The 72,089-nt window shown below is 36.5% G+C and overlaps 5 protein-coding genes across 12 annotated transcripts; 1 reads left to right on the top strand and 4 right to left on the bottom strand.

Annotated features, from left to right (window-relative positions):
* Positions 1 to 9,845: 9,845 nt before the first annotated feature.
* Positions 9,846 to 15,316, bottom strand: LOC109006962 (putative pentatricopeptide repeat-containing protein At2g02150). Of its 5 annotated transcripts, none has more exons than XM_018986432.2 (4): positions 12,411 to 15,316; positions 11,843 to 11,945; positions 11,486 to 11,676; positions 9,846 to 10,840 (listed from the first exon to the last, which is right to left on the bottom strand). In XM_018986432.2, the coding sequence occupies exon 1, from the start codon at positions 15,112 to 15,114 to the stop codon at positions 12,760 to 12,762; it is 2,355 nt and encodes a 784-aa protein (XP_018841977.1). In that variant the 5' UTR covers positions 15,115 to 15,316; the 3' UTR covers positions 9,846 to 10,840; positions 11,486 to 11,676; positions 11,843 to 11,945; positions 12,411 to 12,759. The 5 variants fall into 5 exon arrangements, with proteins under 5 accessions (XP_018841977.1, XP_018841969.1, XP_018841990.1 ...); XM_018986424.2 differs by lacking the exon at positions 9,846 to 10,840 and adding an exon at positions 12,047 to 12,083 and having other exon boundaries at positions 11,417 to 11,676; XM_018986445.2 differs by lacking the exon at positions 9,846 to 10,840 and having other exon boundaries at positions 11,417 to 11,676; positions 12,411 to 12,500; positions 12,655 to 15,316.
* A 9,094-nt stretch (positions 15,317 to 24,410) lies between these two features.
* On the bottom strand, positions 24,411 to 26,484 carry LOC109007021 (pentatricopeptide repeat-containing protein At5g13770, chloroplastic). The gene has a single exon (XM_018986504.2). It carries the CDS (start codon positions 26,452 to 26,454, stop codon positions 24,607 to 24,609), a length of 1,848 nt encoding a protein of 615 aa, XP_018842049.1. The 5' UTR covers positions 26,455 to 26,484; the 3' UTR covers positions 24,411 to 24,606.
* A 4,705-nt stretch (positions 26,485 to 31,189) lies between these two features.
* On the top strand, positions 31,190 to 32,562 carry LOC109017516. The gene is made up of 2 exons (XM_018999763.2): positions 31,190 to 31,829; positions 31,986 to 32,562. Exons 1-2 carry the CDS (start codon positions 31,559 to 31,561, stop codon positions 32,486 to 32,488), a joined length of 774 nt encoding a protein of 257 aa, XP_018855308.2. The 5' UTR covers positions 31,190 to 31,558; the 3' UTR covers positions 32,489 to 32,562.
* A 1,037-nt stretch (positions 32,563 to 33,599) lies between these two features.
* Positions 33,600 to 34,839, bottom strand: LOC118344219 (glutathione S-transferase T3-like). The gene is made up of 2 exons (XM_035684344.1): positions 34,408 to 34,839; positions 33,600 to 34,300 (listed from the first exon to the last, which is right to left on the bottom strand). The coding sequence occupies exons 1-2, from the start codon at positions 34,837 to 34,839 to the stop codon at positions 33,758 to 33,760; spliced, it is 975 nt and encodes a 324-aa protein (XP_035540237.1). The 3' UTR covers positions 33,600 to 33,757.
* Positions 34,840 to 44,268: 9,429 nt separating this feature from the next.
* Positions 44,269 to 52,347, bottom strand: LOC109007031 (uncharacterized protein At4g15970-like). 4 transcript variants are annotated; one of them, XR_001998723.2, is made up of 5 exons: positions 51,918 to 52,346; positions 51,308 to 51,676; positions 45,386 to 45,867; positions 44,830 to 45,272; positions 44,269 to 44,674 (listed from the first exon to the last, which is right to left on the bottom strand). XR_001998723.2 is itself a non-coding variant. In XM_018986534.2 (4 exons), the coding sequence occupies exons 1-4, from the start codon at positions 52,206 to 52,208 to the stop codon at positions 45,206 to 45,208; spliced, it is 1,206 nt and encodes a 401-aa protein (XP_018842079.1). In that variant the 5' UTR covers positions 52,209 to 52,347; the 3' UTR covers positions 44,686 to 45,205. The 4 variants fall into 4 exon arrangements, 2 of the variants coding, with proteins under 2 accessions (XP_018842079.1, XP_018842061.1); XR_001998722.2 differs by having other exon boundaries at positions 44,269 to 44,664; XM_018986534.2 differs by lacking the exon at positions 44,269 to 44,674 and having other exon boundaries at positions 44,686 to 45,272; positions 51,308 to 51,673; positions 51,918 to 52,347.
* Between the last annotated feature and the right edge of the window lie 19,742 nt (positions 52,348 to 72,089).

Genomic DNA, 72,089 nt, shown 5'->3' with positions numbered 1-72,089 from the left:
GTTAATGAGATTGGCCTTAGTAGGTAAACCTTCCTTGCATACTCTCCAAGCAAAAACCTTGATTCATGAGGAATTTTTAATCTCCAAAGAGCATTCCAAAATTTTTTCATCATAGAACCATTTGAAGACTCACCACAATCAGATTCTAAGCAAGTTTTAAAGAATCTATAGGCACTTTTAACAGAGAAAATACCTGACTTTTCATGCTCCCACATCCACTTATTTTAACACCCCAATGGAAGGCCCAAACCATATGGTCTATACTCCAAAAGGACTAGTCAATGATACAATTGGAGCTCCATTGTGTGATACCCCATATGATAAGGATAATGGTAGGTGATGTATGGGATCCCACATTGCTTGGAAAGGAGAAGTTCTTGCTCTTTATAAGGTTCTAGTCAATGATGCAATTGGAGCCCCATTGAAACCTTATAAAGAGTCAAAGCTTCTCATTCCCAAACAATGTGGGATCCCATACACTACCTACCTTTATCCTTATCATATGGGGTATCACCCTTATCCATGTCACCTGAGCCACTAGGATGTAGTCTCAGAACAGTATCTTCAATTTTTGGATTGAATAGAGCTCTTACTTTTGATAAATTCCACCTGTTAGTACTAGGATCAATAAAAAAAGACATATGATCCTCCAATTGACAGACTTGCTCCTCACTCTAATTAATAATTCCAACACACAGTTCATATCTCAGATTTTGAATCCCAGGAATCCAAGCATCTCTTAAGATATGAATAGATCTTTTGTTTCCCACATCCCACCAACCACCTTTCACAAGCAAGTTCTAGGTTTTCCATATTCCTCTCCAAGTATAGGTGGGGTTACCACCAATAGGAGCTTCCAACAGGTTTCCATTAGAAAAGTACCTAGTAGCATACATCTTATGGAATAAGCTCTCTTTATTCTGCAATAATCCCAAGCTTGTTTTTCCAACATAGCCATATTGAAAGTCTCTAGATCCTTAAAACTCATCCCTCCAATAGATTTTGATTGGCACATTTTCTTCTAACCTATCCAATGCACTTTCTTTTCCTCATTCTTTTGTCCCCACAAATATCTGGTCATCATACTCTCAATCTTAGTACTAAGCTTGGACGGAAGCTTGAAACAACTCATAGCATAGGAGGGTATTTCCAAAGCTATACCCTTGAGAAGAATCTATCTTCCTCCTTAAGAAAACATATTTCCTTTCCATCCTTGCAATTTTAGTCAAACTCTATGTTTAATATCAGCAAATGCACTAGATTTTGACCAGCCTACTAATGGAGGCAACCCTAGGTATTTTTCATATTACTGCACTTGAGATGAGCTCCACAGATTCATAATAGTCTGCCTCTTTCCCATGTCCACATTTGCACTGAAAACCATTGATGTTTTATCTTTGTTTAACTGTTTCCTTAAAGCCACTTTATACTGATTCAGCAAAGTTTGTAATCTAGCATTAGTATCCACATCTGCAATACAAAAAATCAAGTTATCATCTGTAAATAGCAGATGATTTAGTTTAGGAGCCCCACGACGGATCTGGATACTAGGAACAAATTTTGATCTCTCAGCTTCTTTCAAAAGGCTAATCAATCATTTAATGCACAAGAGGAATAGGTAACGAGAGATGGGGTCTCCTTGCCTCAAGCCTCTTGAAGGAACTATATATCTAGTTGGTGAGCCATTAATCAAAACAGAAAAAGAAGAGGGGTCATAACACACTTCATCACAAGCTGAATTATTTTCTCGTGAAAACCCAGCTTTCTCATAATAGTTTCAAGAAAGATTCATTCTACCCTATCATAAGCTTTACTTATGTCAAGCTTAAGGGACATAAAACCTTTCTTTCCTTTCTTTTTCCTCTTTAAAAAATGTAGCACTTCATAGGCCACAAGCACATTGTCTATGATAAGTCTCCCAGGTAAAAAAGTTGACTGAGAATCTGAGATTATAACAGGCAACACTTGCTTGATTATATTAGCAATAATCTTAGATATTAGCTTATATATTACATTACATAAGCTAATAGGTCTAAAGTCATTAACTTTTTTAGGACATTTCTTCTTAGGAACTAGAGTGATGAATGTGTGATTGACAAACTACGGAAAGTCACAAGAATGGAGGTGGCATGCCATCAGGCCCTGGGGCTTTAGTAGGGTGCATCGCTTTCATAGCTTGGAGTACTTCATCAACTATGTAGTCTTTAATAAGGCCATCATTCATTTCAGCTGAGACCTTCCTCTCCATTTTATCAAGAATAACTTTTTGATCTCGAGAACTTGCAGAGGTAAACAAGGAAGACAAGTGGTTAATAATTAATCTACCATAGTGTTCTCCTTCCCCCCAACAGCCCCCATCATCCATCAGCTTTGAAATACAATTCTTTTTCTTTCTTTGGGAAGCTTTAGCATGGAAGAGTTTTGTATTTTGGTCTCCTTCAGCTAACCAAGGTGCTTTCAATCTTTGTTTCTACATTATCTCTTCTCTATCCATCCATTTATGTACTTCTTCAGCAGTAGCACAAACATCACTAGAATTTAAAACTGTTAGATCTTTCTTTTGTTTCAGTGAAAGCTTGTTTCTAGCCTCTTGTAGCTTGACATGCACCTTACCAAAATTTGACTTATTCCACTTTTGTAATCTGGAACTACAGCCAGAAATACAATTCTTAACACCTTGCAAGCCACTCAGAGAATCATCATTGGTCCACTCAACCTTGATTATTTTTTAACATTAAACTTCCCCAAGCCACATTGCCTCAAATCTAGAAGGCTTAAAACCTCCCCTTCTAATGTTTGCACCCTCTAACTCGAACCAAATTGGGAGATGATCAAAGTAAGAAATAGAACCATGAGTGACTGAGGCCCTATTAAATAGATTGCAGCAAGATCTATTTCCAACAAACCTACCAAGCCTCTCTGAAATTTGAGCTTCATCATGTCTTCCATTGCACCAAGTATAGCTTGGACCACAGCTAAGATCCTTAAATCACAATCCAGAAACATTTATTGAAAGTCAAGCATTTGTTGATTTGGTTTATCTCTTCCCCCCCCCCCCCCCAATTCTCCTTTAATGTTAGAATTTCATTGAAGGCACCAAAGATTAACCAAGTATCATCAAGATTCTTTTTCAATCTTCTTAACAAACTCCAAGTTTCGATTCTTTGTGCAGTTTCAGGTTGGCCATAAATACCTGTTAAGAACCACTGACTTGAGTTTTCAGTTACCTTAGCATCAATGTGAGACGCTAAGTAAGTGAGGATAGATAATTGCACTTCCATAGCAGTGCTAGCCCCCCACTTCTACCCATAGCTTCAACTGTTAGACAACAATTAAGTTTTGTCCCTTGCAAGAACAAAACATCAGGATCTTCTCTTCTGATAAGATCAGAAAGAGTAGGAATACCACGAGGGTTCCCAAGCCCTCATGTATTCCAGCTTAAGATGTTCATTGATCTTGGTGGGGTTGTGTACTAGCCACCACCGATAACTATTGGTTGTTTTCCTCACTCTCCCCATGAGTTTTTGCTTTATTTTTTAGTCTCTTGAAAGCTCTAGCCACTTCCAAAGCAGAATCAGAACAAAGAGCCTTTTTAGACCCCCCTGATCATTGATAGATAGAGAATTATGAACTGGAGGCCTTAAAACTCTTTTCCATTTATGTGTGAGAGTTGGGTTATTGAAGCCCTCTAATTTTTCTTGCAATAACTCCTTCCCTCCAATTTCTTTTGCAAAAGGCTCCCCAGTAGAAATGACAAAATTATCCATTTGTTGATCACTATCCATACTGATTCCATTGTAACCTTCACCAATTAACTCTCCCAATTTATCTCTGGGAATCTTGCAACACAACTGTTGGCCTGAGATATTCTCCACATTACTGCTCCCCTATAACGGAAACTTAGGATCATTATCACAATTTTGAAAGTTAACCGATATTTGCGCCCCCAACATCCTCCTCACAGACGTTATCTACATTAAATGCCTTATTCAGATGTACCAGAGAGTCGTTGGTGACTTGAACTATCTCATGAACTGCCACAATATTGCTATCCTTCTGCTGAAATTTCCGATCACGCACCGGACCCCCATAATCACCAAAGTTACCCACACGTAGCCAGGGTCCATATGTAAATTCAGGAATAGCTAACTTCTCCATCATTGGCTTCCATTGATTGCAATCCTTATGACTATGTCCAAGAGTACCACAGATGTAGGAGAAATTAGGGAGACGTTCATTGGAGAAACGAACCCAGATAGGGTTAGATGATCCCACACAAATATTTTCACCACGCAACAATGGCTTAGTCACATCCAAACCAACTTTGATATGCATGAATTGCCCCCAGGCTAATTCATCCTTCTCCAAATCCACCTCCACCACCCTCCCTACTTCCTTACCAATAATATGCCCCATCTTCTAGTTCCTAGCCTAGTTCCTAGCCATAATTGGAAGATCATGAATTTGAACCCAAAAGAGTGCCTCTGAAAACGACACTCGATGTACTTGTTGAAGACCTTCTACATCCCTTGTCAACACCAAGTGTTTATCAAATGCCCGATGACCTACTCGTTTAACACGTTCTTTATCCCATGAATCATCAAATTCAGCAATGAACAAAGTACACTTACATCCCTAATAGAAATTGGCTTATCAGAATGCCATAGTCTCCTCATTGTAGTCTTAAACGCTTCCTTGTTTAAGTGTTTAATAGTGAGATGTTTAAACAACAAACACTTTCACCTCTATCCAGAGCACCATCTAAAGATGCTCCATCCACCACCATGACTTCCTCTTCCTTTTCTGTTAACGACAGTTGCTCACACATCTTCTCCAGATTAACATCCATAGCATGCACACACAAAAGGAACACTCAGACCTGCATGTAGCAGGTAGGCGAACCTCTACTCACCTCTATTTGGATAAAATCTTTGATGATAAATTGGTGAGCCTTGGACTATATTATTATTATTTTATTTGAAAACAACTTCATTAATAACAATTGGATTACAAGAGTTCTTATCAACTCAGACAACCTAGGAAATTGGCATTGGCTGCCACCCACATTACAATATCTTCCACATTCCAAGCATAATGGGCAAGTCTATGGGATGCCTCATTACCTAACTTGTGAACCTGTTGAATTTTGTACACACTAAACAACTTAATTAGCATTTGTGTTTCCGGAACCAGATTCCTTAGAATTGAATAAGATCATGCAGCAGCTTCTTGTAGCTCTTTAATCATCATCAAACAATCACTTTCAAGAATAATCTGAGAGATACCACTATGCATGCAAAATTGGAGGCCTCTAAACATGGCTAAGAGTTCAATTGTTTCAGGATCGGCAACTTCATTCTCAGTTTTATTTACTCCCATAACAGCCTCGCTTTTGTTATCTCTGAGTAGCACCCCCACCCTGCTTTGTGTTATTTGGAAAATATGGCTTCATCGACATTCAGTTTAAGGAAACCAGGAGGAGAAGGTTTCCAACTACCGTGGGTCTTATGGACTGAACTTGACATAGGCACCAACTCCTTGTGAAGTTTCTGCAACGACAGTGCATGAGCTATTACATATTTTGATTCTGAGAGGAGCTCTACTTCGATTTTACTGCGTATTAAATTTGTCGCTATGGGCGAGAATGTTTTTTCCAGTTTTGACACTTTTTCAATACTTTTGGGTTGGTTTTAAGTGTTTTTTTTTTTAATCTTCTTTTAGGCTTCATTTAATGCCACGTCCATTTGTTGAGCATTTTTACCTCGTGTTTATGTTTTCGGGCCTTTGAAGCATTTTTTGAATATAAACCACCTAATCTTGGGCCTTGTATATCAAGAAGTTGGAATTATCTTTTTCTCTTATAAATTAGCTTATATTAACAAGGCTAATGTCTCGTTTGCATAGTAAAAATATTTTATATTATCTTATCTCATTACTACAATTTTTTTAAATTTTTCACAAAAAAATAATAATGGACCCAAATTGACTTGTTCGAGAGAGTCACTCTCCAGAAGATTAGGGAGTTTAGTTGCATGAATGAATTCCAGTTGAGGACTTTCCCTCCAATTGACTTTATGTATACTAAATGTTTACAAAATGCAGTGTTTTAACAAGATCAACTAACAATTTAAAATTAACCAAAATGAACACGCTGCATTTAATAAGAAAGAAAAAATATTAAAAAACAATGTTCTATTAAAACATGACCAATTAAAACTTTGTATCCACATGACACAGTTCCAAGCTTTCCTCTTGAGTGTAACTGCTAACAACGACCCTTCCCTTTCCGTTCTTTAGGTACCAACACAGCAACACAATTGTTGCCTCAACATTGCAGCACCTTGCCCACTACAATCCTTCCACTCCAGCATCTTCTCAACCCATAACATATTACTACTAAATCCCATTTTTAAGCATCATCTGCATGACCGCAGGTAAATGCACAAAATCTCATTTTAATCATTTGATTGAACATTGTGGCACTATGTAGTGTTTACTAGCGAATAAGCTTAATCTAGATCAATAATTTGTTTGTCAAGTCTTCAATAGTGTATATGCCTAACATGCATGCCAAATAGCTAAATTCCATTTATTACTCTTTGGAAATTTAAAGATATATACATAATTTTGAAGGGTTTTGTTACACATCATTCTACACCACACGTGTAACGTCCCGATTCCGGTGGTCCGGAGAGTTAGCTCTTAATACTTAATATCAATTCCAATACCACAACTATAAAATCCAGAAAACTCAATAAAATATTAATTCATTTGCTCAACTCAAATATCAATGTTCATTCATAAGGACAACAAATAAATTCTCAATAAAATAAATTAGAAACTCCCAACAAACTCGAAAATATACTTAACTCATCATGTCAAAATCACCGACAATAATCCATTTACTAACTATGACTCTCAAATAAGCATTTGTACCCTCGGACACTTATTCCTCTATGAACATCAAACCTCTCTAACACTGTCTACTCTTGTCCTCCAGCAGAACCATCAAGATCATCTGAAAAATGTTTGGAGATAAGGGGTAAGTTATCAACAATTCAGTAAGCAGAAAACATATACTAGTGTGTAAACATGAACATTTACAAAGTTCATAATGCAGAACAAAATAATTTCTTTCAGAATGCAGAATCAGAATATTATAAAAAATATAAAAGCGAAAGTTCAAAATATTTTTAATCAAAATTCTTTTGGCATAGCATAAACTAAAACATCACATCTTATCTTATCGTATCATAACAGAGACCATGTTTAACCCTCGTGGTAGGGTTGTACAAACCCCAACGGCCAATCGAGCAGAAACAGAATGTGAATCTTCCCCTTATTATTCTCATAGCCACGAGTGTGCACACAGGGAAAACCACGCAGAAAACCACTTTGCTTCCAAAGTGGGTGCACTAGAAACAGAAAAGTTGGTATCAACCTGAATAGATGCAACAATTTTACACCCGTGGTAAGATCAGAACGGAACAAAAACAGAAGCAAAATGTTATGCTAGAGTTTTTCAGAAATGACATCATATCATATCACAGTACAAAACATAATCATATCACAAAAACATAATTTATGTACAAAATTTCATATTCGCTCTCTTTTGCACAGTTCAGAAACAAAATGCCAAAATAGCTCATGTTTATACCAGTCATGCCAGAAAATACTTTATTCTTAAACAGAATCTCATGAGTAATGCAGAACAAATAACTGAGGTAGTTCAAATTTCTTTTCAAAACCCAACATGCATATTTTTTTCAAAAATTAACCTCAGCCCATTTTATTTTTATGCAAAGTCTAGCATAGGAACTCCGCTTACTTAAACTTCTTAGCCTATCAGAAATTCTCCATAGTAGTACTGAACGAAAATCAATCGTCGCCTATAAAATTGTCATGTAACTCCCATAAATTTCAATCGAACAAGTATTTCGATTCTTAAACCTGAAATACTAAAATAACTTATTTTTCCTAAATATCTAAAATTCTCTTAATCCTAAAAATACCATCACTTCCCAAATTCATCAATATTCACTTAATTTTCCGACTAAAATATGAAAACCTAACTTATTTACTATTGAAAACAAACTATAAAGTTTAATACTAGATAACATAATTATCCCAAAATATTTTAAAATAAACCATAACTATTTTTTAATAGACTAAATCATATCTAAAGTGTAAAAATAACATTACACCAATATCGTTTACTCTTAAAATAAATCTTTACTTAATAATATGTTAAAATACTTAAATGATTTCTGTAATCATAATTAAATTAGAGTTTATTAACACATTAAAATTTTAAAACACATTAACATAAGTTGCAGTTCAAAGGATAAAAAACGTGATTAACGATATTAGCGTAAAATATGGCTTAGAAGAATGCAATTACACTCACATAAAAACTAAATTCTTTGAATGAAAACAGAGGCTATATACGAGATGGAGGTTCACCGTGAAGAGTGGAGCTGCAACAGAGTTGGGTGCGGTGGGTGGCAATGGTTACAATGACGGTGCACTGGAAGAGAGAGACTGATGAGCCAGAAAGAGAGAGATGTGAGAGAGAGAAACAGAGAGGGAGATTACTATGAGGCGGCAAGGCTGAGGTGGCGTGAGGTTGAAGGAGCTCTTGGTGGAGGATGGTTGCAGCGGCTCAAGGTGGGAGCAGTGGCAATTTGTCGTGCTTGGAGGAGCAACCGTTTGCTTTGTTTTTGGGTTGTAAAAACAGAAGAGGACTTGCAGTTTTACAAGGGCTGGGCAATGGCCAGTGACGATGGGGAGAGGGAGAGCTGGAGCTTCTGTGGTGGTCAAGTGGAGGTGGCGCACGGCGCAACGCTGAACGAGGGCTAAGCGGAGAACGCGGAGAGGTAACGGTGCACGGTTAGATTTTCATGGTGGACGATCACGCAAGGGCTGTGTGCATGGAAAGTATGGCTTCAAAGGAGTGTGGCTTAGGGTTTTCGTTTCATGCAGGGGTGCGCTTATTATAAATAGGCGATTGAGAACCCAAAATAAAACCTAGATAAAAAGAGACGTGCATGGGAGTGAAATCGTACGTGGCGGCAAAATTGATGATAAACTGATAGTTGGTTTTCATGATTTAAAACAAACGAGTGTGGGCTTGGGTCTTGGGCCTTTTCTTGAATCATGGACCTCGACTCAATTTCTAAAAATAATATGGGTCTCGACTCAATTTTTAAAAATAATCCAACTTGTCCTAGAAAATTCTCAGCTCAATTCTCACCTTGCCCTTTAGAAAAATAACCTAATTATCAAGCATAATAAAATCATAATATGCCGAAACAAAGATTTTAGGCCCATAGTCTAATAAAAAACAATACTTGAAAAAATACTATCTAGACTCTTCATACGTATAAATCCAAAAATAAAACTTTTATAAAACAGCTTGTTGCTAGACCAGGATGTTACAACACACCACATATATTTTAGTTTTTTAATTTTATTCATACTAAACTAATTGAGTTCTTCTACTTATCATCCATATACCACACATTTTATAAGGAAAAAAGTGAAAAAAAAAAATCATATGTAATGTGTGATATATGGATGATGAGTAAAATTTTTCAATTTTGAGTTAAATACCTTTCAATATTCAATCATTCATATTTTTGTGAATATTATCAACTCAATATTGTTCCTAAACTTATATTGATGTAAGAAAATGCTATTCACATAATCCCAATAAAATTAGTCAAAATCACAATTGAAGCTTTCTGAAATGATTTATGAGCCTAATTTCTTCTATGAAAATCAGTTGTAAAGTAGATTTAATATACCACATCAAGCCACGCCAATATATTAAGTTTATTTTCATGAAATCTCTTTATGACTAAAGCATTTTCAAACTGAATTCCATACAATGCCTAGTACTTCTCCATGTTATCACAAATTCAAAGGTGGATTCAACAAAAATGATTAAAAAATAAACAATGGAATAGTACCAATGAACAAGGGTCACCATGACTGAGCTTCCCGCCTCAACTAGACCAAAGAAAGACCAAGCTTCTTTTTACATACATTCAGAACTGGTTGCAGAAATTTCCCCAATTAATAATCATCTGACCACTCCTTGAAATCTACGAACTTGCCAAATAATTCCATCCATTCAATAGAAGCAGTCATTCCTTCTCATTAAGGAAGGCAATGTACAAACCATACCGAGTCAAAAGAAATGGTGCTTTAAGATATGTAAAGTGCATAAACAAGCAGCAATCTTTACCTCGATTATAAAACACACAACCATCTAATAGTTAAAGACTGAGAACAAGACCAAGAATCCAAAGTTCAAAGACTTCCTATTGGAATTTCAACAGCAGGTAAGCTTCTCACAGCTTCTGAGAATATCATCTTCTCATTGTGAAAGTGGCCTGAGTAGTCACTTGCATTTCTGTCAAATCGAGTCTTCTCACAGAAATTCCAATGGGAATGCTAGCAGCCCATGCTAACACTCAATAATTACAATCGAGCTTTCCCCTTATTTAACAGTCCATTCAAGCAAAAAACTTTCCAAGATCAACTTGCATCGTGATGACAGCAATGTAGACACTATAAAGAACATCCAATGTAGTAAATCATTATGGATAATTAACCAAGCAATGAAACAGTGTAGGAATTACTTTCGAAGATGTTGGCCTTGATATGTATCGGATATAAACAAGATTCATATCTTGTATATAACTAAGCAGCTAACAGCATTCATCCAAGAGGAATTTACAGCTGCTATCTTACCAAGACGCGGAACTCCAATTTTTACCAGTAGAATTTGGCATGCTATCACTCCTCATTTCACCCACCAACCATATCCATATAGCTGGAATATAATAAAAAAGTGATGCTATAATGCGAGCAAAACAAAGCTCAATAAATAAATAGCAGTCTCACATACCCACAGCGAAACACTAGGTATTTAAAGCAGCATATCATGGTTGTTTTGATTAGCACCAAAAACAAAGTGCATTTGAGATTTGCCATCAGTGATAGCTTTTGTAGACAAGTACAAAGAATACCTAAACTTATTTAACACAAGGTCACAAGCTGAACGAATGGCACATGTTCAAAAAGCATAGGGAAGATATTCCACACGCCCATTGTGGTGGTCTGGCATTTTTGGGACTGTAGTTCCAAAAGCAAACATCTGAGACACCAGCTTTGGAACTTCTGCTTTAAAAGGATTCTAATAGTATTTTAACAAAAAAGAATAGAAATTAAGTTTATACTTCCAAAAAGAAATGGATACTCAACCGTTCATGGTGGGCAGCTGGCAGAGAAGGATCTCCCACCACCCATCAACCCACCCAGCAGGATTATCTCTCCCCTGCCCCTAAACCGCAAGGTGGGGCCATTGGCCTACTACCCATCATGGGGATCTCACCCTCACCCCCCCTTCTCTTGTTAAAAAACTACAAAAAGGCTTTTAAATTTCAACAGTTCCAAAACTAAGGTCTTAAATGCTCACTTTTTGAAAATGGGGTCTCAAAAGTCCAAACCACATGGGTGTATATGGCATGCTTTCCCAAAAATATATAAATCTATGTTGTTGTGCCACTTGAAATTCCAGCATTACGCAAGCATAAAAGAAATTCCTTTGGGGTTGAGCTTGGGGCTTATGCATATAATCTTCATCCACTCAATTCTGCATCTTAGTCACTGCGCCGAAAAGGAAAAAAAACAACCATGATTTAGTGCAAAGAGGTATTGTTTAGATCATATAAGAGATTATTGATAGTCATGTTAGGGCTCATTGTTGCATAAGTGGCACTTATTTGACCAACTAAATTCTTTAAAAGGCAATAAGGTTAACTGCACCACTTACTCTTTCTCTCGATGTTTGTCATGCAATTGGGCAACCACCTCAAGGCTATGATACCCCACAGCAAAGATAACTACTGTAGGTGTTCAAAGTTGGCACGAATGTCCTGCAGGATGCCAATGTTGTAGCATTATGACATTGATATGGGACTTTGCCCCAAAAAATATATATATATATATAAAAAAAATAAAAGCCAAAACTATTTACCAAGAGCATTTTCTGACATCATATACACTCCAGGAAACTACACAAATTAAATTAAATTTTCAGTTATCTGAATCCATTAACTACATCTCATGATAAAACCAAGTAGAAACCTCGACACACCCATTTCAGATAACTAAAAGCTTCCAATCACACACTTCAGTAGCCACCCAACTGCCACAACTAATAGTGAAAGTAACACCAGGAAATAATTTGATTGAAGAGTTAAAAGAGAAAATGCACGAAGGTGTTACAACCAATTTTGGTTTAATTTGTAATTACAAATCTAAAAGGTTACAATATATGTTAGCCGCATGCTTACTTCTCCTTTTTTTTCCTCATGATTTCGAAAAATACAATCACTCACCTTGAGCAAGAATTTAATGTAATTGAACTAGAATAACATCATCTGATTTCTCTGCTGAAGATCGCCTGAGAACTTTAAACTAAAACCCATCTGGTAGCAAAATTTGCATGATGAGACCACATAGAACTTTGAACACAATACCAATAAGTATCAGCACCATCCTATTTATCTAATCATGAACCATCAAACATCACTTCGCAACATCATTCCATCCAGTCAGAAACAAGTGAGGAATTATGTATACCTTGGGTTCTCATATTCCCACTTAGGAAAGGTAAACTGTGTTGTGTTTCTGATCCAAACACTGAACACAGCTCCGTCAAACTAAGGCTGGAAATATATTTCCCTCTCAAGTTTGTAAAGTAGGAACTGCGAGATCATCACTGCAAGTAATTAGACGCTTTTTGACCATCTCATTTTGCAATTCAATGGCTTCATCCACTTTTCCCAGCTCATAATACTTCCTCAATAGACATATACACAGAATCTCATCAGGAAGGAGACCCCTCTGAATCATCTCATCAAACAGCTCTTTTGCTCGTTGCACCTCGCCACACCGAGAAAAACCCCAAATCAAAGAAGTATATGCCGGCAGATCAAACTCCATACCCAAATCAATCATTATGTCTCGCAAATTCAAAGCTTCCTGAAGATTCCCATGCTTTAAGTTCCCATCAATTAAAGCAGTGTAAGAACTTCTATCAGGAATCACACCCTTGTCCAGCATTTCATCAAACAGCTTCTTGGCTGCTTCAATACTATTATTTTTACAAAGACCATCAATTAACGCTGTATAAACTGCAACATTAGGTTGCATACCAATGTCGTCCATGCTATTAAAATGCTTGATTGCCTCTTCAACCAATCCCATTTTGCACAAACCATTAATTAGTGCACAATAAGTAACAACACTGACCTCAATATTCAGGTCCTGTAACTCCTGTAGCAGATTGAGAGCCTCTGCAGTTTTTCCTGCCTTGAAATAAGCATCCATAAGGGTTGTGTATATAAAATGATTTGCACTTACACCACAAGCACTCATTTCCCTGATTAAAAGCTTAGATTCTTCAAGCTTATTTTGGCTGCACAGGCACCAAATGATGGTCCCATACAGCACTATATCGGGTATGATGCTCTTCTCCTTCATTTCTGTCAACATATCCATAGCACTCTCGATTTTACAAGCCTTAATATACCCATGAACAAGGGCAGTATAAGTTTTCTGGCTAGGAATTACTCCAGCTTTCAGCATTGCCTGAAAAACTTCTTCTGCTTCCTTTATCCTCCCACCTTCACAAAGACCATCCACTAGAGCTGTGTAGGTGACAATATTCAAGTTAACTCCTGCCTGCAGCATCTCATTAGCCAGCTTCAAAGCATCATTTAGATTGCCTAATTTACAACTTGCATCAATCAGAGAAGTGTAAGTAAATTCATTCGGCAGAAGACCAACACGTCTCATGTAAACAAAAAATTTAATTGCCTCTTGCATCATCCCTTCCTTACAAAATGCGTCGATTAAAGTGCTATAAGTTACAACATTCGGTACCACCCCATTGATCTTCATCTCATGGAGAAACTCAAAAGCATGAGGCATTCTTTCAAATTTACAGAAAGAATTAATTAAAGCATTATACGTTATTACATCAGGTTCACAACCTGCATCCTTCATTTCTTCAAATATACTAGCCGATTCATCCAAGAACCCAAACTTTCCATATCCATCAATAAGAGAATTATATGTGACAACATCGGGCATAAGGCCAGTTTGTTTCATTTTTTCGAACAACCTTCTAGCGGCTCCCAAATCTCCTCCTTTGCACATATAGTCTATCATTATATTATAAGTGAAAACCGAAGGGCTAATTCCAGCCCCAACCATATCTTCAAAAAACTTCCTCGACAATTCCCTCTTCCCTGACTTTGAAAGCCTATGCAAAAGTTCATTACAAGACCGAGCTTTTGGCAAAACCCTGTACTTCTCCATCCTCAAAAAACACTCGCTCGCTTCCTCCAGCATTCCTAGCTCAGTTACAACACTAAATAAAGCATCAAACACACCAAACCCTGGAACACAAACACCCCTTGTCGACCACAATACGTCAAACACATGGCAACCTGGCAAAACCCACTTCAACAAAACTAACTCTCTAATAATCCTATGAGTGTCGAAGTACATTCTCGCGTAAAACAATATATGAATCAAGATACAATATGACTCCGTGGTGTGGCAAAACCCGATTCGGCTTCCTGTCCATTTGAAGAACCGCAAAGCTAACTTTGGATCCCCTTTCAATTCCACCAAAACCCTAGACATCCATATGGGCGCCAGCGCCGAGTCAAACAAACCGATAATCCTATTGTCCTCCCACTGCTCTTGTTGAATAATTTGAATAATATTACAAATTGATTCTTTACTAATATCATCGCAAATACTGTTGGGGTTTGATTTGCTGACAAAAGGGTATCTGATTATGTAAAGGAAGCTGGTGAACCAAATCAAAGGGCAATCAAGGAAAGAAACATGCGATGAAGAAACAGTGATAGTATTGAAAAATGGGTTAATGGAGTTCAGGGTGTTCGGAGAGAGAGGGCTTACACGGCAAGAGGCTCTACGACCAACGTGGAAGAGACCGCGCAGGTAAAGTCGCATTGTTGCTAAGAAAATGAAGTGAACACTAATAACACCCTCAATTATATTCATTATCTTGGGATTCGGATGAAGAATAGCTGCTCATAGCTCTCTCCTTTTGCAGGAGAATTGCAAGGGTACTGGTCGATTTTGCGGCAGAGAACGTTCAAGGTTTTAGGGGTTTTGCGGCAGACTCTCACAAGGTGCAGGATGAACGTATCAAAATGAGTTCGCTTGCTCCTCACCGTTTCAATTGTAGTGGGCTGAGAGTCTGAGACACCCTTGCCGGATTTAGGTTTAATTGCAAGGTTAGGTTTAAAAATAAAATGAGAATGATTAATGGTATGGAAAGAAAAAAAAATAAAACAACATAAAATAAAATAAAACTTATTTATAAACTGTTGTAGATAATATATCTGGCAAAACGCTTACCTGAAATGATTTAATTCGGAAGATAGATTTTAAACTTTAAATTTTACAAATATGAGTGTTAAAAAAAATTAGAAAATTGACTGAATAGATGGGTTTGATACCAGTTTTTATATTTTGAAAATTGGTTTGAATTAAACCGGACCAATATATAAATATATATATAATTTTAAAGTATATATAATTTTTATATTATAATATATATTATTTGCTAAATTATTAATTAGTATAACATGAAATTTTAATTTTATTATTTATGTCTATTAATCTTATAACTAATAAGTTAATCTCACTAATAAGTTAGACACTACTTATATTATACTAGTACAAACTAATGAATTAATAATTATTAATAATAGATAGTAAATTTTAAAAATTAAATTTAGTGTTGAAAAAATTAAAATACTAAATTAATGTAGTATCACACGTGTAAACAGTAAATTAAAAAAATTGGATTGAACTGGACCAAAATGAAAAAATCGAAAGTTTCGATTTCAATGATGAATTGCTTCGTATCGACTCTTAAATTTTCAAAATCAATGTTGATTCAGTTATGAAATTTATTCAAAATGGAACCTCTACTTACACCTCTACTTACAAATCATATATTGTCATATAAGTGATGTGAAATGTGTATTCTATACACTGAACTTGCAAATAAAAGAACTACAAAAAAAAAAAAAAACCAAAAATCCCAAAAAATTAAAATAAAAACCTTAAATTATATATAAATAGATGGAAGTAGGAGATCTCTCCTCTCCCACCACATACCAAAGGGATGGTCTCGATTCTCTACTCCCCAAGTTATAACTGCTCCGGATTCTAGAAAACTAATAAATAAAGTTATGAAACCAATGAAGAAGTGAAATAATAAAATTGAAAACTAAAGAAGCAAAAAAAATCCTTATTATATTTCCAATTTGTGCATGTTATTTTTTCCATTTTCTCTGATATCAATTCATGAAAATCATTTGATCTATGTCGTTCCCAGTTCCCACTCGAGCCACTTGAATGTCTCCAATTAATTAATATGGCTCGCATTTAAATAATTTTTAGGAATTTTCAAATAATACGTTGAAATATGATTGGATTCATTTAGATGCATTTTATATTATTTATTATTGATTATTTCTTGATAATTGCAATATAATGTTATTGAAATTCTAAATATTATTTTAAAAATAAATGGCTAGGATATAATAAAAACAATATCGATAAGTTTTACAAAATTCTTAGACATGTTTTTATATTATTTCAATAAATTTCATATATGAAACTATATATATCTAAACCATTTTATTTAAACAGATTGTTGAAATGTTAAAACGCTAGATCATCATCACCTAGATCAGTTTATCTAAGAAACCTAGAACATCTCAAATAAGGCAAGAATACATATAAATGTTGTGTAAATTTAACTAATCGATAGCTTTAAAGAAGATCTTTTTTTAATTGATAAGAAGATTCACAAAGAACTTATTTATCCAATCTTATGGGTTTACCAAGATATAAAATCATGGAACCTAGAAATTAAATTAATGACTTTAAACAATGACTGTAATCTAATCTTACAAGTGATTTACACCTTGAAGTAGAGTGTGTAAATGCTGGATGTATAGGTACTTGAGTCATTCGCTAAACAACTAATTTGTTGCGTGATCAAGTAGATGCTCCTACCCAACCGGACTAACGAATGCCAACAGGGGTGGACCCACGTTGGCGGACCCACTTGAGACCGTTACATTCTCTTCTAAGGTCGTTAATAGCCTAGCGTTAAAGAGATACTACTCTATTCTTAAACACTTCAGAATAACTAGAGGAGTTCCACTAGGATAATACTTTATCCCAACTTGGGGTCGTGAATCAACCCTTACTTCTCATTTGAAAATGGTGCAATTTTACACAAGGAAGTATATACCATGGTATGAAACATATAAACAATACAATTAACTTGACAATGCAAGAAATGTACATGAAGAGAGTTGAGCATTTTGTGTAACTTACAAGTGTAAACTAGACATTCATAAGAATGGTCGTAGAATAACTTATATGAAGATGCTGGTCTTACTGAAGATTCGTTTGGATTGTTGTCTGTGAAATGGTATGGTTCAGTTAGCCGATAGCATTGATTGTCAATTACTGAAGAAAGGGTACATGACTAATTGAGGTTGACTAAGATGTTTGACTTTGTAATCAGGCTCTTGTTGAAGGCCAAAATTACACTACCCGTTAGTATTTAACTTAGCACCACTTGACTTCTACCCTTTCCATTTTTACCTTTAATCTTTTGCTTCCTTAGCCATCTTACACAAAAATACTAAGGACCCTTGCTGCTTCAAAACATGAGTCATTCCTTGGAGTCCCATAAGGACCCAAATCCGAGAGTCTCAATGGCCTATTCTTTTACTTCTAAATTAACCTAGTGGCTACTAAGTTAAACCTCATTCATCCATAGGGACCATGCCCAAGACCTTATAGGACTCAATCCGAGACTCTTCTACATGAACCACATTCATTTTCATACACATATGCAACAAATCACATATGATCCGAGAACCGATCAAAGCACTTACACTTGAGGAAACTGAAACACTTTATATTAAATGAGCTGAAACCTTATTTTTCTAAGTCATACGCATTTCAATAAAAACCACACTTCCTCACACAAAGAGTAAGTAAACCGATATCACATTTTTTCACAAAATAAGTTTTATTTTACTCATCCATCAAACATATCTTTCGGTTCAAGCATGGCTAAGCATAAAAGCTTCTAACTATACTTTTTTGGAGAGGTTTCATATCAAACTTCATGGAAACCAAAATTTAAAACTATGTAACACAAGGCATATACATAAAGCTCTTGATATCACTCCAACCGAAACCATCTATTTATATAATAATTATGATAAAACGTCTTAACCATTTTACCACGAGAAGTCTTAGACTATACTTTTGATTTCAATACAAGATCATGCCTACCATAAGCATCATAAAAATATAATTTTCCTTCATGTTTTCTTATCAAAACTAACTTGGATAAAAAATAGACCTTAAATCTTAGGACCGTGTCTCTTTTTCCGTTAACATTAACAAACCTAAACAAGTCCTTATCGATCAAAAGCATATATCCAAGAAAAATGATACATTTTTAGGTCACCACTTGATCTCAAGATGGCAAGACATGCTTGGAGCGTAAATGATATGCAAGTATGGTGGCATAGTGTTCCATCTTTTATTGATAATGTAGTCTGGTTTGACAAACAATATTTGTAATTCTCTTTGATGAAATGAAGTGTTTTCCTATCCAAAAAAAAAACAACCTTTTAATCTTACTCTTAAATCAAAATATCAAAAATTTAAGATCTCCAAAACATAGAATATCAAGACTAACATCTGAGAGGTTCAAAAAGCACAACCGAAACTTTTGACAAAAAACACTTCATACTCAACCATCAAATCTTATTATCAAACACATTCATGAAACAAACCCTAAAAAACTTGAAACAAGAAGAAGATATGAGAGGAAGGTTATAACTTGAAGGCCCAAACCGAGACTCCCAAGTCTAGAGAAAGACGAGAGGTTCTTGGTGTGATGATGTTCTAAGTGTGTTTGTGTAGGTGAGCTCTAGAGATTAAGAGAAAGTGTTCAATGAAAATGAACTTGTGAGTTAGGGAGCAACGGAGAGAGCTTGAGAGGAAAATGTGTAGCAGCCTGCCAGAAATTTAAGGGATGAAATTTTTTTAGGATTTAGGAATCTCATGAAAACTCAAAAGTTTTTACGAATCGACCAATTGCGTAAGTTTTGGTCTGTCAGCATGGTCAGTGTTATCACTCACTATGGGACCAAAAATTTAATTTTTTTTATTTTAGACAGTTAAAAGTGTCAGAATGAGATATGGTCTACACCATTAGACTCAAATGAATATTTAGAATTTTATGGCGCAATAAGCTCATTTTTAGTTTTTGGATGAAACGTCTGTTCGAAAATACGTTTTAATTATTTTGAGACACTTCGGAATTGAATTTTAATAAAAAAATTGCACCAAGAGGTATTTGAACACTTGGTAAGATCTTAGCTACGCTTGGTGAATAGTATTGGACACTTGGCACCAAGAGGAATCATGAGATGGAAATGTGAAGGAAATCAAGGTGTAAGATCATGCTGCCTAAGTAAAACTTTATTCCATCCAACCATCCAAATTGTGCCAAACCAAAGAGGGTTTCAACCCTAGTGAAACCATAAATATTTGGAATCCAATTGAAATCTCGAAATCTTGGTTGAAACTGAATTCCTAAACGGTTTCCACAAAACCCCAAACTTGATTCCAAACCCTAAATGGATCCGATTTCTAGTATTATGTGTAATCACTTGATTAAATCACTTTCACATGCTATTAATCCCTCAAATTCATGTTATGACATTATTATTCAATCATTTAAACCTTAGATATTTGATTGGGTCAGAAAAAATTAGATTTGGGCTTGATAACATCTCAAACCCTAGCCAAACCATCTTTAAACTCCAAATTGAAACCCACTTGTTTAAGGCCCATGAATTTGGACCACCTTGGCAAAGCTTGTTGGGGGAAGTTTCCTCCCACACTTGGCTGACCACCCACTGCCCAAGGTAGCCCCAAAGTCATGCATGATGTGAAGGCCAAAGGCCACCTTACCACCACCTTTCACTTCGAAGCTTCCTTGGCTGAAAATTGCTCGCTGTTGCCCTCTATTTTTACCCCTTGTTTTGGACAAAACCACCATTACTCAAGTATCACTCAAGCCTTCACTTCACCCTTTAGTTTGTGTAAGAGGTGTGCAGACCATCCCCCTCTCATTTCATCCCTTTTTCCACATGTTTCTTAGAGTGAAACTTAGAAGCTTTCTTGGGCAGTTTTATAAGCCTTCTTTCTTTCAGTTTTTGAAGCCCTTATAAGTATTTTCTTATGATGATTCCTTCACGAAATTTGTTCCTCCTTAAGTCTAGTTTATGTTGGTGCCTTTTTTATCGGCTAAAAGTTTTTTTAACCATGAAAAGGTCGTTCTAGACGATAAACTGAATAGTAAGTTATATTTTGGAGTTTTTAACCAAGCTAATGGACAAATCTTGGTCTGGTATTTTTATGGAGCATTGTTAACATATTTATATGAATGTTTGTTAAGGATTTGTTGCATGTTATAAGGTTTTGATAAAATATTTTATTAGATCTAGAAAGTTAGAAACTGTAAGGAGTAAAACAGTTTTTGTTTAATGAAAGCTTGGATCTTTTGTGATTTAATCTTACTCCAATGACTTTGATATTTTTATTTGATGATCTTATGCTTTGGATCTAAATGTTAGGATGTTTTGAAGATTTTAGGTATTGATTTCTAAATATGTGATTTTTATGCTTGAGAATACTTAGTTATGTAAAAATGTGAGGTTTTTGGATAGATCCGTGCGTTTAATTTTGGCCATGTAATTTTAAGTTTAATGCTTGGATCTACTTTAGAACATATTTTGAAATCATATGATGTTGTTATTTTGTGTTTTTTTATTATGGTATGTCTCGGATCAAGTAGTTTGATCAAAACCAAAGTTGAGAAAATTATGTTTTGATGAAGTGTTGAAGTCGAGTGCTTCAAGTTAGATTTTTGTGACTTTTGGTGATTTTTACTTGATGATTCAAAGCATGTTAGTTCTTAGGAGTGTGTTATGGACATGTTAGAAGAAAGTTTTAAATTTTTGGAGTTCTTGGAGATGTTTTTAAAATAGTCAAAACCTTGAAATTCAAGAGTTTGTGTTTTAGTTAAAAAATTTAGATCTTTTAACTAAAAAGTTTTGTGTTTTTGTGAAGTAGATTTTTGTTAGTTGTGTTAAGCATACTTTTAAGTATAGGACGTAATGATCTATGTTGCAATATTTTGGTTTAAGCAGGAGTGTTGAAGTTGAATAAAATTGCAACAAAAATAAAAGAGAAATGGCCTAAGGGTTTTTTGGCCATAGTATGTTTCTCATGATTATGACTTGTTTAAATTTTTCTAATTAGATATTTGAGTTTAGGAAAAATTTATATGAAGAATGTAAATTTTGGTATTTTTGGAGTTAGGATGTGAAATCCTTAAGTCAGAGGTAAAATAGTCATTTTAGTCTAATATAGCATTTTTCATTTTTCTAAGTTATAAATGATGAAGTTTATAACAATTAGAATCCATGCTCATAGTTTCTCATGTTTCGTGTTTTTTCCCATAAACGCAACAATCATTATAAGTTAGCTTCTAACTTATTATCAAATTACTATGTATGTATATTAGTAAGAGAACTATTGGTTATGTACTTATGTTATCATATATGTCATGCTATGTCATGTCACTACATGTATATTTGTTATATATTATATTCTGTCATGCAATATTTATTTGTTACACAATATATTCTATCACTCAATGTTTAACTGTTACACGTTATACCTTGTCACAAAATGTTTGTTTGTTACATGTTATGTCATGTCACGAAATATTTTTATGTTTCATGTTATGCCATGTCACGAAACGTTTATCTATTACATGTTATGCCATGCCACAAAATGTTTGTCTGTTTCATGTTGTGTCATGTCATTCATCTCACATACATGTCACGTTACTTTACCTCAGCTCATCTGTCATTTCGCTTCATATCACTTCATATCTTGAGTATAGAGTGTGTCTCGAAAATAATATTTTCACATCAGTCAAATCAATTTCAAGTTTCAGTTTCATGTTCAGTTTCATGCCATATTAATTCACGTTCAATTCAAGTTCTTGTTATCAATTAATTTATACTACGATCAAAGTGTATACATCTGCCTGGTACTGCAGTCAAGACATATGTGTTGTCTGGTACTACGATAAAGGAGTATAATCTGCTGTAATACAAAGAGAATACTCATGGTGTAGGTGTAGGAGCTTCTTGAGTACTCTCATTTTCTTAATTAGAATGCATAATTTTAGTTATAGAAGCTAGCATTTTCAGTTCATGTATTTCACGTTCATGTTCATGTTATTTTAACGTTCAGTTCAGTTCATGTTCAGTCTTAGTTCAGTTCATGCTCAGCTTTATGTCATGTTCATTTCACGTCAATTCATTTCATTTCATGTCAGTTCAAGTCATATTAGTACATGTCATGTTGTCTGTCATGTCACGTCAAGCTTACTCATGCTCACATTTTGCATTCATGTTTTTACTGTCAGCATATCTTTAAACTGTCAATTTTAATTATCTGTTAACTTGTTGAGATTTGTAATCAAATCTCACTTGGTAGTACTAACTACCATTCTCCCCGGAATGGTAGACGATATGTTAGGATCTGGAGAACCCATGCATGGGAGATTGGACAAGGTCGAATAGAATGTAGAGTGCATACAAAGAGTCGATAAAGCCTATCTCCCATTTTCAGGACGTCAGTTTGGATATCATAGTTGAGCCACATGAATGACTCAGTGAATTAATACAATAGTTTTTATTTCTAGATTGTAGTTATGGAGTGTTATCTCCAACACTATGTTACAGTCTTGTTGGACAAGTATTGTAACCTTTTGGATACCAACTATCACGTGAATTTTATAAAATATGTTTATGTTTTGGGATATATTACTTTTGGTACATAGCTCAAAGAAAAAAATTATCCGCTGTGAATATTGCATATTGTTAGTTGCATGCTAAGTGATTTGCCTCTTTATCTATCATGAATGAGAGCTTGTAACCTTGTGTTGCATGTCCCAACGCTTCAAGTTCTATCAAATCCCAAACGATGTGAAGAGGGAAATGAAGTGGCCCGTGAGCAAGAGAGTTTGAGAAGCCTCTAGGGTTTCCTTACATGGTTTGTGATTGGTCTTAATATTGTCCTTCATCCTCAGGTACATGCGTATGGTGGATGGAGTTTTGAGGCATGAAAGATTAAACAAATAGGGTTGCTGTGTGAGTGGGAAGCCCAGCCAAGGATGAGCTATAGTACCATATTTTGTGGTTGGTCCTTTATGGTCAACCATCCCTTAATGTGTGACACTTGTCCAAAAGTTTCTTGAGCTTGATTAAGGGTGGTTTGAGATTGAGTTTGTGGATGGTTAGATCTATGATCGGTTACAGTTCATGTCGAAGTGGATGATGACATGACAAGGCGATGGTGAGGTGACATGAGGTGGTAGCTCCCCATTGGGCTATGTGGATGTCACATGTCAAGCAAATAAGTGTTGTCTTTCAATCGCTTAAGAAGATGGCTAGGCCCTAGTCTTTTCCACTAGGGTGTTCTGTGATTGCCATATGGCACTCTAGGGTTGCCACGTGGCACTATTTTTTTTTTTTTTGTTGAAAGGGAGAGTCTTGAATGTGTTAAATCCATTCTTCCCTCAAGCTTAGAAGATCTAAGTGGAAGTTTGTGATTGTTTTTCTATGTTTTGGTTGTCACTAAGTCGTGTGCTCTTCCAAGGTTTCCTTCACAGTTCTCACATTATAGAATCTAATGTGGGATACATAGGAACTAGATTATGTAAAGTAGCCAAGATGCCAATTCTAGTTAAATTTGAACCAGAAAAAAAGATTAAGCTGATGCCAATGCTCTTAGGGAAGAGTTTTTTAAACCTCTTGACCAAACCATATTTTAATAATTTATTAAATATTTTTAGTCTAGTTTTAAATTTAAATTTGGTCCATTATATTACACAAGCATAATATCTCTGTAACCATTTTTATTTAACCCTTTCGGCTTGGACTTGGGCCTAGAACCAGTTAAATGATCCATTTAGCACATTCATAGCAGCCTAATTTATTTTGATTATCATGTGAGGGTTATTTGAAAAAAATTTGAAGGACTTTTGGAGGTTTTGTTGTAATTAAATCATAAACCTATAAAAGTTTAAATCACTAAGAACAAAAAGAATAACAAAGGATACTGACATCAATCATCTCACTCTGAGAGAAAAAACATTAAGAGACAAAGGAAACACACAATGTTTTTGTATTTTCAATGTGCATTCATGTCATGATTTCGTTTAGTACTATACAAATAGGTAAGAAAATTAGGATCTTAAAGCTATATTTAATCTGATTCCAATGGTAAAGAATAACAATTTTAATACACACAATTCAGAGAAGCCAGCAGTATTTACAAGAACCTCTTGTCTCAACCATTTAGGTTCATTTTGGAGGCAAAGCAATCCTGCAACCATTGGGCTTGCACTTGCAAACCAGCATCCCTTAATGCAGCCAAAGCTGAACTATAAAGCCTGCCATCGAACTCTGTTCCATGAGATCTCATATCCTGCAAAAGCATCAACAAATCACCAATCCGATTACTCTTTGAAAAAACTCCAACCATGATTCCAGCCATCACCCTATCAATGACTCCTCCATTGCTCCTGAACTCTTTGTAATATCTCACACATGTCTCAAACTCCCTAGCCTTACCATAAGCACTGATAATTATAGTGTAACTTATCTTATCTGCACAAACCTTTCTTCGTTTCATTTCCTTCCAAAGCTTCTCAACCTGCCTCAAATTCTTGGCCTTCCCATGTATTTCCATCAGAGAGTTGTAAATCCATACATTGGGTTCACACCCTCTTTCTTTCATCTTGGCCAAGGCCCTCATTGCATCTCTAACTCTTCCCATCCTCCCATACATTACAATAATGCAGGAATAAGCTACCACAGATTTATCTAAACCCCTATTTTCCATCTCGGAAAATGCCATTTCTGCTTTTGAATATAGCTCAAGTTGACTGTAGGCATTTATTATTGATGAATAGGTAACTTGTCCTGCCTCACATCCCTGCGAGATAAGCTCCTCATAAACCTTAACTGCCGCCTGAAATCCTCTTTTCTTGGAGTAGCCATTAACAATTGCACAGAATATGCAGTCGGGAATTCTAAGTTTCGAGTCTTTCATCGCCTTAACAATTTCCAGAGTCTTCTCCATTTGCCCTTCTTCCACATACATCAACACGAGTTTTAAGTACGCCTCAGGATCTCTCAACATTCTTTTGCTTTTTGCTTCCTCCGAAAGTTGTTCGGCCACCTTTACTTCTCTCATTCTCGCAAACGAACATATCAGAGAAGAGTAAACCGAAGAATCCTTCAAGATGATCCCTTTCTTTGTCATTTCTTGGAAGTATTCGAGAGCTTCAAAAGCTCTTCCTGATTCGCTTAGAGACTTGCAGAGAATTCCATAAATCTGACCGCAGAATGGTGATGAATAGAAATCAAGTTGCGTACTTTGAAGTTCGCGAAACAATTCAACCACTCTCTCAGAATCACCGGTTTTCGCATAAGCTTCCATGATAGGGCAATAACATTTCAAATCCGGAAGAACGCCAGAAGATTCCATTCGCCTGAATGCTACAATTGTGCTCCGATACATATGAAGCTTGTTATAGCCACTCATTGCAGAAACAAAGGCCGAGACACTGACTTCACCATTAGCTTTACAATCTTCAAGCAAAGTCTCGACAATTTTGAATTTTCTAGCTCTAATGCAAATCCTAATCAATTTAGAACAGGTGGCGCTATCCGGAAACACCTGATAATTCCTAAAATCTTCACAAACTTGTAAAATCAGACCCCATTTACTTGAACTTAACAAATACCTGATTACATGCTTCAACGTCGATCTCTCAGGCCTAAATTCCGGCCTTTGTTTAACTTTTTCATAGTATTCGTACGCGAGTTCTTGGGTTTGAGGATCTGCAAACAACCCACGTAAAATATCATTTAAATTACCACAATCGGGTTTTTGGCATCGTTCGGAATCTGGAAACTCGAGGTTCAACTCGATGATGGGCAAGCTATTGGAGGGCTCTTCTAATGTTGGAGATGAGCAACCCGAGGAGTAAACATCGAAGTTTAGGAATCTTGGGCGTGTTACAGAGAAAAAAGGAAGGGTTTTGCAGGTTGGGATCAAATTAAATCTGTGGGAATTCCTGCAAGAGTTAATGCAAGCTACAGACCAGTCTGAACAAGTGGAAATGGTCATATTGCAGATAAGGTTTGGAGGAGGGTAGAGCAAGCTTGTGCCGCATTATATACACACCCTTATCCTACATGATGATTTTGCTACGGATGTGAATTTTTTGAGCCACTAAAAAATTGAAAAGTGGATTCTTTAGAACAACAGTCCTAAGAATGCCACGTGGGTTTTATATTTGCATCCACCATTAACCTTTTTTATTTATTTATTATTATTTTTTTTTTTTTTTTTTTTTTTTTTTTTGGTGAGCTGTGGCTGCCACTAACTGGCTATGTCATGGGAAAGGAGAGTTCTTAGTGTATCAGATCATTTTTATTTTTTGGGGTCATGTAATGGACTCATGATTGTCTGGAAACAAGCAGATAGCAGATTTTTTCTTTTTCCTTCAATCACAACTATTATTTTAAGAAAACTACTTTTAATACTGCACATAATTTAGTATGATTGAGGATGACAAAATAAAGAATAAAGAGTTGTAATTTTGTTTATAATTTGATTGTGTGAAGTTGTTTAAGCATGATTCTTTGATTATGATAAATGTAGTCATTTAACATATAATGGATGATGTGGTTGAATAGAAAGGAAAGAAGACAAAATGTCATGAATGAAAGAATGTGAAATGTTCTTAACCTTTAAAATTGTTGGATAATTTAAAATTATATAAATTTATAGTCAATTATTTTCGAAAGTATATATTGAAGGACTTTTCTTGTATTGAAAAGTCATTTAAATAATAAATGCAAAAAAAGCTTATTTGGAATTAAAATTGTTTGAATACTATAATAAAATTAATTAGAAAATGCTCGGATGCCCTGAGATTTATATGATGAGATATTGTGGATTTTACGAAATTTGATAAGAAAGTGATTCCTCGCCTTGGTAATAATATACATATGTGAGTTTTATTACTTGGGTGATTTCTCGCCATGACCTATGAATACATGTGTTTCTACCCGGAGGGTAATTTCTCGCCATGTATAAATATGTGTTTACTGAATTACTTACATGAAATTGTGCATACATATTCATCACTATTGTCTCTCATTAATAGTATTGTTATGAGTTTTAACCTATTGGAATTTCTTAAAGTCTCAAAGTGGCGGTCCCATCACAGTTTCCTTTACCAACAAAGTTGTAGACTTGATGCGGATGTAACCCAGACAAAGTTTTCCGAGGAAGAAGGACCGACCCCGCTGGAGTTGTAGATATAGAGGCATGTCTCCAATTATAATTACTTGTGTTTTTTAAGATGTATATTTTGGTTAGGCAACGAACTATGTTCGGTTCGTTGTATTTTGATATAAATGATGGTATATAATATTATTTGAGAAAAAGTGACAATGTCATATGTATATAATTATAACTAATGGATGAATTTTATTATGGTATAAGCCTCTATACAATTAGTATTAGTCTCTGACTATGCTCATTTCGTTGTTATTTATTTCACTTAAGGTCCCACATAAGGTTCCTAGCTTCATTGAGATATTCTAGTTGTTAATCAGAGGCTATGTTAGAATTGGAGCCTCTGTTAGGGGTATAACTGATCTGGTTTTGAACATATTTTAGAACTAAACCGGTATACACCGGTTTTGAGATTTAAAGAACTGATACCACACCGGTTACATCTCTAAACTGATACTTTTGATTTTATCAATTTTGGTTTGGTAAGGTTCGATTTTTCCAATATATTATATATATAATAATATAGTGATAATATATTGTAGTATATTATAATATATATTATAATTCTATTATAGACTATAGTGATAATATATAGTTATATATATATGATTTTAAAATTTAATGTTATTTTAATTAGGAATTTAGAAGATAATACAAGATTATTTTCTATATAATTATATATATTAGATATATAAATTATATATAATATAAAAAAATCATATAAAAAATCATTTATATAATATATAAATTAAAATATATATTTATATGAACCGGATCCGGTCCGGTGTTAGAAAAATGAAAACTAAAACTGGACCGATTTTGATCAATTTTGAAAACAATGAAACCGGTATCGAACGAACCGATTTAGAACCGAAGCGAACAAATTGGTTTGGTCCGATTTATTGATTCACCAAATTTTTTTTTCCACCCCTAACCTCTGTTAGTGTAAGGGTGGGACACTGCCCACAGTGCAAGGGAGAGAAGATTGTCATGGGGAAGAAAGTTTTAAAAGATATTTTAGATAAGGGTATGTAGAATGGTGTCCCAAAATGTATGTTGTAGTTTTGTTAAACTTAAGTGATTAGTTTGCTTGAAGCATTGAAGAAGATAATTTGTAGATTATATTTGGTCCTCTCCTCTAGGTAGGGTGAGGTTTTTGCTCAATTTTGGCAATTGTCAAAGCTGGTTTTGTCTCTTAGACTCGAGTCCGTAGAGATTGCTAACAAAAGGACATGGCTGAAGACATTATGCAATGTTGGGAATCACGGCCGTTAATATAAGAAGAGTAAGAGGAGCTCCCTCTACATGAGGAAACAGTTTTATTATAGAACTTAAAAGGTAAACACTGTCTCTTTACAATGATCTTCAATGATAGAACTGCTAACAGGGAAGCTTTTAAATCGACCATGGCTAAAGTATGAAATAGTAATATAGAGGGATGAATCACTTTTAAGTAGGGGTGTAAGTTGAAACCGGAAAACTGGAAAACCGGTCCGGGCCGGATCGGTTTTACCGGTTTGAACCGGTCCGGTCCGAGACCGGTTCTTAAAATGTGAAAACCGGCCGGTTCCGGTCCAGTTCCGATTTTAGAATTTTTCGGACCGGACCGGACCGGTTGATAAAAAAAATATATAAAAATAATATTTATATTATTGTATATATAAGTTTTATACAAAATATTATATATATATATATATTATTAATATATATAAGTTTTATATATTATGTATAATTATAATTTTTTATGTGAAAGTTTTATATATAATTATATATATTTATATATGAAATAATTTCTTATTATAATTTATAAATTATTACATAAAATGTTAATACTAAATCACTAAAAGTTTATAACTAATACTAATATTAAATATATAGTTTATAACTACTACTAATATATAACTTATAATAAAAGTATAAAACAATATTTTTTAAATTAGTTTTTTTTTTTTTTTTTATAAACAAATTTATAATGACAAATTGTGAAACTTACATTTTAAAAAAACCGGAAAACCGACCCGACCGGACAGGAAACCAGTAAAACTGGAAGTATTGGTTTAGGAGGATAACCGGTGCGTAATTGGTTTTGAAAAATACAAAACCGGTACATACCGGTTCGGTCCTAGATTTTGTCCAAAACCAGACCGGACCGGACCGGTTACACCCCTACTTTTAAGGAGCATGGTACCAACCAGTTCCTGGTGGACTTTCAACTTTACTCAGATAAATAAGAAGTGCTGCAGGGAAGACCATGGTCCTTTGACCGTCATCTCATCTGCCTAACAGAATTCAAAGGTGTGTTATTCCTCTCAGAGGTGCAGTTCCAAACCGAACCTTTTTAGATTTAGATACACAACCTTCCATTTGCAAGAATGAATAAGGATACGGGATTCTGGTTGGTTCTTGCCTTGGCAAAGTTCTTGGGGTTGAGGTAGATACAGAGGGGTATGGCTGGGGAAGTTTCTTACGAATCAAGGCTAAAGTCACTAGAGTCTTAGACAATAGACTAGTATGGCCAATGGTTACGGGCAAGCCCTTTCTCCTCCAAGGGTGTTTTCTTAAAGAAATATGGTGGTTCAATGGAGCATGAGCATCATGGCTCATCCTGGAGATGGAATGCAGAGGAGGAGGCAGGCAATAGTCATAGCTCTAGGAAGTCTACATCACACACAGCTCATGAGGCCCCAACTTGGTCAAGGCAGCAGGAATCAAGGGTATTAATGCAACTCTTGATAATGAATGTTTAACAAAGGATGGACTTGGGTGAGCTTTTTCTTCCTGCTCAAAAAGCTCTTCTGATTGGCTCTTTCCCTGCAGTCTCTGATCAAATTACGGACAGTCGTCCCAAGGACCCTACTATATTTCCCACTAAGGTCAGTCTTTTGAATTCTATCTCACCTTCTATTCCGGAGGAGGATATAATGATGTACGAGGACTTCACTTTCAATACTTACCTCAAGTTAAACCAGCTGGATGATACTGCTAAGGAATGTCCCGACAATAAAGAGAATTTTTCCACTAAGCCTATGAGAGCATTGGCAATGGCCTAGCCATTGCCAAGTCCAAATTTTAGCTAGAATGTTAGATTTTAGCTATAATATGGATTTGTAGATACTTTAGTCCACATTGGACTAGCTATCTTGAAGTTCAAATAATAATAAAATATTATATATATAATTTTTTTTTTTTTACAAATACAGTTGATATATTAATTAATAACTTTATTAATAAAAAAGATTATTATTTTTCAAATATTTTTTCTCTCAACCTAATTATTGAATAAATATATTTTGTCAACCATTCACCCAACAATCACATATATAAACATACCAACATTTCTTCTACTCAACATTTACATTTAGAATTGTAGTTGAATCTAACAAACATGCCAACAACTTATTATACCAACCAATCACCATCTATAATTCTTGAATGAACTAATTTGTAGCCAACCATTCTTCTTTTACCAATTTTTTTAGTTGTAACTACTAGTTGATGATCAAATCCTATAAATAGACTCATCCTCTAATTACACTCATCAAAAACCAAACTTCCTTCCTCCAATTCTAGTTTTCTTCCCTCAATTTACTATGGATCCCTCTTCAAATTTTGATGATGATTATTCTGATCATGAGTTGGATATGATGCAAGCAATTGCAATGATATCCGAGGGAACATCTTCTACACCTCGTCGTACTCCTCAACGTCGTAGATTCATCAGACGTGATTCATTCGAAGGTCATCAACGCCTTTGGAATGATTACTTTGCTGAAACACCAATATATCCGCCATATCTTTTTAGGAGGAGGTTTCGAATGAGTCGTGATCTTTTTTTACGCATACATGATACAATAGTCTCTCACGATGATTATTTTGTCCAAAAGAGAGATGCCAGTGGGAGGCTTGGATTGTCTTCCCTTCAAAGATGACTGCGGCAATTAGGATGCTAGCATATGGGGTCACCGCAGATCTAATGGACGAGTACATAAGAATCGGAGAAAGCACCGCACGGCAAAGCATGAAAAAATTTGTTAAGGCAATTGTCTCAATTTTTGGGGGTGAGTATTTGAGATCTCCAAACAGCAGTGATATAGTGAGGTTACTAGATGCCGGACAAAGACGTGGATTTCCAGGTATGTTGGGTAGCATTGATTGTATGCATTGGAAATGGAAGAATTGTCCTACTGCATGGAAAGGTATGTATTCTGGTCACGTGAATGAGCCTACTATTATTTTAGAAGCTATTGCATCTTATGATCTTTGGATATGGCATGCTTTTTTTGGTTTGCCTGGGTCGCATAACGATATCAATGTACTTGATCGATCTTCTGTTTTTGCTGCGTTGGCCGAAGGTCGTGCTCCTCCGTGCAATTATACAATCAATGGTCATGAATATACAATGGGATATTATCTTGCAGATGGTATATATCCTTCGTGGGCAACATTAGTAAAAACAATTCCATCTCCTCAGGGAAATAAGAAAAAACACTTTGCCGCTTGCCAAGAGTCTACAAGGAAAGATGTCGAGCGTGCATTTGGAGTACTCCAAGGTAGATTTGCAATTGTGCGTGGACCTGCGAGGTTTTTTCGTCCTGAAGTACTAAAAGATATTATGTACGCATGCATTATCTTACATAATATGATCGTTGAAGAAGAGCGGCATCTATATCTTGGGGCTGAGCAATTTATTTATGAACAAACGGAAGAGACTCCAAATGAGCCAATTTCGCGTGATAATATACCTGAATTCATAGAGTTCATTGCACAACATCATCGAATTAGAGATAGAAGCACTCATAGTCAACTCCAGACCGACCTTATCGAGCATTTATGGAATATTCATGGTCGTACGTAATTTGCATTTATGTTTCAAATTTATAATTTAGAATTTGAAATTCATGTAATTTTTAATTCTGCATTCAACTTTAAGTAAAGCTATGATGTTAAATTTCTAATTTCTCATGTTGTAAATCTTCAACATTTACAAATATTCCTCAGTTTTTAGAAATATTCATTTACATCCATTGTTATGTTTTAGTGATAGCATTTCAATCGCATCCATTGTTATTATGTTTTAGTGATAGCATTTCAAGATGTGAATAAATGAGAAACGTCCCCTCTCCCAATGTCTAAAACAAAAGAAGAAAATTTAATAGCAACAATAAAATGTCCAATACATAAAGCAAATTATAGAAGAAAATATATATGAGCTAAAATAGAAGAAAATTATGAGCTAAAATAGAAGAAAATTATGAGCTAAAATAGAAGAAAATTATGAGCTAAAATAGAAGAAAATTATCCCAAAAACAGTTTACAAATAGAATACAATTATCCCAAAAATAGCTAAAATAGAAGAAAATTCATCCCAATGCCCAATACCCAATACAGTCCACAATTATCCAAAAAACAGTTCACAAATACCCAATACAGTCCACAATTCATGCCAATACAGTCCATAAATGAGCTAAAATAGTCCACAAATTATCCCAAAAACAGTTAATATATATAATAAAGCAGTCCACAAAGCAGTCCACAAAGCAGTCTATAAATTGAATTTAGCAGTCCACAAAACAGTCCACAAAGCAGTCCACAAATTTGTACAAAACAGTCCACAAAACAGAATATAAAGCAGTCTAGAAATTCCCAAAGCAGTCCAGAAATTCCCAAAGCAGTCCACAAATTTGTACAAAACAGTCCACAAAACAGAATATAAAGCAGTCCAGAAATTCCCAAAGCAGTCCAGAAATTCCCAAAGCAGTCCACAAAGCAGTCCACAAATTTGTACAAAACAGTCCACAAAACAGAATATAAAGCAGTCCAGAAATTCCCAAAGCAGTCCACAAACAGTCCACAAAGCAGTCCACAAATTTCCAAACCAATCCACTAAATACCTCAAAACAGTTCAACAATACCTCAAAATAGTCCAACAATTATCCAAAGCATCTCACAAATACTCAATACAGTCCACAATTCATCCCAATACATTGCATAAATGAGCTAAAACAGTCCAGAAATTTGTACAAAAACAGTTCAGTCCACAAAACAGTCCATTAATTTGTACAAATGAGCTAAAACAGTCCACATTAGATCACTAACAGTCCATATCAGATCACCAACTAACTATTTAGACATCTCCATAAGCAGTTGAAGGAGATGTAGATGTACCTCCGGAATGGGATCTCCATTCCTCAAAAATCTTGAGTTGAATACTGCCGAAATACTGCTGCTGCATGGCATTCATGCCACTTAGATCTAGCAGCATCATCTTTGCCTCAAACTTCCTCTTCTTTAGGTCAAATACCAAAGATTTTTCTATTTCTCCCTTCAACACAGAATTTCTACGCTCTTGCATGGATGTCGCTCTATCCTCGGTCATTTTAGCTAAAGCAATCTTGATCTCACCATTGTTGCCTTCCATCGACTTCCGCTTCTTCTCCTTTTCTTTCTCAGCTTTTTTGCCTGGAGGTCTCTCAGTTAGAATCTCCACGTCATCGTCGGCTATGTCCACAGCAACTTCACCAAACACTTTTTCTGGTAACCTTCTCTTTTTACCAACGGTGGAGATGTGCTGTTGCCATTTTGGTTGGTGTCTTAGAAGACACCAACAGTGCTCCATTGTGAAATTGGAGCCTACCATCTCTTTGTACAACATCTTTGCCTTCTCAATCTACAAAAAGTGAAGGAATATTTGTTAGTTCATAAGCAAGTCTATCACAAATTGCATAAATGATGGAAGATGGTACATACCTTATCTTGCTCCGTGATACAACATACCTTGTCTTGCTCCGTTGCACCACTCGGGTGCAATGACTCTACTTGTGCTAGAAATGCACAAAATTTATTTGTCCATTTTTGAATCGTAGACCATCGATTCATCAAAAAACCCTCAGAACGGTTGGCAATGTTGGATTTTTTATATTCATGGTAAAATGAGGTAATTCTTTCCCACAATTGACTAGACTTTTGATCAGTACCCCTTATCGCATCAATGCTAATGTTGAGCCAAACTGAAACGAGGAGGTTATCCTCTTCAACAGTGAACGATGCACCTCTTTGAACTTTTTTAGATGGATGCCTTTGTTCACCGTCGTTAGGGATTGCTTGGACAACAACATTACCATGTTGCGTTGGGGCGCTATTACAACCTCCTCCTCCACTTTGCAATAGTGTAGTGAAGAAGGGGTCATCATCAAAACGTGTGTCCATCCTTGAAAAGGGTTAAATTTTCAAGGAGTCAGAACATTGGACAATATTCAAGTCGAATATTAAATATTCAGCACCATATTGTTGTATTATATGGTATCTCATAATGGAATGTTGTAGTATCTTAGCATCATCAAGGCATCTCAACATCATATTGCATAAACAAAGGAAATTGAATAATGAAAACCAATGAGAATAAAAGGTACAAGGGTTATTTTGTGTTCTAAAAATATTAAAACAGCATACATCCATTCCATAATATATATGATATTATATTATGGAATGTACAGCAAACAACCATTTAAGGTACTTTATAATTACTAGGTGTGCTTAATTTACATATGATAGGCTTGAGAATAGAATTTTTCATTATATATATGCTCCCCTTTGACAACTATATAATTATTCATCAAATAATTACACCACAGATTAATGGAAGATCCCCTCTCTCTGAAAACAAATAATAAAGCGCACGGGAGATACAGAAAATATATAGAACAAAAGCTAAGGAGCAACTCCCAAAGCTTGATTCCTGTACGACTTGTCCCTATCGATCAAATATATTTTCTTCCAAGGGAGAACCTGGCATTGCAGTCTGCTGGTAATGCAGAAGAAAGGAAAGTAATATGTTTTGAAGTGTTGAATTGGGTGGCCCCTTAGAGCTGATATCCGTGTCTCTAATCCCATCTTACATACTGATTGCTTTAAGCCTCTCCACCCTCTACTTGTCTAAATAAAGAGAGAGGCCTGACTTTGTTGAATTTGTTCTTCTGTTTCATTAAATCAAATTCAGCTGAACTGTATCAATGCTCTTTTTTTTTTCCTTGTCAAATTCATATTTAATATGCTATTGTGTTGGATTGGCCCAAGCCTTCTTTATGGAAGAAACAAATACGTTTAAATATTTTAAAAGAGGAATGGAAAGGAATGAAGAGTAAATAACTTCGTTTGGGTGTGAATGAATGGCTATGAATACTTTTATAACAACAATACTATACTATTATGCCCCTGCTAAGTTATCTGTTTTCTATTCATAAATTATGTTTTATTGAGATAGACTGTCAAATATCAATTTCACTTGAGAATCATATCAAAATCACCCTAACTCCATAATTTATAAATTTATTTATAATAGATATATATATACTTTTAAGTGGTTTTGGTGAAATGAGGGAGAGGGAGGGAGATGTAGTTTTTTGAAACAATGTGTAGAGCAACATAGCTTATTTCATTGAGTCATGTGCTTATAATATAGAAATTAAATTCTTTTAGACATGCATGACCTGGAAGTTATTCCATTAAAAGCCATAGATATTAACATCTTTGCCTTCGTTTGGTTTTGGTGAAATGAGGGAGAGGGAGGGAGATGTAGTTTTTTGAAACAATGTGTAGAGCAACATAGCTTATTTCATTGAGTCATGTGCTTATAATATAGAAATTAAATTCTTTTAGACATGCATGACCTGGAAGTTATTCCATTAAAAGCCATAGATATTAACATCTTTGCCTTCGTTTGGTTTTGGTGAAATGAGGGAGAGGGAGGGAGATGTAGTTTTTTGAAACAATGTGTAGAGCAACATAGCTTATTTCATTGAGTCATGTGCTTATAATATAGAGATGTAGTTTTTTGAAACAATGTGTAGAGCAACATAGCTTATTTCATTGAGTCATGTGCTTATAATATAGAAATTAAATTCTTTTAGACATGCATGACCTGGAAGTTATTCCATTAAAAGCATTAGATAATAAAATGTCTTGCAATTGTAGTTCTTATTTCATTGAATCACAAAGTACACACTAATGAGTAAAGGAGAGAAGAAGAAGAATCAAATGCTAGATTTTGAAATGTTTTGACATAAATTCTAGGCATGTATGATGTTCCTATTACAAAGTTCAATACTAGTTTGAGCTCATACGTACAGACCATTTGGCCTTAATATCTTCTAACTAATTTCAACACACTAACAGTCCATTTTTCAGTTGATGATCAGCCCTTACATTTGATGGAACTCAAGTGTAGTCATCAATTAATATGGTAGTCAATTTATGTGTCTTGAAGTTATATGAACACAGTCAAAGATTTGCAATAACAGAGGCATAATCACAACAATTGCACTCAGAATACCAATAACCAACAACATTGCACAAGGTTTGAATCCAATAAATAAAACCCTCATAAATCTCCACAAATCACGTCTATATATACAGTCCACAAATTCTTATAAAAAAAAATATACATCCCCAAATAAATATTGTATAAATTGCAAACAATCCGCAAAACAGCATCATCCATACCTAAACCTGGACGTGGGGATCGATTGCAGTTCACGAGCGTGCCACACGGTCCAGTGATTGTGTTTGCCTCCAACTCTGTTTTTGTAAAACCCAAAAATTTAATCATGTGATTACAAAGATTTCTGAGTGTGTGCGTGTTTAAATAATCGGGGATGTGAGACCCCGTGAGTAAAACAGAGAGTGAGTGAGAAAACTTACCACCAGCCGACGCTTCCAGTGAGGAGAAGACGAAGAAGACCTGCTTTGTTTCGGGAGTTTCGGGAGAAGGCGTAAAATGGCGAGAAAGATAAGAGGAGAAGAGGGTTTCGGGAGAAATAAAGAAAAGGGTGAAGAAGAGACGAAGAGGAGAGAAAGAAAGGCCGGAAGAGAAGGAGAGAATGAGTTTTGGGAGAGAAGGTTCGGGAGAACGGGAAACAAGGGCGACGACGAAAGGATTTCGAATGGGTTTCGGGAGAAAGAAAGAAAATAAAGAAGAAATCGGCTTCGAAGGCTGAAGGTCGAAGACGAAAGGAAGATGAGTTCGGGGGAAAAAAAAAATAAAGAGGAAATGGGGGTTTCGGGATGAAGACAAACAAGGGGAAAGAAAGAAAGAAAGGAAGAGAATGATTTTCGGGAGAGAAAAGAAAGAAAGAAGAAATGTGGTTTCGGGAAGAAGATAGGGAAAAACTGAGGGAAAAGTTTAAGCGGGAGCAAGAAATTATTAAAATAAACATTTCGCTTGTGTGCAGTAGCTCGCCAGACTTGGCGAGAGATGAAGAAATACTGTAGCTAAAATGTTGAACTTTCAATATTTAGCTAGGCCGATGTGGGCATTTTTTTCTCTTTTTACCTTTAAGTTAGACTTGCATTGGCAAATGGCTAGTCCATTGCCAATGCTCTGAGAGGCAACACATGGAAAACAAAGGCAAGAAGGCAACTTTCTGTGCTCTCTGAGGTAACCAACAATGTCAGTACTCCCCTTCTTGGCACTAATGCTAAAAGGAATGCTAGGGAGGGACTTAACATGCGAACTACTCAGGCAAACAAGAAACAGAAGCAACAGCTGACGCTTGTTTTGAGCAAAACTTAGGCATGTATGGTGGAGGCTACAATGCAGCCCCACCAATCCCAATGAATTCCTGAGCTGGAACTGTCGAGGGCTTGGGAACCCTAGAACAGTTCAAGAACTTCACCTCTTGGTGAAGTCAAAGCAGCCCCACTTGGTTTTCCTCCTTGAAACCAAGTGCAACCATGGTAAAATGGAAAGAATCAGAATAAAGTTGGGATATGACAATTTTTTTGTGTGGAAGCAAAGGTAGGAATGGAGGGCTAGCTTTACTTTGGAATTCTGAAACAGGTGTTGAGGTCCTAACCTATAACAATTGGCACATATTTGCTATGCTAAGTCTCCCCTTAAAGCTTCTAAGATGACAAATCATTGGTCTTTATGGCCATCCCAATATTGCAAAAAGACTTGAAAGCTAGACATTGTTAGAACTTTTAAAGCCTGCTAACCACATCCCTTGGCTTTGTTTTGGTGATTTTAATAAAATCACCCATCAAAGGGAGAAATATGGGGCATCCATCAGACCATACAGGCAAATGGTTCAGTTCAGGGATGCTTTATCTTTTCTGTGGTCTGTTTGATCTAGGTTTCAGTGGTGACAAATATACATGCACAAACAATCGGGCAAGGAACTAGTTTACTAAGGAAAGGCTAGACAAGGCTTGTGGCAATACTCCATGGCTTAACTACTTTGGCAACCACTCAGGAAAGAATACAGATTTACCTTACATGATTTCCTTTTCCAAAGATCTAAAGCATGTATTTGTCAACCTTTTAAATTTGCTAGAAGGTGTACCTGCTCTTAATTTTCCTTTGTTTCACTGAAAGAGAGACCGTGGCAAGCCACAAATTTGTAATCTTTCTAGTCAACTTTTAAGAAACCAATGACTTTAAGAAATGTCTTCTTGTAATCTTTCTAGTCAGAGTTGTAGCCAAGCCACCAAGTTGTAATCTGTCAAGTCTTTAGGTCTTATGAATACTTTATTTAGTGCCAAAATGAAATTTTGGAGATTGGTTAAAATATGTTGCTTATATTTTCAAGCATATAGTGTAATGCCAACTCTAAGGTGTACTGCTCTATTATTAAGCTTAGAAGATCGTACCAAGCATATAGTGCAATGCCAACTTCAAACAAAGCTCTAAGATGACATGAAGTGTGCCAACTTGAAGATTATTTAAACTCCATATTTCCTCTGATTTTTATTATAGTACCTACAGATATTGTAGAAACCATTTTAACTTTTACCTCTCTTTTTGCCATAGCTAGATAAGATATTAATTTTTGCCTCTATTTTTGCAGTAGCTAGAAACCATATCAATTTTTGCCTCTGGTTTTGGTTGAGTTTTTATTAAAATATGATGTACTTCTCATTTAGAATTTTACAAACATTTTAATTGAGTTTGATTGAGTTGCATGATCCCAACTTTTTTTGCTTTGAAGAATGGGTTCACAAACCATGGAGGGGAAGAGTATTGTGAATTTAGCTAAAATTTTCATTATGAGAAAAGTATTTTGCACATGGAGTTATATGTCTGCTCTTTAGATTTTCTTACTCTTGCTTGTTTTCATTAGTGGAGGCTACAAGCTCCATGTCGCATCAGCGCCGCCTAATAAACCTTTCTCCAGTCGGCTAGGCTTTGTTCCCTCTCTTGGTCCTGACACATTTCCTACCATTAGGGAGAAATGGTAGTTGTGACTACCATAATGAGATTTGAATACAAATCTCAGCAAGTTAATCGAAAACTTCCACACAGGTTAATAATGTATGCATACCAGTAAAGGTATGAATGCATAATCAAAGTCATAAGCAGTCATAAAATAGCTTGATGTGTAAACATGGCATAATCTGACATTACTTGAACTGAAACGTAAATTGAACTCGAAATTTGACATGACGTGGACTTGATTTGAACTTGAAAATTGAACTTGGAACTGAAACATGGATTGAATGTGAACTTAAAACATGATTGAATGTGAAATACATGGACTTGAACTGAGCATGACTGAATGTGAAATACATGGACTTGAAATGAGCATGACTAAATGTGAAATATATGAACTGAGCATAGCATGAACATGAAAGTGCAAATACATGAATATGGAATCTTGTTCAATAAGTATGATAAATAAGCATGAACATATGGGTGCGACACGATTTGCCCTTGATCTGTGTATCCCTATCGATTACCGCATCACAATATAGGTATCTGCACCTACTGTGGACACATCTAATGTACGTATCTCGTGTCAGGTATCTGCACTAGCACAAGTACGTATAACATGAAATTGAAATGTGGTGTTAGTGCCTGACTTCGCTCTGGTGATCAATTAATTAGACCTTATTCGAAACATGTTGATATTTACCTTGTCAACCTAGAGAACTTCACACTAGTTTAAACACTCTAGCGTGAATAAAAGAGTTCCACTAGGATAGTACCTCATCCTAGCACTTAGGGTCGTGATAAACGAAAACAGATTTGACTTGACTTGAAAGATTGTTCCCAAGATACACAAATTGTACTCGAGATAAAACGTGACGTGAGACAAAAGGACAAGAATAAAGCTACTATCATCGTTAGGGCTCCAGCTGTACTTTTTTTTAAATTAGTGATTAAGTAAGCGTTTTTTAATGATGTTGTGATTTTTTTATTTTTTAAAAAGATATTTCAAAGTGTTAAAAAAAACACATGTAAAAGAAAGTAAAAAAAAAAAAAAAAAACACAACATTTGCACTAATGGTAGCTCCCAGCAGGAGTTGGGAGCTGTGGTTATAGAGTCACCTGAAGGACAAAAGCCCTAACGTAATGTGACATGACATGAACGTGAGACAAAAGACATGACGTAATATGAGACAAACAACATTTCATAATATGGCATAACATATAATAAACAATATTTTATAACATGACATAACATGTAATAGATAATATTTTGTAACATGACATAACATGTAACATACAATATTTTGTAACGTTGCATAACATATAAAATATAACATTATGTGACATGACATATATGTAACATATAGTATTATGTGACATGACATACGTTTAACAGATAACATTAAGTAACATGACATATATGTAACAAATAGCATTACGTGACAGAATAAATTATGTAATAGATAAGTATTTCGTGACACTGTAATATGTAATAGATATACATGAGGTGACATGGCATATAAGATAACATAAGTACATAAACATTAGTTTTCTTACCCATCACACATATACAATAATTTAATAGTACGTTAGAAGTTAATTTACAATGATTGTCGCGTTTATAAGAAAAAAAAAAGTACGAAACACGAGAAATTGTAAGTATGGATTCTAAATGTTAGAAACTTTATTACTAATAACTTAGTAACACGAAAAAAAGCTAACTTAGACAAAAATACCATTTTACCCTCTATATGTAAAAAAATGATCATTTTACCTCTAACTTAAGAATTTCATATCTTAACTTCAAAAATCACCAAAATTTACATTCTTCATATAAATTTTTTTCCTAAACTCAAATATCAACTTAGAAAAATTTAAAGCCAATCACAACTATGAAAAACACCATAAGGCCAAAACACTCCAAAGGTCACATCTTTTGATTTTGTTGCAATTTCATCCGACTTCAAAACTTATGCTTAAACCGAAATATTACAACAAAGATCCTCATATCCTAAGCTTAAAAACATGCTTAAAACATCTAAAAAAATCTACTTCACAAAACACAAAAGTTTTTAAGCAAAAAGATTCAAGCTTTTAACCAATACACAAACCCTTACATCTCAAAGTTTTGACTCTTTTCAAAATATGTCCAAAAGTTCAAAAAATTTCTTCTAACATATTCATAACACACTCTTAAGAACTAAAATATTTTGAATCAACACATAAAAGTCACCAAAAATAAATAAGGGGATAGTATTTCGTGATAGTGTAATCAACATTTTGGATGGAATAGTATTTTACTTAGGTGGCATGATCTCAAAACTTCATTTCCTTTGCATTTCCATCTCATGGTTCCTCTTGGTGCAAAGTGTCCAATACTATTCTAAGATCTTGCCTAATGTCCAAATAAAATTTTTTTAACCTAACTTGTATATTCCACACTATGATTTTGAAAACACTACACTTGGTACTACTATTGAGGTTTCTATTTACTCCAGAAAAGATCTTAAATAAATTTTTCACTAAAAAATCTTAAATAAACATGCTAACCTCATAGTACAAATCATTTATCGAAAATCAACTCGAAAGTGCCTTAAAATAATCAAAATACGTTTTCGTCCGAAAAATGAAACTAGGCTTATTGCGTTATAAAATCGTAAATATTCAAATGAAACTAATAGCATAGCCTGTATTCCATTTTGACACTTTTAACTACTTCAAATAAATAAAAACCACATTTTTGACTTCATAGTGAGTGGCAACACTGACTATGCTGATAGACCAAAACATATACAATTGGTCAATTCATGAAAATGTACGAAGTTTTCACGAGGTTCCTAAAACCTATAGAAATTCCATCATTAAATTTTTAGTAGGCTGTTACACAATGTCTTAACATTAACATCTATGTCCGTATATCCTTGTAGACGTGCAAGAACCTCATTGCTAACTTGAGTGCTTCTTGCTGTGCTAGATGTGCAGGAACTACTATTTAATAGGCTATGTTAAATTGAAATTGAGTATGACATATCATTTATTTAATAAAAATGACAAGTGGGCCGTGCTTGAAGTTAAATAATACATCCATACTTAACTGCACATATAATTTATTGATGTTAAGGTTACATTTTGTACAAAATAAAAATATAACATTAAGCTAAACATAATGAAATTTAAAATACAACTACTTGAGATTGACTATATATATTAACCATAAATGTTTGATCAAATCTGATTGGAGTTGAGAATGAAGTCCTCGATTTGAAATGTGATGATGATGTTGAATAAAGTTGACAAATTCATCTGTATACTCATGGAACATAGGATCTTGGGATATTTAATCGGTTTATTCGTAAACAAAGTATTCTACTCGAATATATGAATGTCGCTCATCTTCTACGATTATATTATGTAAAATTATACATGCCATCATAATTTCTGTTATCGTTTCTCGATAAAAAAATCATACAGGTTCGCGTACAATTGCAATTATCTTGAGAATATTCTTTTGTAATTATCGAAAATAGATATTTTCAAAATATGCCCAAAAATATCTTGAGAATATTCTTTTAGAATTATAAAAAATGAATATTCTCATAATATATATTGAGAATATTTTCATTATATATTCTTTTTTTTTTAATTAATTTATATTTTGGTTTAGCTTATAAATTTGGATTAATCAAAATAAAACATAATTATATGACATTATATATAGAGAGATATTGCAAATATCAAAATATATGAGGATATCATTAGTAGTTAAGAGACAATATTTAAAATGAATAAAGATTATTAAAAAGTATAATATTTAAATGATATAAATAAAAATAGATAAACTGTTATATGATGTAAAAGTTAATATGTAAAATCTAAAAAAATAAATTTTGGTGATGTATTTTAAAAGGATAAGATGAATAAACCATTAGGAATGCTCTTACTTTTCAAATCCTAGAATGACATACAAAAATGGATAAAATTGCATTTCTCTTCCTACAGGCCCTTTAATTTTATTTGTTTTTGTTTTTTTTTTTTTTTTTTTTTTTTTTTTTTTTATGCTGGTGATTAAATTAACTAATTTTTAGTTTATGTTATTCTACATTGTTTGCAAATATCTCTTTAAACTTTTCCTCTCTCGTCTCCCACGAGTAGAGGTTTGCTTTCCTGTCTATTGCAGGTTCGTTTTTCTTTACACCATGGCAGACGATTTGGAAACGTTGTATGGCAAGTTGTCCCCAACGGAGCAGGAGCAAGAAGTTATCTCGGTATCCAGGAAAACTTAGTGCTAGGTGAGAAGTGCCTGATAGTGCAGCTTTTTACTACTAAACATTATAACAGAGGCTTTGAAGCAGGTCCTGAGCAAGATTTGGCGTCCAGTAAGGGCTATGCGGTTGCAGGATTTGGGTTCTAAATTCCTTACTGCTGAGTTTGAGGATGTCAAAGATCAGGAGAGGATCTTACGTGATGGCCCATGGCCTTTTGACAAGCAGCTAAGTCTTACTGAAGCAATTTGATGGTGGAGATAAATTTCTATAAGCATGAGAAAATAAAGGAAAAGAGTAGAAAATAAAATAAAACTACAATGAAGTGTGATTCAACACTGAGGCCTATACTCACGGAGTCGGATAGAAATCTACACTGAAGTGTGTACAAATTGCAATCTCTCATCCTCCATTTTTGCTCTCCGTTACAAGAAGGGGTAGAGAGGAGGAGAAGAAGGAGATCCCAAATAAAGAAGCCAGTCTGCCCAAAAATTATGTCATCTCCTTGTGTGTTTCCCCTCTTGCTAGCCTTTATTGCTCTTCACTTTTACGTCTGTCTTATCCCTTTCAAAAACTTTATTTACATTATGTTCCCAACAACACTTGAAATCTTAAACTTCATTCAACATGCTAATTTCATGATCCCGTACAAATAGAAATAATGCAAGGACATAAACATAAATAAAAAGAAATAAGATGAAATATGAAAGGGGAAAGAAATTATATTACCTGATACCACTTAAATAGTTGGGCATAGTTGACAGTAACTAGCGAGACTAAACAGATATTCACACAATCTAGTCAGCGTTTATGACCAAAGATCTTCCATAAAAGCATGAAATGGTAGTCCAGAAGATTTCTTTAGCAATCATTGTCGAACAAAGATGTAGTACCTCCGCCATGTAATGGAAGGTTGTGGTTCCACTACCTTCAGTTGTCGTATTCACCCTTTCCACAATTTCCTCTTTATTGGAGTTTGGGGAACATGCAAGTTACATCGGCATCCCCTCAATTCATACATGTGAACACCGCTGAGATACATTGAGACCAAATACGTCCAAAAATTCACATGCAAGGCAAATCTACCATGCAACACGTATACAATTCATGTCAATCCTGCCCCTCCCTCTTCAATGTCCTTCAGGGAATCATAATGATGGATAGAACTGAGACTGAAATAAAAGCAGCACAAAATAAGAACCGTTACAAAAATAAAGATAGAATGTGTTAAGAGCATTGATTTTACAATAAAATCAACACGCCAAGGAAGAAATGTTCATTGCACCTGCAATTCTGAGGAACCCTCCAGGAAAAATTTGACAATCTCTTCAACCTTGGTGGCAAAGACATAAAATGCTTCCAATCCTGGAGCATAACCCTTAGATCATGGAGCTTGTTGTCTAGGCCAAAACAACAATTTGCGTGCATTGTACAAACTTCATTCAAATCTTTGCTAGGTTCGCAAAGCCCACCAAAATATGCAGTGTCCAAGAATTTCATCTTTAGTCCAATATCTAGGATGAAGGGATCAGACTTGATGATATTGAGGACATCCTGATCATGGTATCCAGGAAACGTTTCATGTGAAGAGTACCAGAATTTGTAGAACTCTACTGAGCGATTATTTGACTTCACATAGTTAAAGCCTCCGTTGGGTCTGTTATGCACATCATCAGAGCTCCCTAAGAAAATGTCACAGGCTATTTGGAAATCCGCATCCAAATAAAACTGAGGAAATGGGTCTCTGAACCACATGACATCAGCATCCTGGAGGAAAAAGCAACCAAAAAACCATTGAATATCAAGGAAAGTTCTTCACAAGACTGATTGGAATCAGATAAGAAACATGACAGTGATTAAAGAAAGAGTTTTGCTATTCATCATCCCCACACGCCACACACCATACTTTTATTTTTTTAATTTTATTTATTTTTAATTTTTTTTTTGGTTTTATTCTTCCTAAATTAATTGAATTCTTCTACTCATCATCCATACACTACACATTTGGTAAGAAAAAAAGAATTAAAAAATTATGTGTGGTGTGTGGTGTGAGGATGATGAGTAGGATTTTTCAATAATAAATACCCTTTAGACTATAGCTTATAAAAATGAAACGTTCTTAAGCAATAAACACTACACTACCATCTAACAGATTGTAATGTTTTCCATAAATGGAATAGCTTAATAGTTTGTGCATGCTACTATTGAGTTAAAGCAGATTCCTAAAAAAGCTTTTAAAGTATTTGTAATCTGCAGTTTCTTATCAGAGGTTGTCGCCAATAGTCAAATCAGTTTTGTAATTTAAACATTAAGCGAATAATGTGTTTCTATAATGCTTTTTGAGTTGTTTCAACTTCTGCCCCTGTTACCGACCTCAAGCTTCAGTGAAAGGTTTGATAGATTCTGAACTTTAGTGAAAAGTGCTGATATCATTTTTTTTATAATTTCAATAGGAAAGAGTTTTCTGCACGTCTTCCTTTTCTTTTCTTTTTTCGTTTTTGAGAATAATTTATCCACAGAAGAATGTGGTAATGGAAGTAGAAACAAGAAAGGCAAGTCAACATCTGGCACAAAAATAAGCTGGACCAAGCTTGGCATGAACTTGACTGTGAATGTTGCGGATAAAATTATTAACTTTAATCTGCTATAACTGAAGCTTAATCTACTCTGCATTTAACACACAAATATGAACACTTAGAGAACCAAATGGTGCAAACGCAGGTGCCTATTGGAGCCGCATCCACAACAACCCATAAGGAAGTTTTTTAGTTCCTAATTCTTTTTGGATAGTTGATAGGTAACTCATCCTCAGTCTCATAACAGTCATTTATTGAAAAAGATTCCAAACTTTTGAAGTTTCTAATTCAGGAAGATTAAAATTACATTTTAATTTCTAATTTAGAAGGGTATTCCTACTTCAAGGTTTCTAATTATAGTAAGTTGTCAAGGTAGAAGGCGAACTTAGGTTGTTATGCCCGTGTGCATTGTTTGAGGACCTACTACTAGAGATTGCAATTTGGACATCAAATTTGGGATTTAGACTGAAAAGGGGCCCCAACGGGAGATTAGGCCAAAGCCCACCAAGCCCATTAGGCACAAGCCCACTAGGCCCAAGCCCAACTAGGACCATTGGGTAATATTTCTAGGCCTAGTCCATGATCCGCATTAGCCAGCCTCTAGTGTTTGATCATTCAAGAACTTCATGTGCACAACACTTCTTCAAGTAGGATAAACTGAACATCTTAAGTCCCTATGCCTCTTCATAATCAACAAGCAATTCAACAACCCAACACACTTCAAACTAGAATGACATACCAAGGACATCACCTACTTCATGCCAAGCCAACCTCTTTTGACCCTATGACATCCAACTCTAGCAGAAAGTCCTAAGCACCTCAAACATAATTCGGTCAAGCTAGAATCCCTTCCCCATGCAATGTCCACTGCACACTAAACAATCCTACTCCAAGCATCCTCCTAGAACATGAGTCTACCACTTGAGTTCTACTCCAGGCAACCCTCTTTCATCTAAATCAAACTCTTCCTCCATCTAAAAACACACCTCTTACATGCATGGCACAATCCAAGTTGACTCAAACACTTCAACACTTCAACTTCAACCCAACCTCCATATAGAGACTCCTATTTCAAACCTTCTTGCACAGGTCTTTCTCATGCACGAAAATAAGTGATTTTCACCCAAAAAGAGGAAGCTAACCCCCCTACGCAAAACACCCCCCTTTTCCAAGACTCAACGAACACATCTTCCATCTACATGCTGTTAAATCAACCTTTACCATTGCCCATGAGTATTCTGGCCATCCCCCTAGAAAAATAGCTCGCTCTCTTGCTAAACACCAACCCTTCTACACCATAGTTGAAGCCAAATTGAAGCAAGCCAATCCTACCCCCACGGCAACCACCTTGTGACATCACAAATTTCCCTTTTTCCTCCCTCTCTCAAGGTTTCTCTCCTCCCTACATGGTTCTTGAATTGCATACATAGATTAGGCTTCAATATCACGAAATTTACATGTTGAGTTATGCATGAAGGCATCAAGGTATAGATTGAAGCATCTAGGGCATGAATGTTGAAGATTGATAGTAAAGATTAGTATACCACAATAGAATAGACTAAACCTGAGGTAGAGGCATAAAAAGAGCTAGAAGACCATGGGTTGCATGATATGGAATAGATAACATGTTTGAACTTTCAAGCAAATATGATTGTGCAAGTTGTATGAAGTAGTATGCTAGTCTAGAGGCCATCTAGAACATATTTGGAAACAATAAGTTCATTAGGCAAGATCTTAGAATTATTGTTTGATTAAGTAGAAAAATAATGCAAAGATATGCTTGTATAGATGCCTATTAATGTGCTTGTGAGGCTCGAGATAAGTGATATGATCAAGTCCTTCATTATCACGCATGTGTTCTAAAGAATGAAAGTAGATATGATCATGTATTTTCAGAATGGATCTTTTCAAAATGAAATCATGAACATGTTTTATAAACAAAAAGATCATTGCTTATGTCATGATTTTTAAAGTATTGTGAAAGTACATGAATATGAATGGATTTGACTGCACGAATGATGTTATTATTATTATTATTATTGAATGACTGAATGATTGGCAGACAATTGATGATTGATGAAGAATTATTATTATTATTGGTACCGAAGATTAAGAGGCGGATGGCAATGCCAAGAGTTGGCATTAGCAATGCACCAAATGACAACCATCTCTTTTAACGGTTTAACGGAATCTCACTCGAGGCCTACAAGTGGGAGTATGATCGTCGAGATCACTAAACCTAGCACACAGGGTAATTTTGTGTGATGACGGATGACAATTATGACAGATGAGATGTGATGGATTGAATGTGAATAAATGAATGGGGAATGTTTATGTTCGATGCATGATGATTTTAATAGAACAAACTATGTTATGTATAATATTTTCACTGCATGATGTATTGCTTATTGAGTATCCAACTCATTTTTGTATGTATTAAATATTTTAACCACCTCTAGGTTATGGTCAATGTGAGAATGATGATGCAGGATGGGACTTGGCTCAAGGAAACGAGGCAAATGCCTGAACCATTATGGAGATTTTAGATTTATGTTTTTATTTATCATATAAATACTTTGATAAATACAAGAATTTTAATTATTTTAAATTATTTTGATAAATACAAGACTTTGAATTATTTTAATATGTTTCCGTCGACTCTCTTTAAATTTTCAGCATTTAATTAAGTTTAAATTTTGTTTTATTTTAAAACTATAGAATCTTTTATCTCTTACTCCTAAGTGATTTTAAAATAGTACATTCCTAACCTTATGAGGGATGGGGTGTTACAGATTTTTTAACATTGTTAGGATTGTTGCATGTCCTAATGTAACATATAGAATGAAGGGTACATTGTGTTCAGGAAATCTCAAAATATTAACTGAAGCTTAATCAATTGGGCATTTAACAGCCAAATATAAACACTTGTTAGTTAACCAAAATGGCATGTCCAAAGGCATTGAAGCCGCATCCACGAAAACCCATGAGGAAGCTTTTTGGTGCTTTAGATTCATAGCATAGTCATTTATCAAAAAGGCTTCATAACATAGTCAGGATTGTTGCAAGTTGTCATGCAAAATATAGAATGGAAGCTACATTGTGTTTAGGAAATCACAAGACCAGGAATGCATCTAGTGTTTTGACATAATTTGAAGCAATGATGTCTGAAATGAACTTAGAAATTGAACCATACAAAAAAAAAAAAAAAAAGAAAAGAAAACGAGTGAGAGAAGTATGTGGACATGGTCCAAACCTTCGGCCCATAAAGAACTCTCACCTGTAAGTTCACACCAAAAGAAAGCATTGTTCCACTGACATTCACAGCAATTTTTTTCCCACAAACTTATATTTGAAAGCAAGAACTCAGGAACTTTTTGTACCGATAATGAGAACCAAGTATGATTTCTTCAGGATGATCGTTCAAGCAAAGTATACAAACATAACACAACCATAAAATCTCTCTTTTATATGTATATCAATTTCAGAACCTAGAGAAAGTGCTAACCACCTCTGTGCTAGAACCCCAGAGCAATTATGCTTGGGTATGGCTATGAAGAATAGTCAATTTGAAGTTTCCCAAAAATTCACATATAAAGCCCAATTTTGCAGTGTAAGTATCCAAAACTATCCTTACCACTTGGCCAGTCTATGCGAATTATTCTTTTTCCAAATGTGGGACCAGAGTGTTACAAACTCCTCTTAAATTCCTGACGTTCTTGTCAAGTGCATGTCATACAATATTCCAGTATCACGTCTAACCTTACTAGGTGGCTCTAGTATGTAACATCCTAAGGAAAGCGCTTTGATACTATACAAAAGGACCTTGGGAGAGCAAAAGTCATACCTCCGCTATAACCCCAAAAATAAGAATCAATTTAAAGCTTCCCTACAATAACGTACAGAGCCCAATTTCACCTAGCTAGTAGCCAATATGGGACCAAGCACTCAAGCCTAACTTTATAACTTACCCACCCTATAAGAATTATTCCCTTTTCCAATGTTGGACTGGGGTGTTATAGTCAATGCAGAGATCAACTTTAACATAGACTTTTGCTACTCTAAAATCCCTAACATAATCCCATCTGCTTTCCTATCATCGATTCAGGTATTGCTTTAATCCATGGACTCTCCTCTTGTCGGTTGCAAGACTTGAAGCATACCGATTCCTCAAATACAGCCAGCTTTCTTGTTATTTGGCCCAAGAAATTCTGCAGTAAAAGTAGATACTATCATATTACATCTAATCCCATAAACCAGAACATCTCTCCAATTCTTCGCAATCTAAACCTTGAGGTTTCCCAATCAGACCAAACACAGATTTACTTAACTCTCCAGCTATTCAATACCTAAAGCCAAAGGTTTTTTTCATTTGGGGCTCCTTATCCAGTTCACCTAAAATGTATTTTCTCTCTCCAAATGTCCACTGACTGTGTATGTGAAAACAATGAGGATGTACACTCAGTTCGCCTACAAGTGAATTACTTAGAAGCCAGGAAAGCTAGTTTCATCAGAGAAAAACAATTAAAAGTGGGATAAAAGGTAAAGACACAATGAAGTTTGACAAATTCATGAAATAAGTAGTGGGCTTGAGGGGTGTACTTGTATGCAAAAGAACAGGAAGAGGAGATTACCGTGAAAACAAAATTGTATCCCATCTCAAGAACAGAGCGCAGGAAATCAATCCTTTTCCACATCATCTTCAAGTAATCAGGGGTCATAAAGTACGCCTCATGACGAAAATCAACTCCATCACTGACAAGAGAAAAGCAGTGCGTATGTATCACGAGACAACGCGCAAATGCCTTTTGATCCAAGGCAATAATCACCAAATGGTTCAAAAGTCTACGGGTGTGATCTCCAATTCTAAAGCTCTCAAGAAAGAGATCAATCACCGAATTTGGAGCTGCCCACGCTTCATTTATAGCTGTTATAATAACAGTGCTGTCTTCCATGGCAGCATCCTTCAAAACCTTTTCAAGCCTATATCCGTCACCAGCCTCCTTAGTTGCAAAATAAAGGGCAAAACTACTCAATTAAGTCTTCTATAGAAAAATATAACGTGTGCAGTCTCAACGCCATGAATGCACACAACAGTTCATCAGTTAATTACTTACGGTATCTTACCTAATTATGAGGATCAATAAATTTTTCTTACTTATATAAAAAAAAATTATTACTTACGGTATATCCAATTATGCATCAATTAATTGCTTAATTAAAGATAACAGGAAACTAACTAACCAGAGGGGAATCGTCGAAGGCAGAGAAGTTGAATGGAAAAGAAGAGAAGGACGAACCGGAGGTGGAAGATTGGAAGCGAGGGAGGAACCGGATGGAGTCTGAAGCTCGGAAGAGAATCACGCAGGAGAGGGAGACGGCGACCAAGAAAAGAAAGCGGCGGAGGATTAGGGTGGCCGGAGGTTCAGGCAGCATTTTAAGAGTGGGGGAGGAAGAGTCACTGCTTCTTGGGAATGGCGTCACCGGCGGAGGTGAAGGCTTCCGGTGGTAACTCAAACGGTGTGGGGGTATCATCGAACGCCAGGGCTGCTGATCGGAGCATTCTACTAGGACATGGGCAGGGAAATGATGAGGAAAGACTGAGCGACACGTTTCCGAGATTTATGATGGTTCAGTGTGATATGAGAGACTTTGGGGGAGAGGGAAAGGTGGGGTCCTCAAGAAGTTTCTCTGTTTATTTATTTTTTCCTCAACGAACATTCGTAGATAAATTAACAGTTATAAAATACAAGATTTAATAGATCGAGAGTCATCTACAATCTTTCCAAACTAAAATATTACAACACGGAAAAGAAAAAAATGGATATGAAACAAAAGTATGGCTCCTACCCATTTCCTACAATTTCCTACAATGGGAAACTGCTTGATAATAGTTTTTATATAGTTTGGTAAATAAATTATAGAACTGTGACTAGAAGCTGTAGTAAAGGACTGTGTGCTGTAACTTGTTGGTCTAGACTGGCTTGAAGAAAATTTTACGTCCACTTTCACTAGATCCTTAGTTAAGGAAAAAGGAAACATAGCGTAACAATCAAAAACTGTGACGAATCGCTAGTAGGGGGGACGTTACTGGCCATGGCGGCACGTATAAGCCACGCGCCACATCTGAAGTGAAGAGAATAGTCAAATCTAGAAGATCCGATATCGCTGGTCTCGAAACTGTCGCGCGTGGTGTCAGAGAGCTCTCAGAGGCGCGACAATGTGTGAATCTCACGTGCGGCTTATGAGCTACGAGCTGCACATATGAGAGGACTTCTTCTACCATCTGGACGATCGACACTTGGAGAAGCTGCTGGAGGGGTGCGTGTCAACCCTATGCCGCCAAAAATAAGCAAATCGGCAAAGTTGAATGGTGCTAACTAGGGGTGTAAATTTAAACCGGAAAATCGGACCGGACCGGTTGATCCGGTTTTGAACTGGTTCGGTCCGGAACCGGTTCCTATATTATGAAAACTGGCCGGAACCGGTCCGGTTTCGATTCCGTAGTTTCCGGAACCGGATCGGACCGAACCGGACGGGTTGAAAAAAATATATATATAAAAATTAATTTTATATCTTATACAAAATATTTATATATATAAGTTTTTATATATAATATATAATAATATATTATTATATATTATATATGAAATAATTTCATATTATAATTTATAAATTATAACAAAATATTAATCTTAAATATGAACATTTATAATTTGTTTGATCATATGTTATTAAGATAATTATATATAAGATAAGTTATTATAATTTATAAAATAAAAGTTTAATCTTAAAAATAAAAATTTAATTGATCATATGCTTTAAACATAATATATATATTAAATTATTAATAATATTTTATCATAAGAAGTAATATTTTATAATATGTTTTTAACATTTTAAAAAAATCGAAAAATCGGACTGGACCGGACCGAAAACCGGTAAAACCGAATGTACCGGTTTAGGAGGGTAATCGGGACGTAATCAGTTTTGAAAAATGAAAAACCGGTACATACCGGTTCGGTCCTAGATTTTGTCCAAAACTGAACTGGACCGGACTGGTTACACCCCGAGTGCTAACCCTCTTCCTCCTAGTGATTGGAAACTTTTCTTGGGTGATTGGAAACTTATTAAATTGATTTATTTATTGGACATTGTTTGTTTACCTTAATGATAAGTTCGAATAAAAGCAGTTGAAGTTGTTAAATTGATTTATTTATTGGATAGTGTTAAGGTGTACACGTACTTCAAATATGCATGTTAGTATAAACGAAATACTTTTTAAAATATTTTTAATTATTATAAAAAATATAAATATAAATTCACTAATAATTACTTTCTTAATTATTAAAAAAATAAAAAATAAAAATAAATAAATATATTTAATAAACATATTCGAGAGTCAGATATCATTTTTCTTTATTTATTATATGGGATCTACGGTGGTTAGAATCTAGTGTAAGCATTTCACTGATTTTCCTTGCATCCCATATGCCTACCGGATTATAATTTCTAAAACTAAAAGAATAATGCTACTATCCATTTTCAAATTACCTCCTCATTTTGATCGATTATTTATTTATTTATTTTTAATTTTTTTTCTTAGTAGTTAATGAAGTGACTATTAGTGTATTTATATTTTTTTTTATTTTCTAAAAATGTTTAAAAAGATTAGAAATAAAAAGCAAAAGAAAAAAAAAAGTGCAATTTGCACTAGACAGCTGTAACACCCCGCCTAATTAACCCTTAAATACTCTAGATTAGGTTCTTGATTACGAGTTAATTACTTACATTAAGGTTGATAGTGGGATAAATATTAATATTGATACTCAGTGTTAATGAGCTAAAGATTAGATAGACAAGCCCTTTAGTAATTTTGGTGAGGCTTTTTAGGACTTTAGTGCATTCATGGGCCTAGTCCAAGAAAACCTTAAGCCACAAACCCTTAGGGAATCAATACTAGTTTTGGCCCAAAAATAAGGAAGGTATAGGACCTTTGGGCCAAGCTTGGTATAAAATGGACCCATGACCCAATTAGGTCAAGTCAAATCTTGTCAAGCTCAATTTAGTGGATCTTGAGGTTCCTTTTTAACCCAACAAATCTGGAAAATGAGGCCCCTTCATTCAAAGCCCAAGAAGACCTTAAGCCTTCAACCCATACACTTGGCCCTTTTAAGCCCATATAACCCAAAACCATGTTTAGGCTCATTTCGTCATTCAAGACCAAAGGCCCAAATCATATCCAAAGTACTCAAATTAAGTCTTGAAAATTGGTTAAGGTCATTAACCATCATACTAGAGGTTAGTGCACTTTAAGTCATGCTTTGAAGCTTAATTGAGTTTAATCTTTTCTTAAACCTTTTTATTCAAGTTTTCTTGAATTAATACTCCATTAAACCATAATTAGACCATGTTAATACCCTAGCTAAACCATCCCACATGTCATTAAGAAAAATGACATAACAAGTCCAAACCTTGCACCAATTGGTTTTGTGCAATCTCCTTTGTAATGCTTGGACTGTTTTGCCCATGGGTCCAAAATCTTTGTGGTTTCTCCTCAAGGATAATATGGTCCTTAAACACCTTATGAGACCAGTCCTGGATGAAATTGGTTGCATCAACCAACTCAAAGAGCCAAACCGGGTGCACCTTGATTTAGTTTGTGTTGTAACTGATTAGATTGATTTTGAACCAACCTCTTGCTATGGTTTGCACCACCACCCCATACCACCTCATTCACCACCCAATACTCAAGAGGTCCCATGAACATCATGAAGGATTTTGACTCAGTTTTGCTGCCCAAAACATCCAAAAATCGAATTGATTTCCTGCCACCTCAAAACCTCCTTCATACTCCTATTTCCAAGGGTGGTTTGTAGATTTTTTTGCCACCCAAATTATGCCCCACGACTAGGCCAGCCTCATAGGATCAATGTAGCAACTGCGAAGAGGGAATCATGGTGGTTTTAGGCCACTATTCCCCCTGCACAAGATGACCTAAGCCCATGCAAGCAAGTTTGGAAATTTTTCAGATTTGAGGACCTCCCACTTCACCCAATCACCAAGCACCCAAGCCAACCCCCTCACCCCTTGGACACCTATAAATACTTCCCTCACCATCTCATTTCATACACACCACAGCTTCAAGCATTCTCTTGAGCCTTCAGAGCATTTCTCCCTCTTAGAGATCAAAAGAGTGCAACTGAGTGAAGTTTTGGTGAGTTCTTGAGGTTCTAGTGTAAGGTAGTCTTGAGTGCTTGGAAAGCCACAAAATTTGTAATTTTTTTATTTTTGATCTTAGCTAGCATGTCAAGCTTTGTTTCCAAGTGTTGGTATAAAATTTGGTTGAGTTTTAAGAAGGTTATCACACTTAGATCAAAACCGGGTCAATTAAGAGATAGTTTGAATGATTGAATGATTTTAATTAGAAATTTAGCTATGGAATGTCCTAAGCATGATTTGATATAATTTATCATTGTCCTAACATGATTAGGAAAGGTTTAATTTGTGGTTAGAAGCATGCCATGATAGGTTTTGAATCTATTTTATTTTGATTATCAAGCATGTATCAGTTTTAAGCATATTGGTATTAAGGATTTCTAAGCTATAATTAAGTGTTGGGATGACCTTGAATATTCAAGAATTAGAATTCTACATATCATTAAAGAAGTTAGTAATCATTTGTGATTAAAGAAAATCTCATATACATGCATTCATAGGAATTAATAGTTGAAAACACACTTACTAGGATGCATGCCATGGGTTGGGACTGTTTGGGCAAGTTCTACTTTGAATTTTGAAAATCCAAGGGCATAGATGGTTTTAAAATGCCAAAAATATGAGGTTCATAAAATTTGGAATTCGTTTGCAATTAGTGAAAATTTAGGGCCTAAATGGCAATTCTTAAAAGTCTAGGGGTATTATTGAAAATACCCAATTTCTGAAACCTTTGATTTTGAACCTATCCATAGAAGTATTAACCCTAACTTAGTATACACATGATTTATGCAGCTACAACGTTATTTTCAAATTTTTCCGAAAGTTGGTAAGTTGGTCTCTAACTTAAACCTTGATAAATTTCTTAAGAAATATTGATAAATGCTTCATTTATTTTTCAATTATCATTTTAAGCATAAATTATCATGTTATATGACATATTGAGTGCATACTTACATACCATATGACATTTTCACTATTTTTACATATTACTTTTATAAATGTCATTTTTGCATGAAATTTACTACATAAGCACGTGTCATGAAAAATATTTTTCAAAGCAGAGCATAAAAATAATTTTGTCACGACCCCAAAGGCCATGATGAGGAATTATCCCGGTGGAACTCCTATGTCTACTTTGGAGTGTTTAATAATAGAGTGGTAATCCCTAGGTTGATGAAGAACAGTAAACAAGCTTCATATGAGTTCCTTTTAAAGAATACTAGAGTGAAATCAACATGTTATGACACCTAACGCTGATGGGTGTACACATTATGAATTTTATAATGTTATGTTATATTTACTAACGCATTGAGAACGAGTCTATAGGCAACGTAGTTTCAACGTGAGTTGTATTATGGTTATTGGCAGGTACTCATAGTGCAGATGAGGAACTGTGACATTACCACACGTTATGATGTTAATTATGAATTGCTAATAATGATGAAAGTTTATAATGAAGTTATGTTTTTAAAAATGATGGCAAAAATGTTTATTGAAGGAAAACCTGTGTCTCCATTTTTTTGAAATGTTGAGGAATCTAGATGGGAGACATGCATACTGATTTTCTTCCTACATTTCATGCATTACATATTTATCATTCTTCATGCATAATTTATCTTTGTGCACGTTCATTGTTTAACTTACTGAGATTTTGTGACGACCCAAATTTGCCTAAGCATGGCACATAGATTTCCAATGACCCAAATCTTAGTCACTAGTGCCATGTGTCATGTAAGTGTTACACTACAAATCTAGACTTAATAGTGGGATAAGGGGGAGAGAGAAGTGTAGGAAAGCACCAAGAAGTGACTTGCATGCCTACCCTAGAGGAATTGCCACTTGTCAACATGCTAGAAACCTTCTAGAAGAATCAAGGGACAAAAGGAACCTAAGAAGACAAAGGGATTTTCGGCCAGCCCATCTTCCCACATGCGTAGACCCTTGTCTTGGCCCAATTTTGAGTTTCAAGGTAGATTTCTTGGGAAGGGAACCTTAGAGAAGAAAAATAGAGTTTTTCTAGAAAATTTGCATGGGAAACCGAAGGGGGCACAAAGGATTTCGAATTTGGTCAGTTTTTGCCAAGTGTCAAGCATACACTAAGTTTCTAGAAGATTAGATGAAGGGACTCTTGTATCAAAGGATAAATATGCTCCTAGGGATTCGGCTAACACACTTCCAAGCACTCCATTCACTTGCCACTTGTCACTTAGACTATCCTTAGACCAATGGCACATGAGAAGTCACCTAGGGAAGGAGCACTAGGAGATGAAGTGTAACGCCCGTCCTTGTGGTGGGACTTTTTCTAAAATATTTTTATAAAAAGGACGACGGGAATTACCGTCCTGTTTAAAACTTTTCACTTGCATCCCCAGGGTGTGAGACTCTACGTTTATAAATAAAATGTGCTTTGATCATAAAATAGGGTTACAGCGGAAAACATAAATCTTATAATAAAAAGGCCTCGTACGTTTAAAACTCGTGCCTAGACTTCCGTGCTCTTCCCCATGGGTTACTGGACGGGGCTTTTCTTTACTGAGGGGGAGGGACATGCATAAAAACTAAAATGAGTCGAAGACTCGTAAGCATTACTTCATACGGTTAGAATAAACAACATAGGTTTTCATTCATGCATTCATCATTCGTACATACTATTACGTGCGTGCCTACGTGTCTTGTGTGCGTTCGTTTGAAAACGTCACTGGACGGGGCTTTTCTTTATTTTAAACGTGTCCCCCGTCAGTGCCTTCATTTCGTCAAGAGTCGCTGTACGGGGTTTTACTTTAAAAAGGGCTTTCTCGTCGTAAAACGGTTCCCCCGTCAGTGCCTTCATTTCTTAAAGAGCCCGTGCTCTTGTGCTCTTGTGCATACATGTGCGTTCGTGCGTTCGTGCGTGCGTGCTTACGTCCATTCTTTCTTATCGCTTTCATAGGCCAGTACACACAATTACGCCCCATGTGTTTGGGGTTAGCGGTCTTCCTTTGGACCCGGATTCCGCCCGTGGCCACGGGTTGGGAACCCCTTTTTCATAGGGGCAGCACTGGGTGCACTTCCAGCGCTACTTACCCGGCATTGCAATCTGCCCATTCATCGGTACCCTTTCGTTTATGTCATGTGGCCATTACGTGTCTTCATACATTCATGCTTTCGTTTCTTTCATTTCTTTCTTTTCATTCGTTCGTTCTTTCCTTTAACAGTCCTTTCTTTTCGTGAGAAAATATCGTTTGGGGCGTAAGTCCGAAAATGGTCTTTCCGTTTTCTTTTTCAATTTCATTTCGGTTCTATCTTCTCTTTAACAAAGAACATACATGGGCTTAAGCGTCAGCTTCCGTGGCATCCTATAAGTGTCACATTGAACGTCGTCAATCATGGCATCCGTGAGTATCACCTCGTGGTGCACATGAGAGCGTCGGTTCGTAGGATTCACAAAAGCATCTGCTTTCATGCCTTTCATGCATCTTCATCAGTTTATGGATTTTTTTTTTCTTAGAAAATACATACAATAGATACAGCGTATAGTCATCCATTCACATGCGTACAATTAATACTTTGGGGTGCGTAAAAAGGGGCTGCCAATGAGGGGCCGTACATATTTATACTTTTGAACATTTAGCCATTTCTTTCTTAAAACGTCTTTAGTCTTTTCGTGAGCATTTTAAAGGAAAATCGTTTCTTGTATCTTTGATAACTCTAGAAGAGTATGAACGTAACACTTACCTGGACTCCATGCTACTCGCATGTCATTCAGTCCATTCACGTGCTTGTCAGATGGCAACCTACATGCATACACATAACCTTAGCATCATTCTCTATCTAATACATAAGTAACTTAAACTATAAATAGAACCACGCTATACTTAGAACACTCTCCTTCTATCCCTTGTACTTACGTGCCCTTCACTATGTTAGATCCTTCGGGGACCACTTATGGTCACCACAACTTCCAACACAAAATCTTGTCTCGAGTGCTCATCCACTAAAGTGAACCCCTTATTCACCTTAGGATTAAGACACTAGGACATTCGTCTTACTCTTCTTACAACCACATTCGACGCATGATTCCGACCGATGAAATCACACATCTCAATCCTAACGATGCATCCGTCACTATCTTCATGCATCTTGGCCCACACTAAATCCTCATTCCCATCTATAAAGACACATGGCTCTAAGCCAACTCTGAGGCTTAAGCACCGTGCAACTATGCTCATGACAGATTACCCATTACATATGGTGAATCCGTACGGCACGTGTCTCTCACCATGTTACACAAGTACCTTACCCCTTTATCACCTAAGATCAACATATATAACACGTTGATCACCTGCTCGTAGGGACAAGGGCTATACTCCGATACCAATCTTCTCTTAACCCGGCTAGCATGACTCTTCACGCTACCCGTCCCTTTTGACAGTTCATCCCAACACTTAACACGACAAGACTCCATCCATAACTACGTTTCATGTCACGTTATATAGCCCGAGATTGCTCCAGTGCTACACTGTGACCTTGTCGTGTTACCTAGCATTTTACTTCATCACTCCTGACTCATCACGAGTACGGTTCCTCACGTACTCCCGTCACATCGTGACATCTCGTCACGTTCCCGTTTCGCCATTTCTACACTTCAACACTTCACTCATCATAAGCATGACTTCCAATAACCACGTCACTTCGTGACGTTGCCCAGTCATGCTTCCGCTGCGTACTCTTACACTTATTCCACTACTTCACCCATCACAAGCACGACTGTCAATAGTCATGTCACTTCGTGACATTCCCCAGTCATGCTTCCGCTGCGCACTCTTATACTTGTTCTGCTACTTTGCGCATACCCCTGGCCATAAGTCCATCACAGTGACACCTGTCACTTCAGACTACAGGCTGCGCCATAGCTACTTCGGGACACTGTTTCACAGTTCCCGACGCTATCTATCACGTTCCACGCCCATCAATCACATAACCATCCTTATCTCTACGACTCGCCACACGGAGTGTCGCTGCCACGTGGAGTACACTCCACGTATACTCCCTTCATACACACCACATCACTATTATGGCGTACCTACCATATGGTACATCGCTCCATCACAGGGAGTACGTTCCACTCGTACTCCCTTTACATACGCTCCATCACCAATATGACCTACATGCCATATGGTGCATCCCCAATTATATGGAGTGCATTCCACATGCACTCCATCCATACACACCATATCACCACTATGGCATACCTGCCATATGGTACATCATTACATCACATGGAGTACACTCCTCGTATACTCCCTTCATACACTACGACACATCACCATTATGGCATCCTTGCCATATGGTGTATCTCACCATCTCATGGAGTACATCCCATTTGTACTCCCCACATATACAACACGCCACATCACCACTATGGCATATACGCCATATGGTACATTGTCCACCACATAGAGTACATTCTACATGTACTCCTCTTACACGCATTACGCCACTGAGTACACTCCACTTGTACTCATCTCGTTCCACGATACGCCAAGAGGGTATATTTTACATATACTCTCCTTGTCTCACATTACGCCACACATAAAGTACACACAACGTGTACTATTCCCATCCCATATGCCACATCACCATTATGGCATATCCGCCACATGGTGCATTACTCTACCACATAGAGTACACTCCACGTGTACTCCTCACATATACTATACCCCACACAGAGTACACCCATCGTATACTCCCTTCATACACTTCACGGCATGTCACCATTATGGCGTACCCGCCATATGGTGCATCTCACCATCACATGAAGTACATTCCATGTGTACTCCCTACACACATAACACGCCACATGCACACAGAGTACACTCAGTGTGCATTGTACCCGTTCCACATATACTGTGCCACCATTACAGCACATATTCTCAATCACACTACACAGCACACTTCCCAATTACGCCCAACACATCACAGTGCACTACACGGCACAATGCACCTCCATCCAATACAGATATGCCCAACACTTCACTACACAGAATGCCCAACACTTCATCACAATGCCTCAACTCCACAAATACTAACAGCACAGTCCACAACCTAGTCAACTAATCAATATCCAACATAATTAATAAGGGATAGATGGTTATACCATCGACGGGATAACCCGTGCGTTGCTTGTTGACCGGCATAGCCGATGATGTCGGAGGAGTCGTACGTGGCGGCTAACTCACGTACGGTGACTGTTTAGGTGTTTGGATAGCTAGGTGTGGTCTTGGAAAGGCTCGTGATGGCCTTGTGATGATGGTGAGGGGCATAACACGGCGGATCTAGCCATGTACAGTGGCGGTCATTCACACGCAGTGACTGTCCATCACGTGCAGTGATTACCCATCACATAAAGTGATGGTTTAGACCTAGGGCTTGGCTAAAGGAGATGTGGTGAATCTCGTGGTGGCGTCGAGGTGGCGCCACGATGGCTCACGGTGGCAGATCTGGCCATTCCATGGAGGAGAAGCCTTGGGAGAGTGAGAGAGAGTGTGCTCTCGTGGGTGGCAGATCGGGGCCAATGGAGGTCGGGTTGGCTTGGTGGCGGCCTGAGGAGGCTGGACATGGCGGTCATCAGCCATGGGTGGCGGTGCACGGTGGTGCACGGCGTGCAACCCGTGCGTGCGTGAGTGAGGAGCCGTGAGGTGGAGGAGGGGGTTTCTGGCCATGGGTCACATGGAGGAGCTCGGGGAAAGGGAGAGGAGGTCCATGGTGGCCATGGGTGGTCGTGGGTGGCCGCGTACGGCGGCGCACGGTGGGAAATGGGCTAGAGACCCATTTCGGGTACTTGCCGTGGAAGGAGGGGGAGGACTGCTTCATAGGGGTTGGCTTCGGTGGAGGATGATGGCCGGTGGGAGAGGAGCTCGTCGTGGGAGCGGTGGAGCCATTGGGCGGCGCACGGCGGCGCTACGCGCACTAAGCCCATACGGGCTGTGTACTTCCGAAATGGAGAAAGGGAGAGCGTGAGGGGGAGAGGTCGGCATGGATGGACTCGCCGGAGGGAGAGCAAGCCGTTGGTGCCGGCGGTGTGGCCTGGCGACGCACGGCGGCGCCGGGCTGAGGCCTTAAGCCGTTCGGCGTGAGGTGGTCTACCTCGTACGCCGAAGGAGAGAGGGAGGAGAGAGAGGGTTACGGGGAAATGAGAGGGAAAAGAGAGGGGTCTGGGTATTTAACCCAGTCCTTTCGTCTGGGGGTCTACACGATGATCTAACGACGAATAATTAAAACACTGATTTGAAGATGCGTAAAACATTAACTTAATTAAAAGCACTTAGAGGAATTAGGGTAGATATTATTTTAAACTAACTTTAGTTTATAAAATAGTATTCTTCATCATTAATAAAATGATGAAGTCTCACTTAACATATTTAAAAGGGTTAAACCATTTAATTAATAAAAGTTCTCAACATATTTAAATCCCATAATATCTTAAATAATTGAAATCATTTTAATAATAATATTAAAATGATTTCCGGCAATTCTAATATTTTTGGAGCTCTTCAATAATATTATGATTGTCGTATTTAAGATCAAATCTTAATTTAACAATGATGGAAATACTCCTTATAAATATTTCCAGCATATTTAAAACACCGGGCGTGCCCTAGAAGTCACACGATATCTTTCGAGACACGCTATCATGGTTCGACACACATAACGTGACTCGCAGTCGGTAGTGAGAAAGGCAGATGATTACATAATCTCTGCCATTAGGGTTTGCTTACGTCATCAAGACGAAACATACGTCAGAAGAGAGAAGCGTACGTAAGAAGAAGGAGCTGGGTATTACATGAAGCATCAACTTGGGAAATGGAAGAAGGAGTGGACGGCTAGGGCAATGGCACACGCCCATGCCACTTGTCACCCATGCCAAAGGTTGCTTGTTGGGAAAAGGAAGAGGCATGAAATGCTTTACAAAAGTACCCTTGAAGAGATATTAACTTGCTTAAGAAATGGAGGGCATAAAAGGAAAAAAATGAGAGTTTCGGCCAAGGGAGGAAGAATCCACACGCCACCAAAGCTTTTTGTCTTCCCAATGAAATCCAATGATGGGGAACACCAAGGGACACTTCAGCTAGAGAGAAAAAGGAAGAGGGAAAGGCCACTTGTCTTGCATGCAATGGGCTTCAAACAATTAATGAGGGATTGAAGAAAATTCTATAAAAAGGGAGAGGAGTCACACGCCCAAAGGCTTTCCTCTTTTGTCGTTTTCGGATTTTACATTCTCTCATTCTCACCAAACTTTCTTACATGACCACTTAGAGATTTCCTCCACTTTCTCACATTTTCTCTTGATTTCTTTCCAACCAAACAAGAGGATTCCTTTTCAAGATAAGTTTTCACCACCCTCAAGACTAGGATAGGTAAGGATTAGTTTTTCTCTTAGTTCCACACACACAAGTCACTTTCTCAATCCAAAAGTGAGATTCAAATCTCATAAGATTTTGAAAATGATGGAACACACACACTTTCTACTCGATTTCTTGGAAAATGACTTGGGGTTTTTAAGAAACCCTTGAAGCCGAATGCTTGGGGGAGTTCATCCTCTATGTTTTCAGAGACACTCATGTATTTTCACACTTATTCTAGATTAGTCGAAGATACAAGGAAGTTGAAGGGTTTCTTGATTCAAAACCCTAGAAGCCGATTGGTTTGGGACTTCTTAAGCCTTAATGATAACCTTAGAAACCCTCACACACTCAAGAATATGGATTAGGCCCATTAGGGTTTTCGAACCCTATTTCTAATGAATTATATTTTGATTTACAGCTTGCTATTTGTTTCATTTCATGGAATTTTGTAAGTATACACTCAACTTACTTTTGGATAATACCTGCATATATTTGTGTATATCTTTTCGTTGTTGAGTTTGCTTTGTTTGTCATCTCTTGATTGTTTGTTTGAATATGCTAATATGATCTTGAGTAAATCTATGGAAGGAATTATATATTTCAAATTTTTGATGAAAATGCCATGAACTATTCCTATAAGTTTCGGTTTTCACTTGATTAAGGTTGATGGTTTATGCAACATGATATTTCGGTTTGAATATGCCCTGGAAGTTTCAGACCTTAGCCAAAACCTATGATTTCATGCTTTGTTTTACTATGCTTTGATTTCTACATCACGTGCTTGAAGTTTGTAACTTGTTTAAGCAATGATTCTTCATTTTTTTTTTTTCGTGCCTTTGAGTTTCGGCCTAAGCAAGTTTTCATGATTCCATATATGCGTTTTGATGTCTCTTGTGTTTCATGTTATCATGCCATGAGTTGAACATGTTATGCTTGGTTATTTCATGCATGGTATTCCATATGTCACATGTCAAGTGTAAGTACGTATGTCTTAAGTCTCATGTCACATGCATTTTGAAAAAAAAGTTTTCAAAAAGTGTTTTCAAAGGAAAGAGTCTAAATGTTTTATCACGACCCCAAGTGTTATGACGGGGGATTGTCCTAGTGGAACTCATCTCTCCACTCTAGAGTGCTTAAAAATGGAGTGGTAATCCCTAGGTCGAAGAAGAACAATTGACGAGCCTCGAATGGATTCTTTTTAAAGGATGCCAGAGCGAGGAAGCACCTAATGCTAGTAGGTGCATAAGGCATGTAACTCGATGCAGTAAGGTCGAGTTAATATGATTATCTGTTTATGACATATTCATCACGGTGCATGGATTGTTGATGGTGCGGTAACTAGGAGGAACACGCAGTGCAAAGGGGAACCATGTTGTGTCCACCCTATGAACAAGAATAAGAGGTCATATAATAAGGATCACTCGATTCAAATCTTGTGATATGTTCTGATAATAAAATTTCTGATTAAGATCAACATGAAAAAGAAAGTCAAAGAAGTTTTTCGAAAATGTTTAAAAGTCTCTGTTACAAGTCTTTTGGAACATGGTCAAGTGCACAAGTCAAGTTTTGATCAAGTCATATGTCAAGTATATGTCCATGCACACATTTCATAATATTCCTCTTGTATGCTTGCGTTAACTATTGTATATTGTGTAATTACTTGCTGAGATTTTCTCAAAATCTCATTTTAGTAATTTCTACTACCATTCCCCAAGTGGAATGGCAGAAGTTGTTACAGGTGTAGTAGACGACACCCATGACCAAGAGGAAGAGAATGGCACCTCCTCCTCTGGAGAGGATTGTGCCTAAGATGGTTTACCAGTCGGCCTAAGGCATCCATCTTGGAGTGACTCGAGGCCATTGACCGGGAAATCTCCGGAATACTTGAATTTATTGTGGAATTTAGACGGCATAACAATCGGGACAAAGATAGGACTTTAGAGAAGCGCATGAAGCTCGGACCCTCATGAGATAACAGGAACCTAGTTGTTTTGTGAAAAAGGAAAGGAAGAAAGAACTTAAGGTTTTGATCTCAGTTTTTGAAAAACAATGTTTTGAGGAGGTCCCGTGTTTTGGGAGATTAAACTTTACTCTATGTTTTTTTTTGGGATGCCATATCTTATGATACATGTTTGTGGTTATGGACAGTGTGGGGATGTTTCGTTAGTATGGTACCATGTGCTTTGCAATTGCTTATCGCGTTGGTTAGAATGCCCAACTTTTTATTATTTTTCTACTACTACAATATTGCATACTGCTAGTGTACTTAGGTGCATTGCATACTATCTGTCATGTACAAGGAGTGCGTAGCTTGTGTTACATATCCCGGCATTTCAGTCACCGTCCAATCCCAAGTGGGAGTTGGGGGCGCCATAGAACATGGTATCAAAGCAATTACGTCTCTGGGCAAACCCACACTTTGTCCTATGGATGCATGGTACTATTAACTAGGTTTGAGATCTGTAGTGATTGGCTTGAATCTTACAGTTATAGGCTTGAATCTAGAGAAATGAGAAGATACGCCTGTAAGATTGCGAATCAAGAGAGGAAAGGTTATCCTTCTCTAAGGAAGGGACTGACCCATGATAGTTTTGTGCATTTTCAGGAAAAGGAAATCATGGTATGGAACTGATGTGAGAATACATCTTCGAGAGGTGGGGGTCAAGAGACTGGAAATCCTCCACTGGAAGGGGGACATGCTATAGCAAAAGCTATTCACTAGATGACTGATGTAGTGCGTACTCAAATGGAACAAGGATAGAATGCTAGACAAGTATCGCCTAGAGTAGAACCCAGATGTACTTACGAGAAGTTCATGGTGTATAGATATCGGAATTTCGTTGGAACGGAAGGACCTAGGAAGGCTAACAAATGGCTCATGGACCTAGAAAGAACTTTTCAGGTTAGCGGATGCATCGAAGTGCAAAAGGTCCAATACGCAGGTCACATGCTACAAGGAGAAGATGGAATCTGGTGGGATACTAAGTGACAACTTTTGGCTCGAGAATTGGGAGATTTGGAGGCACTCACTTGGGATCGGTTTAAGACCGAGTTCAATAATGTTTCTTTCCAAAAACGGCTAAGCAGCAAAAAGCTTTGGAGTTCGCAAGTTCGACCCAAGGGAGTATGACGGTTGATCAATATGCTGCTCGTTTTATGGAGATGGGGAGGTTCGCGCCTCATTTGATTAGTACCAAGAAGATGCAAGCTAGAAAGTTCCATGACTGTTTGCAACCTTGTATCCGAAACCAAGTGGCATGTCTACAGATAGAAAATTTCCAAGAATTAGTCAATGTAACTTCGATAGTAGAGGTGGACCAACGAAGACTAATTGCACAAGCTCAAGTGGATAGGAAAAGAGGATTTTCTTACTCACCAGGAGGTAGTACGGGGAAACGAAAGGCCCTAGTAACTCCGAGCAAAGGAAAGGGCGTGGTAGCTGGAAATGTAGCACCCGTCACGCCACCACCTTGTCGCCGATGCGGGAAAAGGCAAAGTGGAGAATGTCATAAGGCCTTAGGAGCATGTTTCAGATGTGACCAGACTGGCCATATGATCAAGGATTGTATGTAGAATACGCCTGGAGGAGCACCAACGCGAAGCGCTAAACCCAAGACTGCTGCAAAACCCAAGGTTTATGCCATTACGCTAGGAGAGGTAGACCTAGAGGCTGACGAAATGGTAAATGCGGGAGTAATTATTGGTAATATTTCCAAACCTTGCCTTAAGTCATAGATAGCTTGTAATTGGGAATCTGGAGTAATTATAGTTACCTCTTTAGGTAAAGTTAGATTGAAGCAGTACGTGGTGTGTGCTTTTGATTCCAGAGCATCAAGGTCTTTTATTTCTGGTAGATGCCTATGACAGTGTGAGCTCGAGGCTAAGCCGATGGCTCGAAAAGTTTTAGTAGCTATTCCAAACGGGAAAGTAATTGGTTGCACGAGTATAGTTAAGAATTGCCAGTTGGAAATCGCAAACTTAGTTTTGGCCGCGGATTTGAGTGTTTTTCATTCGATGGAATTTGACCTAATCCTAGGAATGGACTGGTTTTCGAGGCATTATGCCAAGATACACTGTCGAAGGTGGGAAGTGGTATTCGATCTACCTGTTCGGGAAAGGATTTGTTATATGGGTGAGATTGTTCGGTTTGATCCATATATGGTAATAGCTAAACAAATCAAGAAGAGTCTAGTGAAGGGGGACATCGTGTATCTAGTAATGATGACAGACATAGTGGAAGAACCTGAACTACCTGGATTGAGGATTTTCCTTGGGTGTTCACCGATGAACTACCTAGATTACCTGTAACAGCCCACTAGAAATTCATTGGTGGAATTTCTATTGACTTTAGGAATCTCGTAAAAGCCTAATAAGTTTTTACGAATCGACCAATTACATAGGTTTTAGTCTGTCAACATAGTCAGTGTTATTACTCACTATGGTGCTAGAAATATGAGTTTTATTTATTTGAGGTGGTTAGAAGTGTCAGAATACATTATGGTCTACGCCATTAGACTTAGTGGATTATTTAGGATTTTATGGCGCAATAGCCTATTTTCATAATTCCGGACGAAACGTCTGTTGAAAATTGTGAAATTATTTTTAGGGGCAGTTCGAGGTTGAATTTCGGTAAAAGATTTTCACTGTAGGTTAATATGAATATTTATGAATTTTTAGTATTAAGTTTACGATTCACTTTTTCAGAGTGAATAGTAATCTCGGTAAGCGCACCAATTGCATTGTTTCAAAATCAGTGTGGAATGTCTAAATTAGATTAGAGAAATTTTATGTGGACACTTGGCAAGATCTTAGCCACACTTAGTGAATAATATTAGACACTTGGCACCATAAGGAGCGTTTGATGGATTTGAAGGAATCAATGTGTGAGATCATGTCACTTAAGCAAAATCTTGTTTCATCTGCTCAACCAAATTGTGCCAGACCAAAGAGGTTTTCAATCCTAATAAAACCCTAAATGGTGGGAGTCCAATTGAAAGCCCAAAAGCTTTGTTGCAATCGAAACCCTAAACGGTTTCTTCAAAACCCTAAAGTTGGCCTCTAAACATTTTCTAATCCGATTTCTAGCATTGTGTTTAATCACTTGATTAAATCACTTCTACATGCTATTAATCCTTCAAATTTGTGTTAGAACATCATTATCCAACCTTGTTAACCTTGAAAAATTGATTGGACCAAGTGATATTGGATTTGGGCTTGATAGAAACCCAAACCCTCTTTAAACCCCAAAATTTAGGTCCATTCGGTTTAGGCCCATTAAGGCCCACGAATTTGGTCACCATAGGATTGCTTCTTGGCTAAATTTTGTACCCCCACTTGGCAGGCCAGATCTTGACAAGAAAGGCCTAGAAGGTTCTTGAAAGACAAAGCTAAAGGGCCACCTCACTCTTTCACTCTCACACTCCACCTTGAGAAAAGATCTTGGTCTGATTTTTATGAGAAGAAAAGGCCAACACTCAACCATTCCTTCAGTCCTATCACTTTACATAGCTTGTGTAAGAAGCTATCCAGTCCACTTCTACGAAAATCAGCACTCATTTACAGTTTTCCTTTATAAAACACAAAAGACACTCTCAGACAGTTTTTCGTACCTCTTTTGAACGCCTGTTTTGAAGATTTTTTAGGTGTTTTCTAGCAAAGATTCCTTCATGAAAGTTATTTATTTTAGAGTATAGTTTACGTGGATACCTTATTCGTTCCATTTGAAGATCATTTGATGGGTCAAAAGTTGTTGAGACCCCAGAAAGGTCATTCTGGGCGATAAACTGGAGAATGTGTTATATTTTGGAGTTTTTGACCAAGCTAATGAATAGATCTTGGTCCGAAATTTTTATGGAATACTGTTAACATGTGTATATGATTATTGGTTGAGGATTTGTTGCATGATTAAAAGTTTTGGTGAAATATTTTCTTAGGTCTAGAAACTTAGAAACTGGAAGAGGCAAAACAGTTTCTGTTTTGAGAAAGTTTAAATCTTTTATGGTTTAATCTTATTCCAATGGCTTTGATATTTTTATTGGAAGATCCTAAGCCTCTTATATACATGTTAGAATGTTATTTTGAAGATATTTGACGTTAGTTTCGATGATATGAAATTTTATGCAAGGAGATATTCGGTTAGGCCAAAGTGATGATGTTCTTGGCTAAATTTATGTTTTGGTTGATGTTTACCCATGTGATCTTGAGTTTGAAGCTTGGATCTGTTTTAGGACACCTTTTTTAACGATGTGATGTTTTGGTTTGAAGATCACTTCTTTAAAAGTCATGGATCAAGAGGTTGATCAAAACAAGTTAGAAACAAAAATCTGTTTTGAACTTAGAAGAGAAACCAAAAAGTTCAAGTATGCTTTTAGTGATTTTGATGACTTTTGTTCATGATTCAAAACATGATTATTCTTAGGAATATGTTATGAGTATAGTAGAAGAAAAATTTTGGTTTAATCAGGAGTTTTGAGATTTGAAAGAATTACAACAAAAAGCAAAAGAATTAGCCTTGTAAGTTTCGGCCATATAGAGTTTTGATGGTTGTATATAGAGTACAAATTTTTCTGAATTGATATTTGAGTTTAGGACAAAATTTACATAAGGTATGTAAATTTGGTGAATTTTGGAGTTAGGATGCAAAATCCTTAAGTTAGAGGTAAAATAGTCATTTTTCCACATAAAGAGGGCAAAATGGTAACTTTACTCTAAGTTGATATTTTTCCATATTCCTAATTGTTAGTGATTAAGTTCTAATTTTTAGAAATCACTATTTTCAATTTTTCGTGATCGCACTTGAGTTTGTCTCGAAGCGCGAAGATCGAGGTAAGTTAGCTTTTAACTTACTATCAATTTAATGTGTATGTGTGATAAGTACGAGAACTAAATTGTATATTTGCATGTTATCATATGTGCCATGCCAAGTCATTACATATTTATCTGTTACACAGAATTTATTCTGTCATGAATTATTCATCTGTTACACAAGATATTCTATCACGTATTGCTATACATTATAAGTATGTCATGTTAAGTTAAGTATGCCATCTGTTACATGTATTTCATGTCACGTAATATTCACTGTCACATGTTACGCCATGTTAAGAAATGTTGTCTGTTACATGGTATGCTATGTTACGAAATGTTGCCTGTTACATGCATGCCATGTTATGAAATGTTATTTATTACATTTATGTTTCAAAGTATGTCATGTTTGTCGTCTTACGTTCATTTCACGTTACGCTACGTCAAGATTTCTGTCTTTTATGTCACGTTCATGTTACGTCACGTTACAAAATGTCTTGTCTGCCAGTTAAGTCATTCATGTCAATCACGACCCTAAGCGCTAGGATGGGGTAATATCCTAGTGGAACTCTTTTGTTCACGCTGGAGTGTCTAAATAGGTGTGAAATTCTCTGGGTTGACCAAGTACAGTCAACAGGTTGCGAATGGGGGATAATTAGCTGGTTACCGGAGCGCGCCAGGCACTAACGCCGATGGTGCCACACTTTATGTTACGTGTGTCCACAGCAAGTGTGGCACAAACAGATAAGTCATGGGGCCACAACAACTGTGGAGCATGAAATATGGGGCCACAACAACTGTAGAGCATACACTACGTGAGACACAGCAATTGTGACACGTAGAATACGTGGGGCCACAACAACTGTGGAGTACGTATTAACGCACTCACAGCTGGTATAGAAACCTGTGATGTGATGCGGTACTCGGCAGGGACACACGGCTCAAGGGGACCTGTGTAGCACCCATATGGTCACGTTAATGATTAAGTCTATTGGATAAGATTCCAAGT

The sequence above is a fragment of the Juglans regia genome, chromosome 13 (assembly GCF_001411555.2).
Source record: "Juglans regia cultivar Chandler chromosome 13, Walnut 2.0, whole genome shotgun sequence".
In the NCBI taxonomy this organism is placed as follows: Eukaryota; Viridiplantae; Streptophyta; class Magnoliopsida; order Fagales; family Juglandaceae; genus Juglans; species Juglans regia.
The sequence above is the reverse complement of the archived record's forward strand: the minus strand, read 5'-3'. Positions and strand labels throughout refer to the sequence as shown.

Coding starts and splice junctions, on each gene's coding strand:
- LOC109017516 (XM_018999763.2), top strand. CDS start 31,559: ATGACTGCGGCAATTAGGATGCTAGCATATGGGGTCACCGCAGATCTA. Junction 31,830..31,985: donor TTGTCCTACTGCATGGAAAG/GTATGTATTCTG, acceptor CGTTGGCCGAAG/GTCGTGCTCCTCCGTGCAAT.
- LOC109006962 (XM_018986432.2), bottom strand. CDS start 15,114: ATGAATATAATTGAGGGTGTTATTAGTGTTCACTTCATTTTCTTAGCA.
- LOC109007031 (XM_018986516.2), bottom strand. CDS start 52,208: ATGATACCCCCACACCGTTTGAGTTACCACCGGAAGCCTTCACCTCCG. Junction 51,677..51,917: donor CCTTCGACGATTCCCCTCTG/GTTAGTTAGTTT, acceptor TTTGCAACTAAG/GAGGCTGGTGACGGATATAG. Junction 45,273..45,385: donor AGGGTTCCTCAGAATTGCAG/GTGCAATGAACA, acceptor CTTTTATTTCAG/TCTCAGTTCTATCCATCATT.
- LOC118344219 (XM_035684344.1), bottom strand. CDS start 34,839: ATGGACACACGTTTTGATGATGACCCCTTCTTCACTACACTATTGCAA. Junction 34,301..34,407: donor GTGCAACGGAGCAAGACAAG/GTATGTTGTATC, acceptor CACTTTTTGTAG/ATTGAGAAGGCAAAGATGTT.
- LOC109007021 (XM_018986504.2), bottom strand. CDS start 26,454: ATGACCATTTCCACTTGTTCAGACTGGTCTGTAGCTTGCATTAACTCT.